This window comes from Sus scrofa, chromosome 15, assembly GCF_000003025.6.
Source record: "Sus scrofa isolate TJ Tabasco breed Duroc chromosome 15, Sscrofa11.1, whole genome shotgun sequence".
Classification (NCBI taxonomy): Eukaryota; Metazoa; Chordata; class Mammalia; order Artiodactyla; family Suidae; genus Sus; species Sus scrofa.
This window is the reverse complement of record NC_010457.5, coordinates 129,065,572-129,137,660: the sequence shown is the minus strand read 5'-3', so window position 1 is coordinate 129,137,660 and position 72,089 is coordinate 129,065,572. Positions and strand designations below refer to the sequence as shown.

At 43.5% G+C, this 72,089-nt stretch overlaps 1 protein-coding gene across 3 annotated transcripts; it reads left to right on the top strand.

Moving 5' to 3' along the window:
* On the top strand, window positions 41,323–66,098 carry SLC19A3 (solute carrier family 19 member 3). Of its 3 annotated transcripts, none has more exons than XM_005672264.3 (7): window positions 41,323–41,445; window positions 45,797–45,958; window positions 55,286–55,437; window positions 58,495–59,308; window positions 62,002–62,194; window positions 64,094–64,235; window positions 65,020–66,098. In XM_005672264.3, the coding sequence occupies exons 3-7, from the start codon at window positions 55,288–55,290 to the stop codon at window positions 65,176–65,178; spliced, it is 1,458 nt and encodes a 485-aa protein (XP_005672321.1). In that variant the 5' UTR covers window positions 41,323–41,445; window positions 45,797–45,958; window positions 55,286–55,287; the 3' UTR covers window positions 65,179–66,098. The 3 variants fall into 3 exon arrangements, with proteins under 3 accessions (XP_005672321.1, XP_020930954.1, XP_003133743.1); XM_021075295.1 differs by having other exon boundaries at window positions 41,339–41,441; window positions 65,020–66,080; XM_003133695.4 differs by lacking the exon at window positions 45,797–45,958 and having other exon boundaries at window positions 41,341–41,445.

Genomic DNA, 72,089 nt, shown 5'->3' with positions numbered 1-72,089 from the left:
AAACTCTGTATGAAACCATAATAATGGATTAATGTCATTATATATTTGTCCAAAGAACGAACCCTAGTATAAACTACAAACTTCCAGTGGTTATGTGATTATGATATGTCAATGTAGGTTTGTCTCTTGGAACAAATTACCATTCTGGTGAGAGATATTGATGGGGGGAAACCTGGGGCGGGGGCAGGGAGGGAAGCAGGGGGTATGTGGGAAATTGCTGCACCTTCTCTCAATTTTTCTATGAATCTAAAACTTTATAAAAAGCGGGGTTGGGGAACTTGGGTATGATGAAAGAATAGGAGAAGAACAGTAGGGTGACCATAAGAACACTCTAGCCGAACAGAGCCCTGGTGCTGTCAGAAGCCCCGGGAGGACAGCAGACCAGGTTGAACACTTCTGAGCTGATTGAGTTAGAACCAAGGGAACAAAGCAATCACTGGCTCACTCCATGTACACGTGCATGGTGGCCTGCAATGAGGGAAAGAGGGCTGGGTGCCCTGCTGAGAGTGTCAGATGTGTGGTTTACAGGGCTTCACCAGGTTGCTGAGAAGTATGGATCTCGTTCATCCAGGGCAACCTTCCCCTTTCATCACACAGGCCAAGAAGCAAATAAATTTGACCTTTGATAGCTTTCAAACTCTCTCTCTCCTTTCTTTTGTTTGTGCCTGGGGTTTACTGGATTGTTTCGTGCTGTGAGTTTCCCTATGGCTCTGGGGCTCTCAAGGAGCAGAGTCCCAAGAGGAGAGCCTCAAAAATGACCCAGAGGACCTCACACAGACCTTCACCAAATAGAGGAGAAATGTTTTAGAGGAAACTTAACGGAAACGTATAGGGAGCACAGCGTGGGCAAGGAGGAAGGGGAAATACAGATAACCCAGCAAAACCCTTTGCTTTCTGCTGAAAAGCCGAAGGAGGCAAGGGGCCCCAAATTAGTCAGCTGGGTAAAGCAGAGCCTCACCTATGGATTGTCAGATCCGTGCTGGCACAACTGCATGCACCCCGTTTGGAACCATGCCAACACCTCCCTCAAGCATTTGACCTCATTTTCCAGGACTGTTTCTGATGTGGCGGAAATTAACGATCCCCCAAAACCCAGTGATCTTCTTCCTCAGCTGAAGCATGTTCCCTGCACCAGCACGTGTGGACAGTGTGGGACTTTGCCACCGCCCAGGGCTCAATGGGTGCATGATCCACAGGAAAAGGAAGCTCCAGAAAGGAGAAAACTCTAAGGAAAACACCTATTCTACGAGGCTGGGGAGACTAGCAGAAGTCATGGTGACCACGCTAACTGTAACAATACTAAAATAAAAATACAGACTGTGATAAAAAGCTGCTCCGGAGTTCCGGTCGTGGCGCAGTGGTTAACGAATCCGACTAGGAGCCATGAGGTTGCGGGTTCGGTCCCTGCCCTTGCTCAGTGGGTTAACGATCCGGCGTTGCCATGAGCTGTGGTGTAGGTTGCAGACTCGGCTCGGATCCCGCGTTGCTGTGGCTCTGGCGTAGGCTGGCAGCTACAGCTCCGATTAGACCCCTAGCCTGGGAACCTCCATATGCCACGGGAACGGCCCAAAGAAATAGCAAAAAGACAAAAAAAAAAAAAAAAAAAAAGAAAGCTGCTCTGCAAATAAAATGTATTTTCAGCAAGCAAATGTGTTGTTTGCTAGCTGGTTGGATTTCTAAAGCATTCTAGAGGAAGCATCTTCTTTGACCAAATAACACTTCGTAAAGATAAAACATTTGTGTTTGGTGTTGTTGACTTTATGTGTGGCAAATATTTTCACGTCTTTTCAGGTTTTCCCCTGAGTCATCCAGTTTGACTAATGTCAAAGAAAAGACGGTGGGGTCTGCTGAATAGTGGCCCCGACAGTGTTCAGGTTCTAACTCCCGGAACTTCTGAGTGTTACCTTGCAGGGCAAAGGGGACTTTTCAGGTGTGATTAAGGATTTTGAGATAAGAAGATGATCCTGGATGTGGGGCAGGCCCTGAATGTAATCACAAGTGTCCTTATCTAAGGGCAGTAGAGGGAGCTTTGAGTACAGAGACGGAAGAAAGTGATGTGGCAATGGAAGCGGGAGGTTGGAGTGATTCGAGGAAGGGGTTACCGGTCAAGCAATGCATGAAGCCTCTAGGAACTAGAAAAGCAGGGAAGTGGATTCCCCACTCAGAGCCTCCAGGAGGCGCCAGCCCGTGATTTGCACCCCATGAGGTTGATTTCAGACTTCTGGCTTCCAGAACTCTAAGAGAATCTATGTGTGCTGTCTGAAGCCACCAAATCTGTGGTTATTTGATACGGTGGCAAAACTTGTGCAAAGGTAGGTGCTTAACATAATTAACCTCCACAGAGTGAGACGAGGCATATTTCCTTTTTTTAAAAACATATTTTTATTTTTATTTGTCTTTTTGCCATTTCTTGGGCCGCTCCTGCGGCATATGGAGGTTCCCAGGCTAGGGGTCAAATTGGAGCTGTAGCCACTGGCCTACACCAGAGCCACAGCAACACAGGATCCCAGCTGCGTCTGCAACCTACACCACAGCTCACGGCAACACCAGATCCTTAACCCACTGAGCAAGGCCAGGGATCGAACCTGCAACCTCATGGTTCTCAGTTGTTGTTAACCATTGAGCCACAACAGGAACTCCTGCTTTTTTTTTTTAATTGAAAGATAAAGTCTTATAATATTATATTTGCTTCAGGTGTACAGCATGATGGTTCAATATTTTTATAGATTACACTTCGTATAACATTATTATAAAATATTGCCTATATTCCCTGTGCTGTACATTACATTCTTGCATCTTATTTATTCTCTTAATCCCCTTCATGTGTATTGTCTCTCCCCCCACCCCTCTCCCCACTGGTAACCACTAGTTTGTTCTCTGTATCTGTGAGTCTTTTTTTCTGTTTTGTTTTATTAGGTTGCTTATTTTTTAGATTCCACATATAAGTGAAAACACAATATTTGTCTTTCCCTGTCCAACTTATTTCACTAAGTATAAAACTCCTTAGGTCCACCTACGTAACTGCCAATGGCAAAAGTCCATTCTTTTTATGGCTGTGTGAGTATATATATCACTTCTTCTTTATCCATTCATCTATTGATGAACACTTAGGCAGCTTTCACCTAAAGATAAAGAAACAGAAATAAACTTTTATCATGCAGAAACTGACGGAGTAGGAACAGGGCCCAGAGGCGGCCTCATATTTCTGCATGGGCTCCTGAAACCCTCTCAGAATCTCACTGCACATACTCTAGGCCACAGTTCTCACATCACTTTTCTGAGCACCCTAAGAAAACTTCCAAGGCCTGAAGAGTTTCCAAATAAATAGATGATCCTAGAGTATAAGATTATTGACAAACTATAAACCATATAGGAAAATTTCCAAGCCATTCCCTTTAGATACTGTTTTCAAAAGTGAGCAAATTAAAAATATCAACAGTATGCAGCAAGAGTGACTCTTCCCACTCACTTCAGTAGAAAAGATGTGTCACAAATTGCACTGCTCTGCACCTTACAATTCCAGAACTTTCTTTTGAAAGTCGGGTATCAGACCATATGATAGCACTTACACTATCATGGAATCTAACATATGACACAAATGAACCTATTTATGAAACAGAAACAGACTCCCAGGCAAGAAGAACAGACTCGTGGTTGCCAGAGGGGAGGAGAATGGGGGAGGGATGGAGAAGAAGGTTGGGTTTAGCAGATATAAGCTATTATACATGGGGTGGGATAGAAAACCAGGTCCTACTGTAGAGCACGGAGAACTATATTCAGTGTTCTATGATAAACTGTGATGGAAACGAATATTTTAAAAAGAGTATGAAAACAAAATAGAGAATGTACATATATGTATGACTGGGTCACTTCGCTGTACAAGAGAAATTGAAGGAACATTGTAAATCAACTATACTTCAATAAAATTTCTTCAAAAAGAAAAAAAATTTTTTAAAGTAGGAATTCCTATTGTGATGCAGCAGAAACCAATCTGACTAGTATCCATGAGGATGCAGTTTCGCTCCCTGGCCTTATTCACTGGGTTGGGGGTCTGGCATTGCTGTGAGCTGTGGTGAGGTCAAAGACATGGCTCAGATCCCATGTTGCTGTGGCTGTGGTGTAGGCCGGCAGCTGTAGTTCCGATTCAACCCCTAGACTGGGAACTTCCGTATTCTGCAGGTGGGGCCCTAAAAAGCAAAAATAAATAAAAATAAAAATAAATAAATATTAAAATTGAAAATAAATAATGGATTATGCTTAGTTTTGTTTTTTTTTTTTTTTTTCTTTTTAGGGCCACACCCACAGCATATGGACGTTCCCAGGCTAGGGGTTTAATCGGAGCTATAGCCACCGGCCCACACCACAGCCACAGCAATGCCAGATCCAAGCTGCATCTGCAACCTACACCACAGCTCATGGCAATGCCAGATCCTTAACCCACTGAGCAAGGCCAGGGATCAGACCCGCAACCTCATGTTTCCTAGTCAGATTCATTTCCACTGCACCATGACGGGAACTCCATAAAATTAAAAATTTTTTTAAGAGTGTATGTATGTATAGCTGAAGCACTCTGTTGTCTCACAGAAACTAATACAATATTGTAAATCAACTATATTTCAATTTAAAAATTAATTATTAATGAACTATTTTAAAAAAGAAAGTTGACTATCAGATGCTCCCCCCTGGGAGTGAGCCAGTCCTGCCCTGATCCATTAAAGGCACAAGAGAGTCTATGTTTAACCAGGCTCTTCCTTCTGCCCCCTCTCTGTTCTCTGCTTTGGGACTCAGGCCTCAAAGCCTGACTGTCCTCACCAGCCTTGGAAGAAGGAAAGCTCCCCTTACGAAGCATGTGGAGGCACAGCCAGCTGAGCTGGTCCGTGGCAGGCAGGAGAGATCACTTCACCTCTTTGTCCCACTATTTATTAAATAGAAATCATTGAGAACTAAGACTGTAAAGAGAGCTGACAGCAGTCGTAACTCATTTACTCTGTTAGCAACGACCCACTGAGACTCCGTAACCCTCCTTCCCACTTCCTCATTTCGCATGAAAGCTCTTTCCAGGTTTCCCCTCTTATACAGAAGACCATAAAAATTAATGTCTTGTACCTGGGAGGAGTGCGAGGGGAGGAAAAAGGTTGCTATTTCTTGACCTGTGAGAAAAATGTGTATCTTCACTGGCCCCACCATCTACATTTCATTCCACCCACTTTTTCTCTTATTATTATAACTTTAAACAACAGCTCCCACGCCACCCCCGGCATAAGCAAATATTGTCCTTTTTCAAAACCAGGGGAGAAACGGAGGCAAGCAGTGTTCTGAAACCACAGAGCTTATTTCAAGCCCATGTGAGCTGGCTGTGCTGTACCCAGGCCATCTTGCTCGGTCTTTCACTGCATCCAGCGCACAAGAGTGTCTTTCTTGAGAATCTTCAACTGTTACTGTGTCAGCCTTCTAGACTTCAACCTGTGGTTCTTCCACTTGCCACTGATGCCCAAATGTTGCAAACTCTTCTGAAAGAGAGTTTTCCCCAAGGAAAGAAAGGAATGTGTGAAAGCCCACGTAAGCTTTCAAGGCGTCAAGAGTCTGTCAACTTCTAAAGGTAGTTTTCTCTCTGTCCATGTGTGTGTGTGTGTGTGTGTGTGTGTGTGTTTAATGGTTCTTAAGAAAATCATTCTCAACTGCCAGCACCAAGGAAGTTATCCGTCAGGGGACCTGCTTTACTTTCACTCAAATGGCAGCACAGAGGGATTTTAGGTGTCAAGACCAGATGCATCTTGTCAGGGCTGCTGACCTGTGTGTTCACACCCGTTGGCCTCAAATAACCTCATGGTGGGGAGAGGGATAAATTAGGGGGTTGGGATTGACAAAATCACACCATCACATATAAAATAGATAGGTAACAAGGACCTCCTCTATAGCACAGGGTAATCAACCCAAGACCGTGTAATAACCTATATGGGAAAAGAATCTGAAAAGGAACAGATAAAGGTATATGCCTGACTCATCTACTCTGCGGTATACCCGAAACGAACACAACTAAGTCAACCATCCTCCAATAAAATTTATTTTAAAATTTTATGGCAGGTGCAGCCATAAAAAGGAAATAAGTAAATAAACAAACAAACAAATAAATAAATAAACGCAATAACCTCATGGAACTTTCAGGACAGCAGCGCACACTCTCAAGGCGAGGTCTACACGGGCAGCCCTGCAGTCAGCGCAGCTCACTTCCCATTCCTCTGAGGGAGCAGGTGAAATGATCAGATGCTCGATGAGGCTGCAGTGCATCTCTGATAAAAGACAGAGCCTGGGTGATTCCCTTCACCGCCCTGGTGACCAAACTATACTGCAGGAAGAATGGGCTCTTTCTCCTCACATTCAGGGCATGTTTTCCAAAACAGCCTTCAGGGCGCTCATGATCCACTTTCCCAACCCCATCAGGAAGTTCTGAGACTCTTTGCTGAAGACCAGTTTTCCTTCCCAGCCTAGAAATACACAAAAATCTTCTCCCCAAGGAGAAGAAAAAGCTGAGCAGATTTATCATGTTCCCCGCTCATGGTGTCTGGACTGTAAGAGCCTTTGCACCTTGCAGCGTGCTGCTCCCACAGCCTGGGATGGCCCCAGCCCAGCCTTTTCAATTTTGGCTTCAAGGTCACCTCCTCCAGGTCACCTTCTCTGACCTCCCCAAGAGGAACAGCCAGGGCACACTTCTATTGTTGCACTTCCCACAAGGAACCACCAGGTGGCAGAACAGGGCTGTGTTTAAGAGCAGCTCGGGGGGGCCAAGCTGCCTAAATTCCACCACCAGCCTGTGCCAACTACCAGTTAAGTGACCTCGGGTAAATCGGCTACTGTCTGTGCCTCATTTTATTTGTCGGTAAGATGGAGGTAAAACAAAATCTGCCTCATAGAATCGTTGTGTGGATTATATGAGCTAAATGAAAAGTGTTCAGAAAGTCCCACATACTCAGTAAGAATATCTGTTAAATATTAATTATCTCTTGAGGTGTTGGTCTCTCCCCGTAGACTGGAATTAACAGTTCATGTTCAAACATGAGTAGAATAGAGTCCACTTCACAGAAGCCTCTTAATTCTATCCTGGGGGTTTCACATTTTCCAAATTATTGGCAAGTTTTCCTGCCCACCTCCCAACCCCTCCTTTCCTCTCCACCCTCCAGGATTTGCAAACACTTGTCTTTTATTTCCTCATCAGAGGGGACTTTTTGAGAAGAGTTCTAATCATGCCACTCCCCTGCTTCAATGTCCTATCTGGTTCACCCTTGCCCAGAGGGTAAAGTCTGACCTCCTCCACCCAGTTCACAAAGGTCCACTGGGGGTTCTGGATTAATTCTGGGGAGGTTTTAGGAAGAGGTCAAGTGAAGAGGAGAAGCCTGAGAAGGGAAGAGGTCAGCCCTGCCTGCCATAGACGCTGCAGGACTCCAGCCCCATCCGCCATCTGCATGCAACAGGAGGAGACAGAAGAATTGCCAGGCTGAGCCCTTGTCAGCCCACAAAAGCTCAGTGTTGTTGTTTTAAGCCACTAAGTCTCAGTGTGTTTTGTGATGCAACCGCAAATAATAGACACATTCATCCTTAATTACTAGTGGGTTTTTCTGAAGAAGACTCCCACCCTTACTGAAGGCTGACTATCCTGATTTTCCCTTTTTAATTTTATGGCCACACCTGAAGCAGATGGAAATATCAGGCCAGGGAGTGAATCCGAGCCACAGTTGCAACCTACACTGCAGCTGCGACCATGCCAGTTCCTGTAAACCCACTGTACCACGCTGGGGATTGAACTGTGTTTCTGTGGTGACCTGAGCCACTTCAGCCGGATTCTTAACCCACTTGGGCCACAGGGGGACCCCTGACTATTCTGAGTTTTGACTGAACAGGGCTGCCCCAGCTGTCGTATGTACAGTGCCCAGGGGAAAGCAGACATTTAAGCAGAGCCGATGTGTGTAGATCTGATATTAGCCTGACATTCTCCAGGGCAAGGACACGTGTGCTTCATCCTTCTCTGAGCTCAGGGCCTAAAAACAATCAGTGCCCATTGGATGTGTAATAAATTGAGCTGAACTTAACATAACTCCCTGAAGTTTGCCTCTAGGCTCAGAATTTCTAGTTTCTATGGAGATAAAGGAAAAATTGGTAACCTAATGATAATGCTTTCCATTCCAAAAAAGTCTTAAATTTCCCTCAGAAATTGATTGGCCAGGGGAGTTCCCGTCATGGCTCAGTGGTTAACAAATCCAACTAGGAACAATGAGGTTGCAGGTTCGATCCCTGGCCTTGCTCAGTGGGTTAAGGATCTGGTGTTGCCGTGAGCTGTGGTGTAGGTCACAGATGTGGCTCAGATCTGGCGTTGCTGTGGCTCTGGCGTAGGCCAGAGGCTACAGCTCCAATTAGACCCCTAGCCTGGGAACCTCCATATGCTGTGGCAGCAGCCTTAGAAAAGGCAAATAAATAAATAAATAAATAAAAAAGAGAGAGAGAGGGAGAGAAAGAAAGAAAAAAAGAATTTGATTGGCTAATGAACAAAATATGGCATCTATTTGACTAAGCACACTGACAATTTTTCTGAAATAAAAATGCCCCAGAAATACCTGTGTGCTTAAAATCTAAATTTGAGACTTTTAGTCACAGGTGAAATCTAAACCTAGGATTGTGGCCAAGTAACAAGCTATGATCCTTATCGTAGAAAGGAATGGAAACACATGACATTGCCACTTCGCCACTTCCCCGTGTCCAGAGGCTGGATGGTAACCACAAAGTCCATGTTTAGGTCCAACTGGGCACCCCTCAAGCATCACCTGCACTGCTGAGAACTCTGGGACTTTGATCCCAGCCATTGCCTACATCAAAGAAGCAATAAAGTCAAAATCGCATTAGCATTGCCGTCATTCATTCATTCATTGACTCATTCACTGAAGCCTTGTCGATCCCATTGGCCACGTTCTTTCTATAAGCCAGGCCTGGGAGCGCTCTGAGTTTCTGGACATTACCAGGCACCATCACACTTTCAGCCAATGGCAAATCGATCTCGAGAGGGAGAGTGAACACCCACTGTATTTGGTTTCTGTTGCTGCTGTAGCAAATGACCACAAGTGTCGTGGCTTCAAGTACAAATGTTTTATTGTTCAGACCTAGAGCTCCAAATTCTAAATGGGTCTCATTGAAGAAGGTCAAGGTGACAGCAGGGCTTGCTCTCTCAAGGCACCAGGAGGAGCTGTTCCCTTGCCTTTTGGGACTTCTGGAGGCTGTCTGCATTTCTTGTCTTAAAGCCCATTTTCAGCGATCACCTAGATTTGACCTCTGCTCCCAGCATCACGCCCCTCTTCTCTCCTTATAAGAATCGGTGTGGTTACATTGGGTCAAGTCAGATATTCCAAGATTCTCTCCTTCTCAAAATCCTCAATTTACACACATCAGCAAAGTCCCTTGTTATCATATAAGGCAACATATTCACAGGTTCTGGGGAGTAGGTTCTTGATGGGGGGGGGGTGCATTATTCTGCCAGCTACACTCACCCAACACACAACATATACCAAGCACAAAAGAGACCCCATAATCATTTGTAGACTGGTCCGTGTTCTATAGAAAATTCTGGCAGGATGAGAAATGTCTTCATCTTGTATTGAATATGCAGATTCCTGGCAGCACCGTTGTAGGAATTCAGATGTCTTAAGCCTTGAGCAAAACCCATGAATCTGCATTTTAACTAGATTCTAAAGTGATTCTAAGGCAAAGGACCAATGGACAATGCCTGAGAAATATTAACCTAGCTATTAACAAATGCTGTGAAATATTCTATATAACTGAACCTAGAAGATTAACTAGATTTAAAATCTCTAAGGAGCTGCTTCTTCTGGGAATTTATATTACTGCTTTTTAAACAACAGCCACCTAATTGACCTATTCTGAATGATATATTAATTTATCTTTTAGGGTATAGACTAATTTATTTATGGCTGTGAAAGCATTTGTTTAAAGCATAAAGAGCTCTACAAATACAAGGAATTAGTTAGCTGCCTTGCCGGCAATTATTAAATAGATTACAGGGCATCATCTCAAAAGGAAGGTAACAGAGTTGAAAGTAAACCTTCTGTAGTGGCTCTGAATTTAAGCCTAAGAAAATGTTTAACAAGCGATTTGGGTTATATAAACAATAAGTTTTCCAGCACTGTGTCTCTTCCCAGCATTTTCCTAGTTAAGGGCAGCATATTATCCTATTACTTGAAATATATAAACCAGGCAGTGGTGCCCTTTCTCCAGCTAATAGGAGAAATAACATATTAAGAAGCAGATTATAGAACAAAAAATTATATTATCATTTCATGAGCTTTTGCTTAATTCTCTTCACTCAAATTCTGATAATAATAGAAGAGGAAATTATTGAGATAACTTAGAGGAGCTTTATGATACAGTTTTGGGGACTTTTTTTGTCTTTTTAGGGCTGCACCCACAGGCAATGGAGATTCCCAGGCTAGGGGTCAAATTGGAGCTGTAGCTACTGGCCTGCCCCACAGCCACAGCAAAGCAGGATCCGAGCCGCGTTAGCCACCTACACCACAGCTCACCACACTAGAGGGTTGCTGAGATTCTCATCTCTCCCACTTTCCCAGAACTACCCCCCAATTCCCAAAGAATTACGACTTTCTTCTCCTGCACCATCTATTTTCTTTCCTTATCTAATCTTTCCCTATCCTCCAAATATAAACTGATTTTGTCTTTCTGAACCTCTTTCATTCTCTGCTCTTGGAACCGGCTGGCCAACTCAGAAACTATGGGGTCGAGGACAGGATGTCACATAGACCCCTGGCTTGCTTTTATCTACAAAATATATGCGACATCTTATCTAAGGTACCACGCACACATACATGTACCCTGAAGATCCCACTTCAGTGATTTTACCTTGAAACATGTAGGATGCCAGGGGCTAAGTGCAAAAAAAGAAAACATAGGTGCTTCTACAATATCTGTTAATTTTTTTTGTTGTTTTTATGGGGGTTTTTTTTAGGGCCACATCTTCAGTATATGGAAGTTCCCAGGCCAGGGGTTAAATTAGAGCTGTAACTGCTGGCTGACCTATGCCACGGCCACAGCAACACAGGATCCAATCTGCATCTGTGATCTACGCCACAGGTCATGGCAACACTGGATACTTAACCCACTGAGGGAGACCAGGGATTGACCCAGCATCCTCACAAATACTAGTTGGGTCCGTAACCCATTGAGCCACATCAGGAACTCCTGTTAATATTTGATTTTAAATGCACACAGAAACACACATCCACATGTCTTCGACAAAATATCTCATGCTTTTCTGAAGACAAAGAACAGTGGCTATCAACCGTGTTAATCATTTAAGAAGCTGTTTTCTCCACCATGAAAGCAGAGCCTGGAAAAATGGCTGTAAAGGTGCTTTACGGTCGGTTATGAAACTTCGCCCTTTCTTGGTCTGATGCACTTTCCTCTCCTGTGCTGTGGGCTGAAGTGTCACCACAGGGAGGTTGGATGAGTATCTAGTGTGCTATTAGCCCTTATTTTGCATAGCTGTTATTCAAGCAAATTAACATCCTTTGCACTGTCTGTGTGTCCCATCCTGTGAATTTCCACTGTGGCTCAGCAGGTTAAGAGCCTGACACAGTGTCCATGAGGACACAGGTTTGATCCCTGGCCTTGCTCAGTGGGTTAAGGATCCAGCGTGGCCACTCAGATCTGGTGATGCTGTGGCTATGGCATAGCCCAGCAGCTGCAGCTCAGAGTCTACTCCTAGCCCAAGAAATTTCATACGATGCAGTGCAGCCATAAAAAGAAAAAAGAAATCCCATCCTGGATGCCAGCCTTTGCCCCTCATCAATTGGCATCATCAAGATACGGTCCAGCAGCCTGTGCACACCTGCACGCGAGGAGGCATCTGCACGCCATGCTGCAGAAAACTGACTCTGTCTACGGGATTTTCCAAGTGTCTTCACCCGTAAATTTAGGTTCTGGAAATAGGATTAGTGTTCACCGAATTCAAAACATGTCAAGAAATGTTGTGATTAGAGTCTCAGCCAAAAAGTGGCCAAAAAAAAAAAAAAAGAAAATTGTCTTTGGAATGGAGAATTAGCCATGTGATTGGGAAGCTTCACTAGTAATCAGCTATTTTAAAAAAACTAATAAAGCTATATTTTTCATTATCAAAAGAAGCCACTAGAAAAGTTATTTTTGACTAGTGTGAAATTTAAAAAGAAAAATATATATTTTTCCAATGCTCTTTTATTTTCTAGTCATGGCCACTTTGTTCCATAAGATTTTCTGTTTCAAGTGCGACAGAAGAATAAAAGAAGGAATAACTAGGATAGAAAAGATAGAGTGAAGTCAGGAGTGGGTCTCAGACCAAAAATAAAGGATGCTGGGAGGTCTTAATAAGGGATTACGAAATTTGGGTTTCATGTCTCCAAAAGCAGTGTACTTAAACAGTAAATCAGTAAAAACTGGTGAGAAAATATTGTGGAACTGTAATTGAGATTTTTTTTAATTAATTAATTAATTAATTTTAGCTCCTTGCCTGCAGCATATGGAAATTCCCAGGCGAGGAGTCCAATCAGAGCAGCAGCTGCTGGTCTACACCACAGCCACAACAACACAGGATTTGAGCCGCATCCATGACCTACACCACAGCTCACAGCAACACTGAATCCCCGACCCACTGAGTGAGACCAGGGATCGAACCCACATCCTCATGGATATGAGTCAGATTCGTTTCCACTGTGCCACAATGGGGACTCCCGTAATTTGGACTTTTGAAACAGGTCACAGGGTGGGAAGAGAAAGAGACAGGTGGATCAACTTTCCATTGGATCTCAGAACGAGAGGCTGTGGTATGTCTTGGGGAAATTCAGCCAAACCATTTTTCTCGAAGTTTATACTAGTTAGCAAGTATGGCCTTGCAGGAAGGTAAAGTGATAAGAGAAAAGAACAATTCCACAATAAGCAAAAAAGGTATCTACATTGAAGGAGAATAATGGACATAGATCATTGAAAACGCAGCTTATCTGAATGTCCACCACGTATGACCGAAGATTTATCTCTGGACACGAAAGGAAAGCTGGTCATCAATCGTTAATGGTGCAGACGGAGTTCATCTCTTCCAATATCACCTAACCTACTTCTTTTCAGCATTACGCACAATGTACTGTTTTGGAGAATTACTGGGTCCATTTTTTCACCATGCAGCAAATAAAATAGATGGATATTTGAAGGAAATGCACACAGAGGAAGGTTTTTCATAAAGTATGCACTTTTCCTGCAGGAAGAAACCTCTCAGGGTGGATCAGTAAAAACCAGAGAAGTTACACTCTGGGAAGCAACAGCAAAGAAAAGTAAATGAGCAACAGTTTTCTTGGCTCAGTGCAGTTGGCTTTTGTTGATTGTTTATTTTCTTCCTTGCTTGTTTATGTTCCACTTTATTTCACAAAGGACTTGAGATGGCTTTCAAAAAACACACAGAAAGATAAATAATTGAAAAAGGAAAGGCAAAGGGAAAATAGAAGTATATAAATCAAAGCTAAAAGGAGAGGGTAATACAGAGAAATATACATTAATCAGTTCTCCTCACCGCTAGCGTCAGCTCTAGGCTTTCTTCCCATCAGGCAGGCAGAGAGAGTTATGAGACCCATTTAACAGTGTGTCTTTAGTATTTAAGTACACACTTTTAGAAAGTTTTTCAAAGCTTGTTCAGGAAATGACTTTTGCAAGGAGGAGCACTAGACTGAAATCCCTTCTCCCAAAACCACACTAATTGGTTCCTTCACGGGCCCCCCAAATAATCATAAAGTTGCTGTGTCTTCCTCATTTTAAAATAATTTCTAAAATAATTTTTACAGTGTCTATATGTATCCATATAGTAATATGGAGAAGGGTCTTATATGTTATAGACAGAAAAGAAAGAAAGAAAGAAAGAAAGAAAGAAAGAAAGAAAGAAAGAAAGAAAGAAAGAAAGAAAGAAAGAAAGAAAAGAAAGAGAGAGGGAGGGAGGGAGGGAGGGAGGGAGAAAGACAGAAAAGAAAGAAAGAAAGAAAGATAGAAAGAAAGAAAGAAAGAAAAGAAAGAGAGGGAGGGAGGGAGGGAGGGAGGGAGAAAGACAGAAAAGAAAGAAAGAAAGAAAGAAAGAAAGAAAGAAAGAAAGAAAGAAAGAAAGAAAGAAAGAAAGAAAGATAGAAAGAAAGAAAGAAAGATAGAAAGAAAGAAAGAAAGAAAGAAAAGAAAGAGAGAGAGGGAGGGAGGGAGGGAGGGAGAAAGACAGAAAAGAAAGAAAGAAAGAAAGAAAAGAGAGAGAGAGAGGGAGGGAGGGAGGAAGGAAGGAAGGAAGGAAGGAAGGAAGGAAGGAAGGAAAAGAAAGAAGGAATGCAGGAGAGAAGGAAGGAAGTGAGGGAGGAAGGAAAGAAGTGAGGGAGGGAGGGAAGGTAGGAAGAAAGAAGAAGGGAGGGGAAAATTCAGTGTCAGGCAGAAAGAGACAGCATTAATAATTACTATCTCATAACTGACTTTGTTTCATATAGAACCCAACTCATTCATCCTCTCCCAGATTATTTTGAAACAAATCTCATCCATTATGTATCATGTCATTTCAGAAGTCATTCTAAATGTATTTCATCAAATAGTTCTAAAACATAGAAGTCTTTGTAAACTAAATTATCACCAAAAATAAGGAAAAAATATGTATATATGTGAAGCTGGTTGTTTTGAATCAGGATCCAAACAAGGTCACATATTGCAATTGCTTAATATATTGCTCAACTCTTTTAAAAATTATAGCCACTCCCCATTCTTTTTTTTTTTCCCCTTGTAATTATTTGTTGAAGATACCAAGATGCTTATACTGTGGAATTCCCCACAGACTGGATTTTTATTATTATGCCTTCATGGTGTGATTTAGCTTATTCTATCATGCTCTGTGTCTCCTATAAATTGATAATTAGGTTTTCAGCTTGATCAACGTTAAGTTCCATATTTTTATAAGAATGTCCTAAGAGGTTTGTGCATGTCACCCGGTAGCACATACTATTGGTTTTCTGTCATTTGTGTTTTTTACCAGCCATTGATATCGACTAATATTGATATCAGCCATTGACAACCATTGTTCAAATCCATCATTTCATTACACGAGGAAAAATGATGATAGTCTAACTTTGTCATTTTTTTTTTCCATTAGTAGCCGGAATATTTTTCTATTAAGAAAAAAATCCCCTTGTCAACAATTTGATTACCCTGAGATTCAGCTCCTAGAGTAAAGGCAAAGTAAATGCTTATTCACAATGTTCAGAATAATCAGTTGTTTCCCTAGCACCTTCCAAAATGTGGCCAAGGTTGTTTTTGTTTTAACTATGGTTGTGAACTCATAAATTTAAACCTAATTAGTATTTCAACTCATTGCTATCACTTTCTCATTGATACTCAAATTGGCTTCTATTTGGCCAGGGGGAACCTCTCTAAGTAGTTTCTTAAATCCTCTTAATAGCCCTGATTTTTTTTAGGGTTAGGTCGTTGCCCCGGGAGTATTCATGGCTGGTGGGCGGATCACTGCTTTTTCTAGACCTTTTCAGTGTAGGAATTTGAAACTCCACCATGAATGCATACCGATACTTCTCATTTAAAATAAGGACTGCAGAGGTTTTACCAACTGGACTTATCTCACATAATATACACTCTCTTCTATACCCAAAGTTCCATTTTCCAATTTCCATCAACATAAAAACTCGTTTGTTTTATCCCATAGCACAACATTCAGCCCAACAATACCAAACTACCAACAAAAGGAGCATCCTCAAACACCAGTGTTTTTTGGGTTTTTGGGGTTTTTTGGTTTTTTGGTGTTGCAGTTCTTTGGTCCTTACAGACCATTTCGCTAGAGACACAGAAGTCAAATTACTGTGCTTTCAAGTCACTTGTTCCTGTGCGGTTATGCCGCCTACTCAATTCACACTTAAGTTCATCTGTTTCATTTTACTTTCAATTCTTAGGGATTTTTCTAATGTCAATTGTGTTGAATAATTATGTAAAATATTCGCATGGTTCCAAAGTCAAATGCACAAAACAAGATATGTTCAGAAAAGCGAAACTTCTGTTCCCTCTTTTCTTCAAGTTGGGAATCAGTTTTTTAACACTTTAACTTACTTTGACTTTCTGAAAATTTTAAGCAAATACATACATTTTAAAACACCCCTTTTATCAGATATCCTACCCAATTCCATAAAACACTTAATTTGAGTGGAGTTGAGTTCCTTGGTGGCCCATCCGTTAAGGACTTGGTGTTTTCACTGCTGTGGCTCGAGTTTGATCTCTGACTCTGGCCTGGGAACCTCCGCATACCACAGGTGCAGCCAAAAAAATATATAAAGCACTTAATTCTATACTTATAAATTTGTGTTGGAAAACAGAAAAAAAAAAAAAAGTGAAAACTGCCCTGATCATTTTATGACACAAGTGTAATATTGATTCCAAACTAAGGGTCACACCATAGAAGAAATGTGTAGGAATTTCACTTATAAAATTCACTAGTTCAGTAGACAGAAAGAGAAAATCTAAAATACTACCTCAATGTATGCCAAAAAAAAAACCTATCATAAAGTTTGAAAACTGTTCACAACATTATAATTAACCATACTTCAATAACACTTTTTTTAAAGGGAAAAATAGCAAAAAAAAAAAAAGACAAGAAAACTGTTTATGGTTTATGAAAAGAATAATCTTTCCCACCTAGAAATATTCAGATAACTTATAACAAATACGATATTTATTAAAGAGGCTTTAGCTATATTCTGCTTATTATTAGAAACAAAATAAGGATACCTAGAAATATTAATAGAACCAACTGATAAATCATTAGATCTAAGAAGAGAGCTCAGAAAGGTGGCCAGATGTAGAATCAAATGGAAGAAATCGAGAGCAGTTCTTTGCAGGCCATCCTTAAACGTGGGATACTTAACCCTTGGTTTAATTTCCTAGCACTGCTAGAACCAAGTATCACAAACTAGGTGAGTGAAAAAAATAGACATCATTGTCTCACAGCTCTGGAAGTCCAAAGCCTGAAGTTTGAATGTTGGCAGGGCCATGGCTACCTCTGAAACCTGTAGAGGAAAAAAAAATTTTTTAACAGCGGCATCTGCCGCATATGGAAGTCTCTGGGCCAGGGGTTGAACTGGAGTTGCTGCTGCATGCCTGTGCCACAGCCATAGCGACACTGGCTCTGAGCCGTACCTGCGACCTAACCTGCAGCTTTCAGCAATGCCAGATCCTTAAGCCACTGAGGCCAGGGACTGAACCCGCATCCTCATAGATACAATGTCAGCCACAGTGGAAACTCCATGTGGAGGAAACTTCCTGCCTCTTCCTGGCTTCTGGTGGTGTGCTGGCAAAAATTTAAAGGTTCAGGAAAAAAACAAAAAAAAAACCTGTGAAAAGTAAATGCCGCCCCCCCCCCACGCCTCCTGTCTTTTAGCCACTCAATCCCCCTCCTTGTCATTATCTTGGGTATCTTTCTAGAAATATTCTGTGCATATACAGGCCCTTGGGATAACACACCTTACCATTCTGTTCCCCCCCTTGACTTTCTCATCGAAATTACCTGAAAGTAATACATAGACAGCAGCTTCATTTTTGTTCATGGCTATGTTTTAGTCTTTTTCCTCTATGTGCTACATAACTTAACTTCCTCTGCTGGAGCTTCGGATTTGCTCTAATTTTTTCCAACCACAAATAATACCACACATGTCATTTTGTTACACACGTCATTTTGCCCCGTAGGAGTATATCACAGGATGCATAAATTATATTTGAAAGCTTCCTAATTTTATTCTTAGAAGTTAATTTCAATTCTAGTTTAGGGCTCCCTTAATACTGTGTGTTCTGTTCAAGCTATTCCACCTTTGTGGGTTTACAGTAAGGATGAGTGTAATGGGAGTTCCCCGGTGGCTCAGCAGGTGAAGAATCCAGAGCTGTCACTGCTGTGGCTCAGTTCACTGCTACGTTGTGGGAATAGAATGAGTACACCGTGAAGAGGATCAGAGCGATGTATGAGAGAATGCAATGTGTCTTTTATGGGACCACTCTTTTAAGTTGTTATCCATTTAACTCTACACCCTACAGAGTGAAACCACCAACCTCAGAGGAAAGGCTCGGCTCCTCGCTGAATGGTGGCCCATATTTAATGCAAATTTTATTTTATTTTTCATTTTTATTGTAGTTGATTTACAGTGTTCTGTCAGTTTCTGCTGTATAGCAAAATGAGCAGTTATACAATATACATATACACATTCTTTTTTTCGCATTATCCATCACGCTCCAGCGCAAGTGATTCGATAGAGCTCCCTGTGCTATACAGCAGGATCTCACTCCTCATCCACTCCAAATGCTATAGTTTGTATCTCCTAACTGCAAACTCCCAGTCCATCCCACTCCCTCCACCTCCCCCTTGGCAACCACAAGTCTGTTCTCCAAGTACATGAGTTTTTTCTCTTCTGTAGAAAGGTTCATTTGTGCTATACATTAGCTTCTACGTATAAGTGGTATCATATGGTATTTTTCTTTCTCCTTCTGACTTATTTCACTTAGTATGAGCATCTCTAGTTCCATCCATGTTGCTGCAAGTGGCATTATTTGTTGTGTTTTTTGTTTTTGTTTTTGTTTGCTTTTTTAGGGCTGCACCAGTGGCATATCGAAGTTCCCAGGCTAGGGGTCGAATTGGAGCTATAGCTTCTGGCCTATGCCGCAGCTACAGCAACACCAGATCCGAGCCACATCTGTGTGACCTGTACCACAGCTCATGGCAATGCCAGATCCTTAACCCATTAAGATAGGCCAGGGATCGAACCTGTATCCTCATAGAACCTAGTCAGGTCATTAACTGCTGAGTCACAATGGGAACTCCCTATTGTGTTCTTTTTGTGGCTGAGAAGTATTCCACTGTGTATATGCACCACATCTGCTTAGTCCATTCAGCCGTCATTGGACATTTATGTGGCTTCCATGTTTTAGCCATTGTGAATAGTGCTTCAATGAACATATGGGGGCACATATCTTTTTCAGTGAAGGTTTTGTCTGATTTTAAATGGACTACCTTGTTCAGTTTCCCACATCTCTTAGAAAGAAGAACAGAGGTCACCATTCATTGTTCCATCACTCTATCCATCAGCTCAGGCCACCTCAGCAAAATATTGTAGACTGAGTGGCTTACACAACAGATTTATTTTCTCACAGATCTGAGGGCTGAAAGTCTGAGGTCGGGGTGTCAATATGCCAAGGCCTGATGAGAGTTTTCTTCCTGTTTGTGGACAGCCACCATCTCTCTGTGTCTTCACGTGGCTGAGACACAGCTCTGGTTCCCCTTCCTCTCCTTGTAAGAACAGTAATCCCACCATGAGGCCCACACCTTCAGGACCCCATCCAAACAAAATTAACTCCCAAAGGCCCCATCTCCAAATACCATCCCACTGGGGGTTAGGCCTTCTGCACGTGAGTTTGCAGGCTACAGTTCAGGCCACAGCAGGCACCCTTGTTATCTTGCCTATTTGCAAGGCAGACATTGCCCTCATTTCTTGGATGTTGTATGTGCCCACATGTACTCTTGCTGTTCCCACTCTGCCGTTGTTTCAAGTCCTTTGTACCTGTCCTAGGATTCCTGGCATGGCTTTGGCTTTTCCTATGAACACGTAAGTTCTGCAGGTTGCAGCACGAACATCCCTTCTCAAAAAACCTTCACTGGCCTACAGCACGGCTGAATGTCAGAACTCCACCAGTAGCAGCTCTGTGCTTTAAGGACGTTACTTAACCTCTCTGTGCCATGTCCCTATCTATGCAGGGGGCATAATAATAGTGCTTCTAGCAAAACACGTACATTCTTTGAGGAACGCCTGGCTTTTCAGGGCAGTGTGAATGCTGGCTATTGCTGCCGTGGTAAATGACAGGCATCTTCATTTCAGGGTGTATTTCTAACTATTTATATTGCTATACTCTGTACTTAGGTCGGACGCATGGCGTGCTTGTTCCCATACATGTCTCGAACTTTCCCATCCTCGATTTGTTTGCTCTTCTTCCAGAACATCCGCCTCTAATCATCTACACTTATCAAAACCTTACTAATTCTTCAAAACACATCTCAAAATGCCATCTCTTTCTTGAAGCTACTCAACCCCTTACATCCAACCAGAAAGAGTTCCTACTGTCATGACACGTGACGTCATGGTCTTTTGGCACATTCATTATTGTTCTGTCTCACGTACATGGTTATTTGGGCATGGCTGGACTGTAAATCACTCCAGGGCGTAATTAGTTGTGTATCCTTGAAAGCCCCAGCCCGTAAGACCATCCTGAATGCCGGTTTAATAAAAATAACTCTAAGGATTAAATAAGGAAAACAGTTCAGACTTTATTTTTGTATTTTATTAAGAGATTTTGAGAACTCCATCTAGAAAAAAACTCTATGGCCATAAGAAGGACAACATATGTATGGTAAAGACAGGAAGACAATAGATAGACAAAAAATAACAATTTTTTTTTAAAAAAATGAAAACCATTACCTCATTTTGCTGAGCTCAGGAATCCAGATGTTCTCCATCTTCTTTCTTGGGTCACATGACCACCTTAAAAAAGGAAGGCAGCTATGGTCACCATTACACCCATATCACTGAACGTGGAAAAAGTTACTTAAACTCAGAGCATGAGAACCAAAGAGGAAAGCGTGAGAAAGCCCAGGTGACAGGGCAGCAGCACAGAGCAGGTGGATGGAGGGAGCAGAGCCTTAGCAGTGGGAGCGAGCGGATGCTGCCACAGCACCTGCTGACCAGACGCCTAGGAGCAGCACTGCTTCTTGCAACAGCTTTTCTGCTGGCAGCAGCTCTTCTGCTGGCAACAGCCCTTCCCACAGCCACACGAGTTGCAGCTGCAGGTGCGGCGGTAGCAGCAGACCACGGGGGTGCTGCAGCAGCCCCCACAGCAGCCACAGCAGCAGGGGCAGCAGCCGGAGCAGCAGCCCACCCGGTAGCATCTGCAGCTGGTACAGCTGTTGCAGCTGCCACAGCCACCACCGCAGCCACCGCAGCCACCGCAGCCACTGCTGCAGCCGCCACAACCACCGCTGCAGCCTCCGCAGCCACCACAACTTCCACAGCCACAGCAGCCCATGGTGTCGTTAGAGAGGACTCAGGAGAGGTGAGGAGGAGACTCAGGAGGTGAGGGGGTCTGATGTCCCCTTCTGCTGGCAAGGCCCTTATATACCATCTTCAGGAGCTGAACCCAGAATCAACAGCCAATGCCTGTGGTTGTTTACCCCACTTCCTATAAAAGATCTCATGAGGCTTCTTATGCCCTTCCTCGTTGAAGGCTCGCCCAGTTAATATTGCTAATTTTAACCTTTAGCTGTCTCTTAAATCTATATTTGGATGAGAACATGCTTATACAAATCTTTGTGCCCCTACGAACTTAAATCTCAAACTTATATTTTTACCCCTGGGTCTAGCACAGTGCTTGGCCCATTTTAAGTGTTCGATACCCAGCTGTTGAATTAAATAAATGCCTACAATATTTAAGAACAATCTTCTTAACTTCTTTTTCTATAACCATGAGAGTCTGAATCTAGAGCCAGGCTAAAACAAAGTCCGGTGTTTCTGCATAAGCTTCTTCATCATCACAGGTTAGAAAAAGAGATGGTTTTTCTCTCTACTGGGATTTGTTACTGACCCCTAAGTCACAAAAACCTCTTGGAAGAATAAGTGAAAAAATCAGACCCAAAAGAGAAAGAGCCCACATCCCTAAGGGTAGCATATCTTATTGTGTATGTCATTTTAAAACACAACTATGGGAGTTCCCGCTGTGGCACAATGGGAGCCATGGTGTCTCTGCAGTGCCAGGATGCAGGTTCGATCCCCAGCCCAGCACAGTGGCTTCAAGGATCCAACATTGGCGAAACTGCAGCTCAGATATGATCCCTGGCACTGGGAACTCCATATGCGGTAGGGCAACCGAAAAAAGGAAAAACAAAACAAAATGAAACAGGCTGTGCTTTTTTCTGGCTCCCAGAGACTCTCTGTTCACAAGAAGATTTGCTTGATCATTAAAAATTACACCCCGAAAAGAGTATGATGACAGATGCTAAAAATATAAGTGTGTGTAGCCTCCTCCTAAGTCATCTGCCAAGAGTGAAATTCCTGCTTGCTGTTTGTCTGTTAAATAATTGGGAAAATAAAAATAAGAGAGATTTCTTCCAGTGGCCAGCCTTCTCTTATGCTTCTCCACACTAAGCCCTGTGGCCAGCCCAGTGTTTCAGCCCAGCCATGGCCCAGGAGAATGTTTATTTGAAATGTTTGGTCTCCATCTAGCTGATTCTACCTGCCTGGTCGTCTCCTACACCAGGTAGCCTGCAGGTGTCAGTCGTAGTCCATAGAGGTGTGCTCTTGCTTGAATGTCTTGAGCATTGATGCCTGCCCAGCTGGTCCTGGGGCTCTGGCCAGATCAGGGGGGAGGGGACCCCTCCTCATCTCCTTCAGGATTTCATGGCAGCCTCTGGATCAGAGATGCTCGTGCTTTGGTGGGTCCATGCTTCTCCCAGGAGGTTGGTGTCTCTGGGTTGACAATTGGCATCTCTTGGATGTGTTAACCTTTTGAAAGCTGGAGAAGGAAGCTTTTTAAAAAAACTTTTATTAAAAAATTCATTGGAGTAGAGTTGATTTACAATGTTGTGTCAGTTTCAGGTGTAGAGCAAAGTGAACCAGTTATACGTATTCACATATCCATTCTTTTCTCCCATGTAGGTCATTTCACACTATTGAGTACATATCCCTGTGCTATACGGTAGGGTCTCGTTAATCGTCTGTTTTATACAATAGTGTGTACGTGTCATTCCCACCCTCTCAATTCTTCCCTCCCGAAACGGTTTGACGTATGGTAACCAAAAGCTTGGTTTTAAAATCTGTGAGTTTCTTTCCATTTTTTTTCTTTTTAATTTATTTTTCATTTTATGGCCACATCTGTGGCATACTGAAGTTCCCGGGCTAGGGGTTGGATCCAGGCTAGAGCTTCACGCCTTTGCCACAGCCACAGCCACAGCCACATCAGATCCAAGCCCCATCTGTGACCTACACTGAAGCTCACAGCAATGCCAGATCCTTGACCCACTGAGCGAGGCCAGGGATCAAACCAGCATCCTCACAGATACTGTCGGGTTCTTAACCTGACTGGCTGAGCCACAAGAAGAACTCCTGTTTCTGTTTTATAAATATGTTCTTTTGTATTATTTTTATTAGATTCCACATGTAAGTGATGTCTGATATTTTTCATTCTCTGTATGAAGCTTTAAAATGCTCTCCTTTTATCTACTTCTCAGCAACCAGGAGGACTCTCAGTTCTCCATTCTAGGGACCCAGCCTTGTGGAGAAACTCAGCTGCACACAGGGGAGCTCCCGCATCCACAGCGGGCATGGGTGAGATACAGGCAACATTCTGGGTGCCTTTCCCTATGCTTCGGCCATCGCTCTTCTACTTCTGAACTGAAGATCTAACGCACAGCTATTTCGCTGGTAACAGAAAACTCAAGGTTTCCCAAGGAGACTGCTGTGCTAAAAATAGCAAGTTATTGTTGCAAGGATACTCAAGAAGGAAGTAAATAAAAGGTCTTGTGAGAGTCTTCCGTGGAAACTGGGCTAAAAACAGGGGAGGTGGGGATCAGTATTTAAGGGCTTCCCCAAGCAGAAGGAGGCATCACACCTCCCTCACCTCCTGAGTCTCCTCCTCACCTCTCCTGAGTCCTCTCTAACGACACCATGGGCTGCTGTGGCTGTGGAAGTTGTGGTGGCTGCGGTGGCTGCGGTGGTTGCGGTGGCTGCAGCAGTGGCTGCGGTGGCTGCGGTGGCTGCGGTGGTGGCTGTGGCGGCTGCAACAGCTGTACCAGCTGCAGATGCTACCGGGTGGGCTGCTGCTCCGGCTGCTGCCCCTGCTGCTGTGGCTGCTGTGGGGGCTGCTGCAGCACCCCCGTGGTCTGCTGCTACCGCCGCACCTGCAGCTGCAACTCGTGTGGCTGTGGCTGTGGCTGTGGGAAGGGCTGTTGCCAGCAGAAGAGCTGCTGCCAGCAGAAGCACTGCTGCAAGAAGCAGTGCTGCTGCTAGGTGGCCAGACTGCCTTCTGGGAAGGTGCTGCAGGTAACTGCCTCCTCGGTAAGATTGTCCTTCCTTCTGCCCATCCTTCCTGCTTTGACTGTCACAAGGGTAACATGAGTTGGGTGTCCACATCCTCTGCCCCTGAGATCCTGCCTCCAAATGAAAAACACCAACCCAACCCTTCTTCTCCATCCATCGCCAAGAGTGGGAGCCCAGCAACACGGAGGGATGACGTTTTCATGCTCTACTTTCTTGAAACTGTACTGTTGAAGTGTCTCCTTCTGTTTCTTTCCTCCTCTTTCTGTGCCTTCTGCATCCTGTATTTCTGCCACTCTTTTCTGATTCTGTAAACCTAAGACAATTCTTTTCCTAATAAACCACATACAGTTGGTGCGTCAACCTTGCAAATGTCTAATAAATGACACATATAGGAGTTAACCAAATAAATCGTGCGACATACAGCTAATAGCTCTTACGTGAGCATCGAGCACATTTTTTTCCCAAACCAGCATATCTGTACGAGCATGGGTACCACACTGTTGTTCTGTATAAAATGGCACACGGTATGTTCCAAACAAGGACCACCTGCACTGATGTGCTTCACACCACACAAATGTCCAGGCCTTTAGGTAGAGCCGGGTCACGTTTCCACGAGATCCCACGGTAGGGCTGGGTGATGTGACGTAAGGGCTGGCTCCACTCCCCACCCCCACCCCACTCCCTGTTTTGGGCTGGAGTTTCGTCTCTCTGGCAGTCTCTCCCATGCTACCCTGTGCCTATCACCCTCCCACCTTGGATTGTCCTGAGAGAGTCCCAGGGGGCCAGGTCACAGAACCAGGCCCACGTCCCTACTGCCACATTCCTCCACTTCCAGTCCTCTCACCACAAAGCCCCTTTGCTGCCTCTTGGGGTCCTTGCTCTGCAGGACTGGGGCCCCCCTGCTGGCCCACTATGCTCATACCTTCCCCCAGCCCGGCTCCCCTTTTCCCTCCTCCAGCCCAGAGGTGGAGCTGGGTCCCCTTCATTCCTCACAACCTTTCAGGTCCCATATTGTAACCAAGCAAGTCTCTAGTAAAAGTTCAAGGATTTAAAAAAAGTGACTTAAAATCATGACCTGAGTTCTCGTTGGGGCTGAGCAGTAATGAACCCGACTAGTATCCATGAAGACATGTGTTCAGTCCCCGGTCTTGCTCAGTGGGCTACAGATCTGGCATTGCCCTGAGCTCTGGTGGAGGTTGCAGATGCGGCTCAGATCTGGTATTGCTGTGGCTGTGGTGTAGGCTGGCAGCTGTAGCTCTGATTTGACCCCTAGCCTGGGAACCTCCATATGCCGTGAGTATGGCCCTAAAACAAAAATCATGACCAACACAGCCATGCTCTTCACCCTTGGGTGCCCTGTGTCCCCTCACTCTGGGGCCCCAGCCAGCCCCCCTCCTCCCACAGAAATGCCCTCAGGCATCTTTGCTCTCCACAGAGTCCAGGCACAAACCACAGTTAGACTCCAATGAAAAGAGGATTTGCCAAGTAAAGAGAATGGGTCAAGCTTATTCATTCAGCATCTCTATGGCAAAGGCCCACCCACCACCACTTGCATTTTGGCAGAGACTCAAAGGCAAACAGAGGAGTGGGAAAGCCTACTTGTGGGATAAGGGAAGGATCCAGGTAGGTCCTAATGGGAGGCTGTTGTCTTGGGGAAGCTGGAGGTGGCCTTTGACAAGTGGGGCATCCTTTGTGATGGCTTAGGGGTGCGTATTTGGCTTTCTCTGGCTCACCCTAAGGTGAAAGAAGGGACCGAAATTAGGGAAGTTGTAAGTTATTAATCAAGTCCTGGGCATTTGGGGCCAATTGTGACAAGAGCTATCATTTGACCTCTTGCACCCTTGGCTAGAGGTAAAGGTCTGACTCCTGGAAGTCTGTTGTGAATAGTAGGCTGACTGCCTGGGCTGGGTGTATAGAGAGCTGTGCCCTGAGCCTGCGTGCAGCACAGCAAGACCAACACAGGGGTAATACTGAACTGTTCTCTAGCTCTAAAGTTTTATATACACACACACACACTATATATATATTATATGTAAATATTTATGTATCATGTATATGTGAATATTTATATAAAATATATAATATATTTCTTATTATATATTTCTGTATTATGATTTCTGTATATTATATATAAATATATATATACACATATGTATTTGCACATGCATTTTATATATGTATATAATTTATTTTCCTACATTTTTAAATTATAAAGTGGGAAATTGTATGCATACGCAAGCTAACATATTTGTTTTACCACTTGTAATATTTAAGAAATGCTGGAGTTCCCGTCGTGGCGCAGTGGTTAACGAATCCAACTAGGAACCATGAGGTTGCGGGTTCGATCCCTGCCATTGCTCAGTGGGTTAAGGATCCGGCATTGCCGTGAGCTGTGGTGTAGGTCGCAGACGAGGCTCGGATCCTGCGTTGCTGTGGCTCTGGTGTAGGCTGGCAGCTACAGCTCCGATTAGACCCCTAGCCCGGGAACCTCCATATGCCGCAGGAGCGGCCCAAGAAATGGCAAAAAGACAAAAAAAAAAAAAAAAAAAAAAGAAATGCTCATTCTTTGTAGAAAAAAATCTATATTTAAGATGTATTTACTTACTCTGCAGTTATAAAAATGACTCTTGCAGGCAAGTTTCTAACTGCAAAGGATGTTCTGAAAATAATAAAATATGCTAATATAAAGCTTCAGTTGGGACCAAAAAAAAAAGCCTGAGGATAGGAATTTTTATCTGTTTTATTCAGTAAAGTATTCTTGGTGCTTAGAACAGTGCCTAGCACTTTGTAGGCACCCAGTGAATATTGGTAAAAGGAGGGGGTATGCTGTACCTTTAAACAAGTATGTTGCTGGTGCCTATGTTTGATTTTGCCATTATCCTCAGGAGTGAAAACTCTACCACTCAGATCTACGGCCTCTCCTTTGGTGCAGGCTGGCTTCCAGTTTTTTGCTTACTTGGGGGTATCTTACCATGCCAGGCACAATGTTTGATAGAGTTAGTGATTGCCATGTATGTGCAGAAGCAAATGCATCTATTCATATTATCATCCTTTGATGCACACGTTAATGGGGTGGCTGGCAAGTCATAACAAGTAATGACCCCCTCCCACCAGCAGGCAATACCACCCTTCATCGTCTAGGACACATGAACCCAGACCAGGGCCAGGCAGGAAGTGCCCATTTTCCCTTGAGCCTTGTGCGGTGCTCCCAGGACCTCTCCCTGGAAGCTTCCCCAGCATTGTGATTTAGGGTGCGCTTTTACCTGGCTTCCTGCACCAGCCTCCTGCGGTTCTCTTCCATGCAACACTTCTGAACTGTCTCCTCCCTTTGAGATCTGCCAGGAGGAGACATGGAGGGCGGGACCTCTGTGGTTCCCCACCCCCCATCAACCAGAAGAAGTAAATCACCCTCTGCACCCCCAGGGCAGCTGCCTGACCCCTAGGGCACTCTGTGGCCACTTTCTTCATGGCTTCCTTTCAGGAGAGGACAGATTTAGGTAGAAAATCCTAAGATATTTGTCCTTCTCTTTCTGACTTAATTCACTTAGTATGAGAGTCTCTAGTTCCATCCGTGTTGCTGCAAATGGCATTATTTTTTTTCTTTTTATGGCTGAGTAGTATTCCACTGTGTATATATACCACATCTTCTTAATCCATTCATCTGCCAATGGACATTTAGGTGGATTCCATGTCTTGGCTATTGTGAATAGTGCTGCAATGAACATAAAGATGCATGTATCTTTTTCAATGAAAGTTTTGTCTGGATATATGCCCAGAAGTGGGCTTGCCAGGTCATATGGTAGTTCTATATCTTGTAGTTTTATATCTGGAATCTAATATACCTAGGCACAAATGAATCTATCTACAGAAAAGAAACTGATGGACTTGTAGAACAGACTTGTGGCTGCCAAGGGGGAAGGGGAGGGGGAGGAAGTGGGATAGACTGGGAGTGTGGGGTTAGCAGATACAAACTATTGCATTTGGAGTGGATAAGCAATGAGATCCTGCTGTATAGCGCAGGGAACTATATCTTGTGTTTTCACATGGTGGTAAAAATTTGGTGCCCTCAACCCTCCTTGTGATGGAATGTGAGGAAGGACAATGTGAAAAAAAGAATATATATATCTCATATACATATCTCACTTTGCTATACAGCAGAAATTGACAAAACATTGTAAATAACTATAATAGAAAAATTAAAATCTTTTTAAAAAGTTAAAAAAGAAAGAAAATCCTAAGGGCACTGAATTTGAAAGGTGGTTTAACAAATTGTGCACTGTAGGTAGTTTCACCTTCCAGGGACTCTGAGAGATGTGGTTGAAAGGAACCCATTGTAAACTTTTTATTTTTATCTTCCCATAATGGTCTCTGAGAATAGAATATAAGCAAAGTGGGTAGTGTTTTGGTAACTCACAACTCTTCCTAGTAGATTGTTTTCACTTGTGACCACACTAGTGTTTTCTGACCATAATCTTCCAAAAAGACAGTTAATTTGTACTGGCAATGAAATTTTAAAATCTCATTAAATTGTAATTGGATTTTTAGATTATTAATAAGACCAAACTAAAATAACTAGGACCTAAACAATCACACGTTCCTTTAGGTGTTGAATTTCACCTGGTTATAGACACTGAGATCAAATTCTGTTGGAAAAATTGACCTAGGAGTAGCCAGAAAATGATGTAGTAGGCAACTGTTGAGAGAATGTTCTAAGAATCCTTTTTCCGACTTATATGAGAGGACAGTTGAGGGCACCAAATTTTACCATCGTGTGAAAACCTATCAGAGACAGATTATCCATTAATTACTCTGACCCCATCTCAAACACACATCAGGAGGTCTTACTCACTTTGATGGTTTAGGTCTTTGGGTGAGACACATTTAAAGAAGGAAAAAAAAGGAGATGTTGATGAGTCTTTGGATGCTAATTATATGTGGTTTATTAGGAAAAGAATTGTCTTAGGTTTACAGAATCAGAAAAGAGTGGCAGAAATACAGGATGCAGAAGGCACAGAAAGAGGAGGAAAGAAACAGAAGGAGACACTTCAACAGTACAGTTTCAAGAAAGTAGAGCATGAAAACGTCATCCCTCCGTGTTGCTGGGCTCCCACTCTTGGCGATGGATGGAGAAGAAGGGTTGGGTTGGTGTTTTTCATTTGGAGGCAGGATCTCAGGGGCAGAGGATGTGGACACCCAACTCATGTTACCCTTGTGACAGTCAAAGCAGGAAGGATGGGCAGAAGGAAGGACAATCTTACCGAGGAGGCAGTTACCTGCAGCACCTTCCCAGAAGGCAGTCTGGCCACCTAGCAGCAGCACTGCTTCTTGCAGCAGTGCTTCTGCTGGCAGCAGCTCTTCTGCTGGCAACAGCCCTTCCCGCAGCCACACGAGTTGCAGCTGCAGGTGCGGCGGTAGCAGCAGACCACGGGGGTGCTGCAGCAGCCCCCACAGCAGCCACAGCAGCAGGGGCAGCAGCCGGAGCAGCAGCCCACCCGGTAGCATCTGCAGCTGGTACAGCTGTTGCAGCCGCCACAGCCACCACCGCAGCCACCGCAGCCACCGCAGCCACTGCTGCAGCCACCGCAACCACCGCAGCCACCGCAGCCACCACAACTTCCACAGCCACAGCAGCCCATGGTGTCGTTAGAGAGGACTCAGGAGAGGTGAGGAGGAGACTCAGGAGGTGAGGATGGTGTGATGCTGCCCTCTGCTGGGCATGCCCTTATATACCACCTCTGGGGACAGGAGAGGGAAGACGCATGACTGCTTCCCTGTTGCTATTTAGATCCCTTGTCATGGGAGAATCTCATAGTGTATTTAATTGGCTCCCCCTTTTGGAATGTCAGCTGGATGTATTAGATGACTTGTTTATTTTTCTAAGTCAAATGCCCTAAAAATCCCAATAAGGGCTCCTGGAAGCCATGGAAAATTCAGTGCTGTCAACAGTCACAAGCACACAAGGAAGGCCCACATAACACAACGTGCTATGCTTAAAATGACATCTGAGGAACAAATAAACATGATCAGGAGGCTATTTTTATGTACAGCCCAGAAGTTCTCTTAGCAAAAACTAGATAAATGAAAGGGGTCTCAGCCTCAAAAGTCACTGCCAAGTGCAGAAGCAGCCCTGACCCCCTCACCAGAGCTGTTCACCGGGAAACTGAAACTCTTCCTCCCCACCACATGGCTGTAAATCAAACCACCGTGTTCCGTTGTTTCATAGATTCACGTCGTGCGGTGGCTTAGAAAGCACAAGCAAAGCTTTTAACGGCTCATCCTTTTCTGGTACAATTTATATTGCATTTAAACCAAGGAAGCATTTCCTAAATTGAAAGGAAAATAAATTGGAGTGTTTCAAGAGTTTTTACCAATTGTTATCTAAGAAGAGAATCTTACATGCAGGATCATGACCCACAATGGCAGATAGATGAAGAGGGATAAAACAAAAGCAAAAAAGATTAAAAATTAACACAGATACTCCATCACCTCATACCAGTTAGAATGGCCATCATCAAAAATTCTATGAACAATAAATGTGGGAGAGGGTGTGGAGAAAAGGGAACCCTCCTACACTGTTGGTGGGAATGTAAATTGATGCAGCCACTATGGAAAACAGTATGGAGTTTCCTCAGAAAAATAAATATAGAACCATCATATGATCCAGCAATCCCACTCCTCAGCATATATCTGGACAAAACTTTCATTCAAAAAAATAAATGTACTCCAGTGTTCATTGCAGCACTGTTCACAATAGCCAAGACATGGAAACAACCTAAATGTCCATCAACAGATGAATGGATAAAAATGTGGTATATATACACAATGGTATAATATATATTCAGCCATAAAAAAATGAAATGATGCCATTGGCAGTAACACATGGACCTGGAAATTACCATTCTAAGTGAAGTAAGTCAGACAGAGAAAGACAAATATCATATGAGATTAGTAATATGTGTAATCTAATAAAAATGATACAAAAGAAATTATTCAAAAAACAGAAACGGACTCAAAAGATTTTGAAACCAAACTTTTGATGGCCAAAGGGGAAACATTGGGGGGAAGGATAAATTGGCGTGTTGAGTTTGATATATACACTATTATATGTGGAATGGATGAGTACCAAGGACCCACTTTTAGCACAGGGAAATCTACTCAATACTTTGTAGTGACCTATATCAGAAAAGAATCTGAAAAGGAATGGATATATGTATATATTTAACTGATTCACTTTGCTCTACTCCTGAAACTAACACAACGTTGTAAGTCAACTACACACCAACAAAAATTTTTAAAATAATAGGATAAAATAAATAGGGATTAATATAGTTTTGTGCTAATGTAGTTTTACAAAACACAACAAGAACAAAGTTTGGTGTATGACATTCCAGGAAGGACAAATCTATAGAGACAGAAATAAAACCAGTGTTTGGCAAAGCTTAAAAGTGTAGGAAGGGGACTGACCTTGGACATGAGGAAACTTTTTAAGACAATGGACAATTCTATCTCCTGATTGTGGTAGCTGTTACATAATAGTCACTTGCCAAGAATCACCATACTCTATCTTATAATACATACTATATCAAGGGGATGAATTTTATTGCATGTGAACTACACCTCAATAAATCTAATTTTAAATTTTTTTTAAAAAGACAGATACTCCAGGAAAATAAAAGATTGTACATGAAGGCAGCACAAGCACAGTGGACTATCATGACTCCATGGTGAGTCACATTTATATGGCAGTCACTGTTACCATCAGTTATGGATTTTATTAAAACGATATAAATACATTGGCAGTGGCATAAAAGAGTTAAATCTCCATCTATCTTAACAAAAGCTAACATTGGCTACCAAGAAATAATCATTATAGGAATTGATAAGAAGCATGGGGGAAGTTCCCCACAACATGAGTTGGCAAGATGGCAGTGCTGCCTCTGCAGAGTGGCCTAGAGTGGGATGAGAGGACAATTGAGAGTTATTTAAACAGTGTGTGTACATATATTTTCTTAATTAATATTCAAGGCATCTTTGCAATCGACTGGCATGACCCCTTTGCCCATTTCACGTGGCCCTACCCCCGCCCCCAGCCTTAGTTCCTGCTCTAAATCACAGATCAAATAATGGCACCACATGTTCCATTACAAAATCTCCCGGCACAAGAACTTTGCACATGTCAGGGGCTCCGAGCATTTTTATTAATGACCTGGGGAGTGGTTTTCTTACAGGCAAGTCTCAGGCAATTCCATTGTTTTGAAACAGTAAATGGGACATGCTTCAGAACAATAAAACACTGTATAGCTGGGTTTCTCAATTTTGGTGCTGCAGATGCTTTGAGTCAGACATTTCCTTGTTGGGGGGGTGGCGTGGGTGTCCCATGCAATGCAGAGTGTTGAGCAGTATCCTCAGCCTCTGCCCACTAGTTATGACCATTTTCCCCCAGTTATGACAACCCACAATGTCTCCAGATATTGTCAAATATCTCCCAGGGTTGGGAGCAAAATTGCCCCCCATTGGGATGGCGTACCCTATAGAAATGTGAGGCAGGATATCTTCCATCATGGTACCTGAGAAAAGGATGCAAGTTTGGAAACAGTCCCTTGAAGTCTACAAAAGGATTTGGGGTGAAATTCTTCTTTCCTTTTAAACTTTGGGAAGAATCCCCAGGGCATAGGATTCTGAAGGGGCTAAGACCTGGGATGGCTCGAGAGGACAGGAAGGGCTCTCCTGCTCTGACTTATCCCTGCTATCAGACTTACAAGGAGTAAGTGCTCAGAAAATGTTTGCTGGAATAAATTGATTTGCACTCTCCTGTAGCTTCTCTTGTGTCAATTATTATAGGAAGGCAGACAGTCAATAGTAAATTCTGCTATTGAAATTCTACTGATGCCAACACAAAGTAGAAAGAGTAAAACAGGAGTTCCCATTGTGGCACAGTGGAAAATGAATCCGACTAGTATCCATGAGGATGTGGGTTTGATCCCTGACCTCACGCAGTGGGTTAAGGATCTGGCATTGCAGTGAGCTGTGGGGTAGGTCACAGATGCGGCTCAGATCCGGCGTAAAACGCATGCGTACTGTCTTGCTGGTCAACATAAAGCAATATTATCTTTTACTCATGCAGGAAGGGCAAAAGGAAATGCAAAGAAACGTAAGCAATGCTTGGTGAGGGGAAGAGCTGTAGTTGGAAGCAGGCTTGCCTTCTGACTTCTGGCTGCCACAGGTCATTGCTGAAAAGGCGGGAGACCTGGGGGAGGATACCGGGGAGATGATCCTTTTATAATATGGGGTACCCAGAAGGAGCTCAAAGAAGCTTCCAAGAAGACCCAGGTTATGGGGAATAGAAAGGTGTTGTTCTGAGAGTTCCCGTTGCGGCTCAGCAGGTTTACAACTGACTAGTATCTATGAGGATGTAGGTTTGATCCCTAGCTCCACTCAGTGGGTTAAGAATCTGGCATTGCCATGGCTATGGCGTAGGCCAGCAGCTGCAGCTCCAATTTGACCCCTAGCCTGGGACTTTCCATATGCTGCAGGTACAGCCCTAAAGAGCAATTGAAAGAAAGAAAGAGAGGGAGAGGAAGGAAGGAAGGAAGGAAGGAAGGAAGGAAGGAAGGAAGGAAGGAAGGAAAGAAGGCAGGCAGGCAGGCAGGTGATGTTCTGAGAAATGGGAAAGGGCATAAAAACAGAATTGGGAGAATGCAATGGACAAATTTTGCCATCTTGTAGCTTTGGCCCAGTGCTTATCCTGTGCCTCCCTCCCCCTCAATTCCTTTTGCTTAGAAGCTCATTGAGAAGAGCCCATCTTTTCCAACGACTGATACAGCCTTCTCCTCAGTTTCTCTTTGGAAGCTTTCATGGGGATTCTTCTTTGGCCCAAGTAGTTTGACCTGACCACAGTGCTCTCAGTTTGGGCCACTATAACAAAACAGCATGGTCTGGGTGGCTTATAAACAATAGAAATGTACTTCTCACACATCTGGAGGCTGGAAGTCTGAGATGAGAAGGCCAGCCTGGTTGGGTTCTGGTGAGAAGGCTCTTCTGGGTTGTAGGTGTCTGCCACTTACACGGCAGAAAGACAGTGAGCGAGCTCTCTGCAATCCCTTTTATAAGTGTACTAATCCCACTCAGGAGGGCCCCACCCTCAGGACCTAATCACTTCCCAAAGACCTCCTTTTACTACACATTGGGGTTAGGCTTTCAGGATCTGGATGTTGAGGGGACACAAACATTCAGTCGACTGCAGCATCCTTGCCATTCCTCAACCTGATTCTTTGTCAATTCACTTCTGTGCTCCCAATACAGGGATGAAAATACATATACGATGCGATCCCAAACTAAGAAGCTCACCCTCTGGTCAAGAGCAGAGACAAAGGGTTATGATCTGTTAATGTGAGGACATCAAGAGATGAAGTTTGAAAAACAGAATGAGCATCACTCTGTGGACAATGATGGTGGACAGAAGATGTATCAGTTGAGCTTTGAATTAAGACCCAAAATCTTCCAAGAGACCCCTAGTGCAGAAAATAGAGGTGGTGGGATTTCTCTCTATAAATATGATTTTTTTTTTTATTATTCTCTTTTCAGCCAGACCGCAGTGTATGGAAGTTCCCAGGCTAGGGGTTGAATCAGAGTTTCAGCTGCAGCCTACATCACAGACGCAGCAAGGCCGAATCTGAGCCACATCTCTAACCTATGCCACAGCTTACGTCAATGCCCCTTAATCCACTGAGTGAGGCCAGGGATCGAACCTGCATCCTCACCAACACCATGTCAGATTCTCAACCCACAGATCCACAATGGGAATTCCTATATTTTTTAAATCAGCTTTACTAAATATGATTTTTAAATAATCAATCATTTGATTGATCTTTTCAAGTATAAAAATCTGCCCAAGGAATTTGGCTTGGCTGTGAAAGCAAAGGTCACCACTCCCCCAGGCTTTGCAATCTACAGGGGCATTGGCAGAGGGTAACTGCGTGGTAAGAAGTTGTGCTTCCTCAGGAGTGATGCGTAACTAAGCACATGTGAGCCACTGGGGCTTTTCTGCAGAGGCTCACAGCCTCAACTCATCTTCATTCTAAATAAAAATATGTTAAATATAATAGGAAATCACTGCTGGTGATATTGGGTCTCAACATTACAATTGAAAGGAAAAAGCTAACCTGCAAGTCTCAGGAGCAGGTTCTGAGGAAACAGAGCAGATCTTAGAACCGAAGACACATAGCTGTCCCTTCCTCGTGTGCAGAGTGAGGCAGAGCTAAGTTGGAACCCTACCCAGACCCCAGAAGTGAACTTGGCAAAGCCCTTGACCCCTTCGAGCCAGAATTGCTCATGAGGCCACCTCATAGGACAAGCGAAAATGAAAACAATGAAGAACCTGGAGTGGAGTTACATACATGAAGCCAGCCCCTTTCTGCTAAGAAAGCTAGGGATAGATGCTCAAGTGGTGTACGAAGTAAGTTTCTTATTTACTAGGACCTTCAGTGAGTAGTAGTTAAAATAACTGTATGATTATTTCAGGCCTGGCAACACAAATTAAGCAAGACATAAATTAGTCCAACTATATGACATTCTGGAAAAGGTAAGACTGGAGGCAGGGTTTAGTGGGGAAGGAAGGACAAATAGGCAGAACACAGAGGGTTTTTAGAGCTGTTTTGCCCTGTATGAGACTGTAACTCCGGCTACCTACCACTATATCGATCCAAATGCATGGAAGGCACCAGACCAAAAGAGAGCCCTGATGTAAATAACCAGCCTTGGTGTGATAATGAGGCATAAGTCGAGGTTCACCAACTGTAACAACTGCAGCACTTGGGTGTGAGACGTTGACGGCAGGGAGGCTGGGGGTGGGGGTTGCAGGGAGCACATGGGAAATCTCTGTATTTTCAGCACAACTTTGCTGCAAACCTAAATCTAAAACTGCTCTAAAAAGTAGAGCCTGCCTAAAAAAAAAAAAAAAAATAGACATGATTTAACCTAAACCAAGGAAACTATGTCACAGAGTCAGTGGCTCTCTTTGGGGCATGAAGCCAGCTGGGGACTGAAGCGCTGGGCTCCATGGCCCCCTGACCCCCTGGGTATCAGAGAAAAGAGGAAGTTGTAAGCTGGCATTAGATATTGATTTTGAAATACATCCACACAAGACCTCCCACCCCAGAACCATCCCTTCCCAAGCAGGTTTCCCATATTGTGACTTGTGAGTCAAGGACAAAAGTGATTCTGAAAATAAATAAAATAAGTGATTCTTATAAAACTCTTTGTTTAGTCTCACCAGCTTATGACATGTGAGCAGAGGCAAATTTGGGTGCTTTGCTCCCCCCCACCACCCATGGGAATCCCACCTTGTCTGGGGTTCATCAGAGAATATCTCCAAGCAGAAGAGGGTGCCTCTGAAACCCAGAGAAAGATCTTCACTGGGTGCTGAGCGATCCTGATGCTTAGAAAACAGATACACTTTCATCAAATGAGACTCACAGGCAGGTCATACTTGTGCTTAAAAACTGCTAGATTCAGGAGTTCCCGCTGTGGTGCAAAGGGATTGGTGGTGGCCCTGGAGCCCTGAGATGCCAGTTCAGTCCCCAGCTTGGCAGAGTGGATTAAGGATCCCTCCATGCGGCGTGGGTCAGCAACGGCAGCTGCGTTCTATGCCACTGGGTGGCCAAAAAAGAAAAAGGAAAAGGAAAAAAAGACTGCTAGGTTACAGGGAGAGCTACTCTATGTTCTGTAAAATCCCTTAAGGGAGAAAAGAATGTACGTGTGTAACTGATTCAGGTTGCTGTACACCTGGAATTGATACAACACTGTAAATCAACTACACTGCAAAAAAAATTTTAAAAAGATTAATAGATTACGACAAGGTTAAACATTTTAGAAACGTTGCTTCATTAAAAGCACAACTTAAGGAAGAAGTAAATGCTAAAATAAGCAATTTTATGAGGTCAGCGGTGTTTCATAAGGAAATACATTCAAGGTCTTGTGAAATTCTCCCGGGGAAGCTGGTAGACACCACAACAAGGAAGTAGTCACTTGCTCTGGGTCAGGCCCTGAAGGGGGTATATAAGGACCCCTGAAGCTAAGAGCAGGACACCTCTCTCACCTCCTGAGTCTCCTCCTCACCTCTCCTGAGTCCTCTCTAACGACACCATGGGCTGCTGTGGCTGTGGAAGTTGTGGTGGCTGCGGAGGCTGCAGTGGTTGCGGTGGCTGCAGCAGTGGCTGCGGTGGCTGCGGTGGCTGCGGTGGTGGCTGTGGCGGCTGCAACAGCTGTACCAGCTGCAGATGCTACCGGGTGGGCTGCTGCTCCGGCTGCTGCCCCTGCTGCTGTGGCTGCTGTGGGGGCTGCTGCAGCACCCCCGTGGTCTGCTGCTACCGCCGCACCTGCAGCTGCAACTCGTGTGGCTGTGGCTGTGGGAAGGGCTGTTGCCAGCAGAAGAGCTGCTGCCAGCAGAAGCACTGCTGCAAGAAGCAGTGCTGCTGCTAGGTGGACAGTGGGCTCTGCCTCTGGGGTCAGAGATGCTGAGAGCTCAGCTCCCAGCATTTGGTAAGACTTTCCTCCATTCCTCCTGCCTGCTTCCTCCTGCCCCAGGTACTTGAAGGTCCCTTGGAACTTCTCGTTCTGCCTCTTTTACTCTCAAGTTTCCAGGTTTGTTCGTTCCCTTCAATCTGGTGCCATGATGCCACCAATTTCTTCTCCCTGTATCTTCAGAACTTAGCATCAGGAGGTATCTGTTCTCTGCCATTTTGTAATCTTGTCTCTACTTGGAAAACAAGATGAAAGACCAGCATACATTATCAACATTAGTGCGTGGGAATACAGCTACTCGTGTTCAAAATCTGTTTATATTATAAGCATAATCAAGTAAAATCATGACAGCTAATATTTTTAGTTTTCTTGAAAACTGTTACTTGATGGACAAAAGTTTTTGTTCTTCTCTTGTGCATTTGCTAACTTTTCCCCCATTTCTATTTTTTATTAGAAAAAAAGCAACACTTTCTTAATTAAAAATAATCTTTCTGCATTCTGGTGTGTCTCTCTGTTCTATAAGATGCACACCTCCCATGGGTAAGGCCCACAGCACAAAAGACAAAGGATCATATTCAAAGATTAGGAGAGGTTTCAACTAATGGATGATCGGTCCTATACTGTCTTATATCAGGTTTTATAATAAAGATAGAAATTTGGGGGAAAATCCCAAACTTTGGTTGTCAATATCATCGAGGGAAGTTCCTATGCTCTCCTACAGATGCTGTCGTGACGTCTGTGTCTGCAACTGAATTCTAGTTTTAGGTGTTGCCAGCCCCTGTGTGGCCAGTCAGAGCTTCACTTCTTCCCTCCATGTGCTTTTTTACTCACTTATTCATTCAGCAAATATGTGCGGTATTCAGCCAGATATTCAGCCAAGCACTAGAGATCTGAGGATAAACCAGTGTTTGCCCTCGAGGAGTCGACATCCAAGAGGGAATGAAACGTCAGGTACAATTCTCTTTCTGTTTTCTTTGTCTCTTTCTGTTTTCTTTGTCTTGTCACATTTTCTCCATGGTTGATCCCATATCAGCAATTCAAATAGATTTTTGTGGATATTATTGCAGCCCCTTCGTTGAGTATCTATGTTAAGAGACTCTCATTCCTAGATAAGCCGACCAAAGAAGTAGTTGACACTTTCCATGGGGCTTGTCATCCAGCCTCCCAGCAGCATTGCAGCATCTGCCACAGCTGACCCCTCCCCAACCCCTGCCAGCCTGCACCCTTTTCCCTTTCTCCTTCCTCTTCAGCCTGCTCTGAGGGTCCTTTCCCAACTTTGGTACCCAAGACTCAAGCCTTCATCCTCTTTGCCATCCTTCTACCTCCCCATCTGATCTCTATTCTTTTTTCTTTCCCTGGTACTCAACACTTTCTAACATACCATAAAATTCATGCATTTATCAGGCTTACCCTATGTGGTTCTCTCTGCCTCACCCCACACCCAAGGAGAATGTACAAAGCCAAGAGTCTCCCTCTTTGGTTCACTGACATCTACAGTATCTCCAGCACTTAGAAGAGCCACTAGAACATAGCAGGTAATCCATAAATAGCTTCCTCATAAACAGATGATTTTTAAAATTTTGTTTAATCATGGAAAATGCCAAATATACACAAACGTGAAGAACAGTATAAGAATTTCCTAAGAGCCATCACCCAGGTCAACAACGGTTAACACACGGCTCTTTCCTTGTCACCCACGAGCTCACCCACACCCCTCCCACCCCCGGATCACCTGGAACAGACTCCTCCTGTCATCTCCTCAGCAAATTTGTTTACATGTCGATGAAGGAATGAATTCCTCATCATGTCTCTCTGACTTAGACCGTGGCTTGGAGACATCAGAGAAACACAGCCACAAACGTCTCAAGATCAAAAGTGAGTTGGCCCTTCAGGGAGAAGGGTAGAGGGTCTCATGACATCTTCACCGTCTCTGGGAGGGCCCTACAACTTACTCATTGCCACTCTTGACGTGCATCTTGGTCATTTATAGGCAGACTTCCTAAAAACCACATGAGGGTGATAACAGAAAATCTAAACCGGAGTTCTCATTGCGGCGCAGCAGAAACGAATCCGACTAGGAACCAGGAGGGATTGGGTTTGATCCCTGGCCTCACTCAGTGGGTTAAGGATCTGGCATTGCCGTGAGCTGGGGGTTACGTCACAGACAAGGCTCGGATCCCGAGTTGCGGTAACTGTGCTATAGGCTGGCAGCTGTAGCTCTGATTGGACCCCTAGCCTGGAAACCTCCATATGCCACAGGTGCGGCCCTAAAAAGCAAAAAAAAAGAAGAAGAAAATTAAAAAAAAAAAAAAGAAAAGAAAATCTAAATCAAGAGGACAGTGACCCGAGACACTTGGGGAGAATTTTAACAATTTTGTTTTCACTGCTAGCCCTCAGAGACCAAGCAGAGTTCATCTTTGGGGAGGGTTTTCTATTTCCACCAACAGATAAACCAAAAAAAAAAAAAAAAAAAAGTGTTTTTAAAATCCATTTTACCCAATGAGAACTTCATAACTTCATAATGCTTCTTCAAAAACAAACAAACAAAAACAAACAACAACAACCACCAAAAAAAACACCTCAGCTAAGGAGTTCACACTGTGGCACAGTGGTTTAAGAACCTAGTGGGTTAAGGTTATGGCTGCTATGGCTGCACGTATGGTGTAGGTTGCAGCCATGGCTTGGATTCAGTCCCTGGCCTGGGAACTTCCATATGCTGCAGGTGCAGCCAGAAAAGAAAAGAAAAGAAAAACTCTGCTTAATAAAAATTATTTAATAAATGAGCTACTTGTATCAGCAAATTCTCAAAGCACCAGAAAACCACCCCACCCTACAACCTTTAAAAACAAAAACAGGAGTTCCCTTGTGACCCAGTGGGTTAAGGATCCAACACTGTCACTGCAGCAGCTCCAGTCACTGCTGTGGGCACAGGTTCGATCCCTGGCCCAGAAATTTCCATATGCCATGGGTGCGGACAAAAACAAAAACATTGGCTTAGAGCCAGGATACCTTGACAGAAATCTAGGCTTTTCTATTTTGCCAGTCTTATTTCCCTCAGCCTCATTTTACTTATAGAATGAGGATCATGGCTGAACCTCGTAAGTTTGGGGAATGATTTATATAAAACGACAGACTTATAAACAGACGATCGACACTGCATTCAGTTCACCTTGCTTTATTACGTTGACATCGGGTATCAATCCATTACTTTCCCTCGGTCCTTTCAGTAGAGTTGTTTGCTCACAAATCGCAGACACCCACCCCTAATTTAAAGGTTCTGGGGAGTTCCCTTCGTGGCTCAGTGGTTAACGAATCCGACTAGGAACCACGAGGTTGCGGGGTTCGATCCCTGGCCTTGCTCAGTGGGTTAAGGATCCGGCGTTGCCATGAGCTGTGGTGTAGGTTGCAGACGCGGCTTGGATCCCGCGTTGCTGTGGCTCTGGCGTAGGCCGGTGGCTACAGCTCCGATTGGACCCCTAGCCTGGGAACCTCCATGTGCTGCAGGACGGCCCTAGAAAAGGCAAAAAGACGACCAAAAAAAGAAAAGAAAAGAAAAAGGTTCTGGAAGCCAGCAAACAGCATAGGACGTTGGGGCGGGGCCTCAGGGCTCTTTGTAGGACTGGCCCCGCCCCCGCCCCGCCCCGCTACTTTTAGAGCCGGGTTTCAGCTCACCTGACCGCTGAGGGTGCAGGTCCCAGAGGCTTGATATCCCGAGTTGCGGCGATTTGGCGAGCAGAAACCCATCCTGTAGGTAAGAATGCCTCCTGAAGGTAAATTAATTGAAAAAACGCCATCATCCCATGGCCGCTGCCCCCCGCTCCACTCGCCCCAGTTTCGGGCGGGTACCTGCGCGCAGCGGGCGGGTTGGGACTAGTCTGGATTACATCCCGGGCCTTCGGCGGGCAGCCAGCCAGCAGCTTCCTGCTGCTGCTGCTTCACTCTGATCTTCAGACCTGCCAGCCACAGTGCTGATACTCGCCCGAGTAGGTTTGGCTACAATTCTTACTTTGAGCCATCTGGAAAAGCAGATTAAAGAAAACCACGATTCTGGTAAAGCGCCAGCCTTTGCCATGGTTACACCCCCGGTCACATCTTTTAACTGAAAAGAAACCTTAGCTCGCCATTCCAAACCCCCATCCAAGAATGCCAGAAATTTCCTAGTGAGAGAAAGAAGGGGGACTTGGAAGTTAAGAGATCCAGAACTCTAATCAGCCTATTTTAATTGCAATTAAAAGGTAACACAACATTGTCTTAGAACATTTCTGAAAAGGATACCTAATTCATTAAATAACGTGAATAAGAATTACTGGTCAAGTCAGTGTCGCCGCTGTAAATATAGGAAAAGTTTCAGCTTGTGGAGGGCTTAAAGTTTGACAAGGGTGAAGGAAATAATGTTTTCTAAAAATGCTCCCAAAAAAGTATTTTGTTTCTGCGAACATCAGAATACTTTGGTGTCTCCTAAGGCAAGAGGTGAGTTTCCCTTAAGTACATATTTTAAATAGACCAAAATATAACTTTTTTGCATTTTTTTACAAATTGAAGATTTGTGGCAGATCTTCGTCTTTGAGCAAGTCTCTTGGCACCATTTTCCCAACAGCATTTGCTCACTTCTGTGTCTCTCTGTTTCATTTTTGTAACTTTCACAGTATTTCCAAATTTCTCATTATTTTATGATTTTAACTGTTATGGTGATCTGTGATTTTTGATGTTTTTACCACCACTTGCTGAAGCCTCAGATGATGATTGGCATTTTTTAGCAATAATGTATTTTCAAATCAAGATCTATCCATGGTTTTGTAGACATAATGCTATTGCACATTTAATAGACTGCGCTATAGCTTAAACATAACTTTTATATTCACTGGGAAACCAAAAGTTCCTGTGACTTGCTTTTGCTGTTTGTTTGTTTTTTTTTTAAGGGCCGTACTTTCGGCTTATGGAGGTTCCCAGGCTGCAGGGGGTGGTGGGAGGGGATTGGAGCTACAGCTGCTGGACTGCACCACAGCCACAACAACGCCAGATCTGAGCCATGTCTACACCACAGCTCACGGCAACGCCGGATCGTTAACCCACTGAGTAAGGCCAGGGATCGAACCCACATCCTCATGGATCCTAGTCCAGTTCATTACCCCTGAGCCTCAAAGGGAATTCCCATCTGTGACTTGCTTTATTGTAATATTCGCTTTCTTTGGAGTGATCTGGGACTGAACCCACAGTTGCTGGTAAGATTGCCTTCAAATGCTTTTCTTCAAACCATTTTAGTGATAGCTGAAATGGACAAAAATACTAGTTTCTTTCAGTATTATTAGTTGTGGACCAACAGTGGTTTCTCAAGGTTAGATAACATAAATGCCATTCAAGCCAGGATATTTAAAGATGGATTGATTAGGCTTGCTGCCCCGTAGCAGTTTAGGTGAAATTATCTACTGTGTACCTACCTGAAATCACTGTCTCTGAACTATGAGGGCCCAGCTATGTTCATTCTGGTTGGATCTGCCATGTGCCCTTGCATGAGGGAGATGGGAAGGAAGCTGTATTAAGTGCCTTATGTGTGTCAGGAACCAGGTGGAGCAGTTCCTGAGCCAACCTTGTGGGATGCACAGGATTATCCACATTTTAAAAGGAGGCTTGGAGGTTAAGTATGGGCCACAAGCAAGGGCAGGGCCAGGAGGAACATGAACTTCAGACAAAGCTATGCTCTTTCTGGAGAAACCCAGACCTGGGGAAAAAAGAATTAAAACCCAAATCTGGGGAAAAAAGAATTAAACAAGCCTAAGGCTGGGTAGGTCTGCAGAGAGATGTCAAAATAAAAAAGCAGATGGGCAAATCATTCCATGGCAATTCTGAATCACAGCTCTTTGCAACTCCTTTAGACTCGGAAGAATAAATTGGAGGCTATTTAGATAGGCCGGAAGCCGCGTGCACAGTTAATAAGTATTAAAAGAAAATTTTCAGAAAGGGTTCATCATGACTCTCATACAGATGTAAAAATAAACACGTTAAAGATTTTATTAACTCATTAATGAGGAAACATAAAATGGTTAGGACCAGATCAAAGAAGAATCCAAAGAATTGGTACTTTTTTTTTTTTTTATCTTTTTGCCATTTCTTGGGCCGCACCCGCGGCATACAGAGGTTCCCAAGCTAGGGGTCTAATCAGAGCTGTAGCCACCGGCCTACGCCACAGCCACAGCCGCATCTGCAACCTACACCACAGCTCACGGCAACACCAGATCCTTAACCCACTGAGCAAGGCCAGGGATCGAACCCGCAACTTCATGGTTCCTAGTCAGATTCGTTAACCACTGAGCCACAACAGGAACTCCAAAGAATCTGTACATTTATGGATCAGGAATGTTGAAGTGGAGGTAGAACTGGTTTTCCATAGAGGAGAGAGAAGAAACCTATACCTTCATTGGATAAAACTCATTTTCATGCCTACAGACAAGCATTACTGCAACTTGCCTATGGGTTACTACACTTCTAAGGTTGTAAAATATCTCAAACAATGCCCAGTTTTTCCTGGACTCGCAAATTTTCCCTCTACCCCCACTCCCACCTCATGCCTTTGACTAGTTACCCACTGCATTTCAACGGCTGGATGTGACTTTCCACTGAAGTTGTCTGCCAGTGCAGTGGTTTCATAGGCGTATTCCTCCAGCTGCACCTGAGACCAGATTGATCTAACCATAGACATACAGAGAATAAACAGTCTGGGACAGGGTGATTCGAATATTCATCAGCAAAGGTCTTGTGCAAGTTAAAAAAAAGAATGTTGTTGGGAGTTCTATTGTGGTTCAGGGATAATGAACCCAACTAGTATCCATGAGGACACAGGTTCGATTCCTGGCCTCACTTAGTAGGTTAAGGATCTGGTGTTGCCATGAGCTGTGGTGTAGGTTGAAGGAGTGGCTCAGATCTGTCGTTGCTGTAGCTATGTTGCAGCCGGTAGCTGCAGCTCCTATTCAGCCCCTAGCCTGGGAACTTCCATGTGCTGCAGGCACAGCCCTAAAAAGACCAAAAAAAAAAAAAAGAAAGTTGTCATTTATGGTAAAATGGAATCCGGAGCATGTATTTTAAAGATCACCTGTACCTGCTCTTGCCATGATTTTGACCAAAAGCAGAACTACCAGGGCCTGCACCTAATTCACCTTTTGAAGTTGTGTAGAGTGCTTCATTTCAGTGACGCTTCTATTACTGTTCCTGGACTCTTGGCCTTCGTAATCAATGGAAATTGGTAAGAGACCAGAGAGGAAAATTCAGGCAAGGTTTTATTAGGACTCCTGCTGCAGTAGAAGAGAGAAGTGAAAACAAACCACAGATTCCCTTGCTTGCTGGCTGGCCGGGGCGGGGGGCGGGGGGGGAGACAGAGAAAGACACGGGACCCAAGCTGGTTCCTTTAATGGGGCAGGGTAAGGGCAGGTCCGGCGGGCCACAGGGGTGGCCTAGGTGGTCTGCCCACCCCTTTGGTGGTGGTGTATGCAGGGGGCATGCTTAGTACCCTGCTTTTGCCCTCTGCTCTTCATAAGTGGCAGTGGAGTTTGGTTTTTTTTGTATCTCCTTGCCCATAATTTGCCCCAGCTGGGCCAGTGCACTCAGTTATTTTTAGTCCCTTAGAGTTTCTTTGCATCTGGTTGCTCCAGAAGTTTGTCCAGATGCAAGCACTGCAGCCACTGCAGCAAAGGGTCCCAGGTCCATGCCTGTTCCAATTCCATGGTTTTCGTTTTGCTTTTGGTTTTGCTTTTGTCTTTTGTTGAGGGGGGAGAGGATGGATTGGGGATACATAAAGGATTATGAGTGGGTGATAGGTGGTAAGGCTACTCCATAGTTTTCTAAGCTTCTAAGTCACAGAATACAGAATTCTGGAGAAACTAAATTAGATGATTTTATAACACTTAGAGGGAAGTGTTTTTGATATGTCTACCTCCCTAATCATCTGTGTTTTAGAAAGAACTGAATCTCACTCAGTCTTATAAAACACTGCCATTGTTTTATGCAATGGCATTCCGAAGCGGGTGGCTGCGGAAGAGGGTGGGTTCTGGTGTATGAAGCCATCAGAAGGAGGTGAGGTTTGGTGCATATAAAGCCGTTATTCTTGACAGCTCACTTCTGAAGGAGGAGGTCTGGAGACTCCAAAGAGCAAAAGGGGCATTGTGACAGGGACTCGCAGCGTCTGGCAGCAGGAAGGAACAGACGTGGGATCCGAAGGCAGGAAACTGGACTTGGTTCAAGGAAGAAATAAGTTCGGGACCCAGAGGGAACAGGTAACTGATTCTGTTTGTATGATTTTGAAGGATGTTAACAGGTGGCCAGACTTAGAAAGTTTATCGGCCTGTCCCAGATTTGATGTATGGGCACTGTTTCCATTCTGATATTCTAGGACAGACCCAATTTAAAGATGCTATTCTAGTTTCAGTTTAGATTGAGGTCTTGCCCCCAGTACACTGTAGAATTTGGGGAAGACCTTAGTGGTTGCACCAATAGGAAAGGACCAGGGCTTCAAGGAGTCCTACATGGTAAAATGCTTTGATGGGGAAGGGGCAATGCAGTTCTTTTCATTAAGGAATAATGTACATGCATGATAAAATCTAGACTTTAAGTTTGAGTGTTCCTATTATATACATCCCTATAACTGTATCTTATCAAGATACTGGATATTTCATCACCACCCCCCCCCCAGAAAGTTCCCTCCTGCCCTTTTACAGACCACTCCCAACCACTCCCTGCTCAGAGGTGACCACTGTTCTGATTTCAGTTAGGAGTGGGCTCTTTATGTCTGCGTTCTTTCCAGGCAGCATAGTATTTGAGATTTGTTCCACATAGCAATCATTTGTTCTCTTTTTTTCAAATCGTCTTTCTTGATGCGGATGTATAATAAAGTATACAGAAAACGTACATGCATTTTGATAAATATAAGTGTGGAATCGCAGCTGCAGTCAAGGTGTTAAGCATCTTTATCACTCTGGACGGTGCCCGGCTGCTCCGCTGCAGCCGGTCCCTCCTCTGACCACGGATCCAGTTTTTAGCACTACAGATGAATGTTGCTTGTCTTAGGACTTTATATATTTCCTAACTGAATCGTACAGTTTAGAGTCTGAATTCTTTGGGATAGCGTTATGTTTTTCGCATTCACCCAAGGTTTTGCAAAAATTCCTTTGCTGATCAAATTAGTATTCATTGCTTAAACATACAGTATTTTTGATTCGTTTAACGGACATTTAATGGAACTTTAATGGACATTTCCATTGCTTCTCTTTTTTATTTTAAGTGTGATGAAGACATGAACTTTCTTGTGTAGATGGTCAAAAGGCTTTCCAAATGTGTACCGTTTCACATTCTCACAAGCAATGTATCCGAACCCAGTGGCTCTAAATCTTGTGCACACTGGACGTGCCGATGCTTTTGTACTTAGACCTTGTAGTGATTGTGAAGTGTTCTCTATGGTTTTCCTTGTCAGTTCTTAACGGTGTCTCTTGAGCAGATTTAGTTTTTTGATGCAATCCAATTTCTCTCTTTTTCTTTTAAGTCTAGTCCTTTTGGTCATCGCAATAAAATCTGTGCCAACCCTTACTTCCCAAAGATCGGTTTTCTTCTAGATGGTACTCTCTGGTACTAGGGTTTATGATGTCAAATTAGTTTTTCTGTATGGAGTGAGGTAGAGATGAGTAAAATGCATTTTGAATAAGATGAAGTCACAGCTACAATGCAATAGCTCCCCAAAAATGGGTGAGACCACCTTCTAACCCTGATTTGCAGCCAAGGAATAGTAATTAAGTGATTCCCTGGAGTCGCTTCCTCAGGCCTTCTTCCACCATCAGCTCTGCCTCAAGGCAGACTTAAGCAGACCGCTGCTCTTCGCTTTATTTTGATGTTTTACTCGAAATTATATTCTTTTTTATTTTAGTCGTAAGTAGTTTAAAAGGCATAATTAGGTATTAAAACTCTATCAGCAAAAAGCAAGGTATTTCTGTTTTCAGTAATTAAATTTGTGGTTTGCTTCTGTCTAGTGAGGAGCTTGACCTTGTTAAAAACCTAAAAGGAGGGAGTGCCCATTGTGGCTCAGCGGTAACGCACTTGACTAGCATCCTTAAGGATGCGAGTTCGATCCCTGACCTTGCTCAGTGGTTTAAGGATCTGGTGTTGCCATGAGCTGTGCCGTAGATCACAGACGTGGTTCAGATCCTGCATTACTGTGGCTGTGGTATAGGCCAGCAGCTGTAGCTTCGATTTGACCCCTAGCCTGGGAACTTCCACATGCCACAGGTTTGGCCCTAAAAAGACAAAAACAAACAAACAAACAAAATAAAAACCTAAAAGGGAGCTTAAGCTTTTTGGAAAATGTAACAAATACTGGCCCTGCCTCTAGTTTTTAAAAGGCTTTGGGCCTTGGGAAGTGAAACCATTTGCAGTGTCATCTCTGGTTGCCCACCTGCCCAAGCCCTTTGGCATTTAGAGCCTGTGAGATTCATGATTATTTTAAATTATCAATGTCTTGCTCTGTTATTTGAAATAGCTATGTTGTTTTGATTTGGTCTGGTTTTTGCAAAACACCTCAAATTGCACTCATGGCACAAAAGTATTTAGTAAGTGTCATGCCGATACAGAAAAGCACAACCTATAGCTCATCCTTTAAAAGTGAAAAATCAGTACAGATTCTTATTTTTACTTGAAAAAAAAAATAAGAACAAAAAAACTAAGTAGGCACTGGGAAGTTAACTACTGTGGTTTTTCTTTCTAGAGGTGTAGCATCAACGTTTTCTGGTAAGTAATCACAAAAGTTTCAGGAGAAAACAGGCCCACTCTGCAGTGCACTTGGATATTTAATGGTTTTTTTCCAAAAAAATTTTTTTAAAAACCCTGTTGGCAACCCAGTAAAATTTTTTGATAGAATCTGAAAAACAGGAGTTCCCATCATGGCTCAGTGGCTAACAAATCTGACTAGGAACCATGAGGTTGCAGGTTCGATCCCTGGCCTTGCTCAGTGGGTTAAGGATCCGGTGTTGCCGTGAGCTGTGGTGTATGTTGCAGATGCAGCTTGGATCCCATGTTGCTGTGGCTCTGGCTCTGGCCAGCAGCTATAGCTCCGATTGGACCCCTAGCCTGGGAACCTCCATATGCCGCAGGTGTGGCCCTAGAAAAGGCAAAAAGACAAAAAAAAAAGAAAAAAAAAGAAAAGAATCTGAAGAACACTATTCTAAAATAAATTTGAATTAGAACTTTGAGGGAGTTCCCATCATGGCTCAGTGGTTAATGAATCCGACTAGGAACCATGAGGTGGTAGGTTCAATCCCAGGCCTTGCTCAGTGGGTTAAGGATCCAGTGTTGCCATGAGCTGTGGTGTAGGTCGAAGACACAGCTTGGATCTGGCATTGCTGTGGCTCTGGCATGGGCTGGTGGCTACAGCTCTGATTAGACCCCAGTCTGGGAACCTCCATATGCCAAGGGTGCGGCCTTAAAACGACAAAAAAAAAAAAAAAAAAAAAAAAAAAGAACTTTGAGGATATAGCCAGGCGCTTTCGACACAGTATTAGAGGAAAGATTACTGAACTTGTAACTAGAAAAACTGAGTCTAAATCCAGGTTTTGTTGTTGGTTAAACATGAAAACCAGCATCCATCTTATTGCCTCTAGCCATCAGTTTCCTTATCCATAAAACAAGGACGATGCTATCCCCTCTATCTACATCACAAAATTATCAAAGAAAAATTAAAGTAATTTGCAGTCATTATGGAAAACAGTATGGAGGTTCCTTAAAAAACTAAAAATAGAACTACCATATGATGCAGCAATTCCGCTCCTTGGTGTATATCCAGAAAAAAATGAATAATTCACAATGACACATGTACTCTGTTGTTCACAGCAGCACTGTTTATAGTAGTCAGGACATGGAAGCAACCCAAGTGCCCAGGAACAGACTGCTGGATCAGGAAGATGCAGTGTTGAATGTCTCTCGTAACTGATGGAATGCTGTACTGAGAGTGAAAGACAGAAAGGCTGTCAGCATCTTGGTTGTTCCCCCTCATGATCACCTGGCTGACTGGGAGCTGCAGCTGCCACTGGCCAGCATCACAAGAGAGGACCATCCAGAACCACATGTCACAAGTCCAGATGGGAGCAAAGTTCCCAAATTTAAAGGATAGCTTCTACTGAATGCATGTCACTTCCACACCACTTCAAATCAAAAAGTCCTAAGTTGGACTACTGAGAAGTCAGAGACTATATGTATTAAATATAATATATATTATATAAAAAGTTTATAAAAGGAAAATATTTATTAAAATATTATGTAAAATATGTTATATACTTATATCAAATTATAATGACATCTATATTAAAGTTATACTAGGATTTAACATTATATAAATGTATAATATTTTATATATATATATATATATTTTTTTTTTTTTTAAATAGCTGTGGTAACTGAAAGAGCCAGAACCACAGTATTTTGTTCAGTGCTGAACACAGGAAGGCCCCTGCTGGATAAGCAGTTTAGGTTGGATGAGAAAGAATAGTGTGTGCCTGGGAAGGTTCAGTGGGTGGAGCAGGGTGTGAGAGTCTTATCAGAGTCATCAGAATCCCCTGAGGATTTTTCCACCCAGCCTGGACTCTCCAGGGCCTGGAAGACCAGCAAGACTTTCAGGGTAATAGGTCTGTGTGCAGTTTTGAGAAAGCTCCCTGGGTGATTTCTCTCCACTTCCCACACCTGTTGGGAACCAGTCAGCCCAGTGCATAGATAAGGGACAGGAAGTCCTTGGGCCTCTGGCATCAGATTCACTCAGTGCATATAAATGCAGGTTCCTGGGCCTCACTGTAGTCCAGGAAGACACACACACACACACACACACACACACACACACACACACACACACACACACGTCTTTTTAGGGCCACACCCACGGCATATGGAAATTCCCAGGCTAGGGGTCCAATCGGAGCTGCAGCTGCCTGTCCACACCACAGCAATGCAGGCTCTGAGCTGGTCTGCAACTCATACCACAGCTCACAGCAATGCCGGATCCCCAACCCACTGAGCGAGGCCAGGCTCAGAATCCGCATCCCTAATGGATACTAGTCAGGTTCTTAACCCACTTTGCCGCAATGGGAACTCCCCAGGAAGCCATATTTTGACCAAGCTCCTGGTGACTGACATGCAAGTCAGGTTCAGAGTAACTGGCCAGGGGTGTAAAGGACCTTATAATGAGGCAACCTCTGGACCAGGAGACCCTGAGTCCGGAGGAGGTGGAGGAATAGCCGGGTTTTAACAGCTCAGTGTCCCAGAGGCTCCCCTGGGGCAGCGGGTGGGCAGGGACAGTGGCTGTGTCCCTGAAGGCTGGGTTATCAACACCAGATGAGACACAGCCTCTGAAAGGGCCTGGGGAGCTCCTGCTGCTGCTCAACCAGGAAACTCCAGCAACTCAGCTCAGTCCTTCTGGGTTAAAGGACTCCTGCTAATGTTTGCTTAAGATTGCTTCTCTCGTTATCTTCAACAGAAAAACTAGCTCTGGAGCATGGTTGTTTCTGTGGGAAGGGGCTGGGAAAGGAATGAGGCAAGAAAGCCCAGCATCCTAGGGCTCAGGCACGAGCCACCCCCCCACCCCCCGCCCCCAAAGGTGTTTCTCAGTTGTTTTCTGCGAAAACCAGACCCCCTCCCTTACCGTCTCCGCATCACGGTGGGGGCTGCAATGTGGAGAGAGGGCAGGGAGGAGCAGCGACCTGTGTGTGAGCAGCAGCTCTGTGTCCACTTGGCCCCAAGGCCTATCCAGGTGTCAGAGCCCTCCGCACCCACAAAAAGCCGTCACATGAGGTAGCCTTGTTGTCCCATTTCACAGATGAGCAACCAAACGCAAGGCACTTGTCAAGTTGAATATCCCCCTGGCCTTTACCTGATGCCACTAGGAAATGCTCTCAGGAAGCCCAGACAGAGCTTTCTTGCTTCTCAGACGTGAGGCTAGACATTCCTCCCCTTCCTTCCACGAGACCTCCTATGTCAGGGGCTCTCTTCTGGGCACAGGGATAGAGCAGTGAGGCAAACAGAAGGTTTACACCCAACCGGGCACATCCTGTCTTTCTCTGCAACCATCCCAGCTACATCCAGTGGGGCAGCACTGTTATAAGGGTTAAGAGATGAAGGGATAGATCATCCAGGGAACTCTGAGGAGCCGGGGGACCATGGGCACAGTCCTAGGTCTGTGAGATGCGTAGAGAAAATGATGACTTGTGGAGTTAGTGCACAACCTGTGGTCCACAGGTGGAGAGAACATTCTAGATGGAGAGTCAGCACATGCCACCCCAGGAAGACCACCCTTTGAAAGATGGCCAAGCCTCAGTCATTCCCTACCCAAGAGAGCCTTTTCTACAAGAATGTGACAGAGAAAGAAGGTTCTAGAAAATGCAGGCAGCAACTCAGAAAGAAGATAAATCCCATGCATTCTAGGCTAAGGAGGGAGGTAGAGCCCTGTCAAATCCAACACGCTTCTGGCAAAATGTTCACGTGGTCAGCTTTGCTCACGTGTCTGTAATCCCGTTCCTTTCCGCTGTCTCTGAGCGATTTCATCAAGGGTTTTGTTGACATCAGCAGAACTTACCTTACTTAAGAGAAGGACTATGCAGCTGTCTGGGGCCACTTTGTGAATGGGTCGGGTGGGTGGCAGACCGGTGGTGTGACTCAGTAGGGCCCCCTGCCCCCCCAGCCCCTAGCAAAGTTCCCACCCCATCTAGGGGACCTGCTTTTCTAGAGAGAGCATCTTTGATGTCTCCGACCTACTTTCAAACAGTAATTGCCCCTGGAAACTCTGCATGAAGCCATAATCTTCAGTATGAATGTGTTCAGAAAAATGCTCTCTCCCCTGACTGTGGGGAGAGACTGTCACGAGGTTATTAGCAGCAGCCACCAGAATGGGGCCAAGTGGAGCAGGGGACAGGACCATGATGGGAATCAGAAAGACCTGGATTCACATCTTGACCATGTGGTTTGAAGCCAGTTGGACATCTTGGGTCTCCCTATACTCACCTGGGAATTTGGGAAATTAATGTGTGTTTCAGTGATTACAAGGAGTTCATTAGATCAGATGCAGGAAAGTATCATACTCACTTCATTTTAGTTTCTTACCTATAAATTATCTCTGAGAACTTAACCACATCCAACACCACCAAAAATGTGTAAAGTAAAGCTTGATCCAAAGTATGAAGGAATGAGAGGAGTTCCCATGTGGCTCAGCAGGTTAAGGACCCAGCATTGTCTCTGTGAGGATGCAGGTTCGATCCTTGGCCTTATTCAGTGGGTTAAGAATCTGGCATTGCCCCTGGCCTCGTTCAGTGGGTTAAGAATCTGGCATTGCCGCAAGCTTTGGCGTAGGTCACAGATGCAGCTCAGATCAGATGTTGACTCTGGCGCAGGCCATACCTGCAGCTCCAATTCAACCCCTGACCCAAGAACTTCCACATGCTGCAGATGCAGCCACAAAATGAAAAAAAGTATGAAGGAATGAGAGTGAATTTTTCTGTTGCACATTGTAATCCATATGAAACAGCAAGGTGTTTTTAAATGTGACCGCTGTAAAATAAGGGCTTTGCTGTTCTTTCTGGGCAGTGACAAAGGACATTCTTCACTGGACTTTTTGTCTGAAGTTTGAATTTCCAGCAATTTTATTTGGGGGTTAAGAAAAAAGCATGCACCGAGTGTGAACTATGAATTAACTACCTGGCCCCAGTTATGCAACTGTGGGCTTAGAGAAGAGATGGACCCAGCCATAAAGACAAGTGGAATAACCTCCTGAGAAGGGATGCCTTCCACCCCCAACACAGAGTCAGCACCAGGATGGAAACTGAAGGAAATATGGAAAAGATGGCATGTCAGATCTTTATCCAGCCTCACTGGTTTTTTTGCTCTTTATTGTATCTATTTATTTTTTAGGGCCGCATCCACAGCATATTGAGGTTCCCAGGCTAGGGGTTCAATCAGAGCCACAGCTGCCAGCCTATACCACAGCCACAGCAACCTGGGATCCAAGCTTCGTCTTCGACCTACACCACAGCCTATGGCAGCGCCGAATCCTTAACCCCACTGTAGCTTCATTTTTAACTGGAGAATTACAAATCCTCAGAGACACCTAACAAACACAACTTTAACCTCTGTTAGGTGTCAAGCCCAATACTAAGCAAGAGAGGGGCCCAAAGGAGGGACACGTGTAAATAAATACACGCCATTCCATGTATTGCGATGTCCAAGGCAGAGGTTTCTGTGCCAAATATAGTGAGCAGATAGTAAGAGCCTGGATTGACTCAGTCTGTGTTCTTTTGGGTTGGATGTTCCTGAATTTCACTTCATTGCATTTCGCAGAAGCTGCTTTCTTTACAAGTTGAAGGTTGGCGGCCACCTGGCCTTGAACAAGTCTCTCAGCACCATTTTCCAAGAGTCTTTGCTCACGTCGTGCCGCTCTGTCGCATGGTGGAAATTCTCACCATATTTCGAACTTTTTCATGTGTATCATGTTGGTTGTGGTGACCTGTGATTAGCAGTCTTTGCTGTGAGTACTGAAAAATGCGTATGACTCGCTGAAGGTTCCAGCGCTGGTCTGCATTTTGTAGCAATACAGTATTTTTTAACTGAGGTTATGTACATTGCTCTGTTAGACACAATGCTGTTGCACACTTCATAGTCTACAGTGCGGTGTACACATACTTTTTATGGAGTTCCCATCGTGGCTCAGTGGAAACGAATCTGACTGGTAACCATGAGGACACAGGTTCAATCCCTGGCCTCGCTTAGTGGGTTAAGGATCTGGTGCAGCCACAAGCTGTGCTGTAGGTTGTAGACATGGCTCAGATCCCTCCTTGCTGTGGCTGTAGGCTAGTGGTTCCAGCTCCAATTCGACCCCTAACCTAAGAACCTCCATATGCTGTGGGTGGGGTCCTAAAAAGACAAAAAAACAAAAATATTTTTTATATGCAATGGGAAACCAAAAAATTCATGTGACTCACTTTATTGTAATATTTGCTTTGTTGCAGTGGTCTGGGACTGAACCAGCGGTATCTCTGAAGTGTGCCTATAAACCAGTAATTCACTAGCCAGTGTTCTGCTTACTTTCAAACAGGCATTGGTCCATTGTTTACCATTTATTAGGATCTATCATGACCATGCTTACGATGGAGAGCACTAAAAAAGTAGACTTCTACCCCCAGCAACAATGAATAAGAAGTTTGCTGACAGTGGAGGGTCTCCCTTAAGAAATATCTAAGAGCGGAGTTCCCTTCGTGGCTCAGTGGTTAACGAACCTGACTAGGATCCGTGAGGATGTGGGTTTGATCCCTGGCCTCACTCAGTGAGTTAAGAATCCAGTGTTGCTGTGGCTGTGGTGTAGGCTGGCAGCTGTAGCTCTGATTTGACCCTTAGCCTGGGAACTGCCACATGCTGCAGGTGCAGCCCTAAAAAGCAAAAAAAAAAAAAAAAAAAAAGGAAAGAAATATCTAAAAGCAGTTATTCATCACTCACTTTCTGATAAAACATTTAGAAGTCAACCTTTTCCTGACATCCCAGATGCCAAAAAGAATAAACATCGGTTAATTTGGATTTTGTTTCTATTTGATCAGACATGAGTTGTTTCCAAACTTCAGCGAGTGGTTCCTGGATTTATCCGACTGTGATTCTCTGCCTGTTTGGATTTTTCTCCATGATGAGACCTTCAGAACCCTTCCTTATGCCGTATTTATCTGGACCGGATAAAAACCTGACCACTGAACAGGTAAGTTATACGTACATATCTGGATGTGGTTTTAATCTGACAGGACCTGAACAAAGGAAATAGAGTCAGGGCTTCATTCAGCTGGAAAAAAAGATTAACAAATGGCCTCAATAAACCCCCTTTTTGTGGTATTTGGTAATTTATAGAACTGTTCAAACTACTCTTTCCTCCTCATACTTGCAAAACAGGAAACCAAAACACATTACATGTGTAATAAATATTTTCACTTTATTATACAGTTCTAACAGACATGTTCATACGTGGGAACCTGTCAAGTCTTCATTGATTCCATTATACTAATGCTAAAATAAAATCGCTGCCAGGCACAGGATCTAGTCCTAATAAACTTTCTGCCTGCTTGGGTATAAGCAGAATCAGTTAAAGAATTGTAGGATTTCTTTTTTTTTTTTATTTTTTAAATGATTTTTATTTTTTTCCATTTAGCTGGTTTACAGTATTCCTTTAATTTTCTACTGTACAGCAAGGTGACCCAGTGACACATACATATATACATTTTTTCTCACATGATCATGCTCCATCATAAGTGACTAGAAATAGTTCGCAGTGCTGTACAGAAGAATTGTAGAAATTTCTTTAGGACCCTTACTCAGTTTTGAAAAACTGTTTGTCAGCAGGTAAAACGTTAACAGCTTTATCTCCCAACTTTATCTTCTCCAGAAGTTCCAATCCTCTTACTCAAAAGATTCGCAGGTTTTGTTTGTTTGGTTTTTTTTTTCTTTTCTTTTTATGGCCACACCTGTGACATATGGAAGTTCCCAGGCTAGGGGTTGGATAGGAGCTACATCTGTCAGCCTAAACCACAGCCACAGCATCTGTGACCTACCATGCAGCTCATTGCAATGCCGGATCGTTAACCCACTGAGCAAGGATAGGGATCAAACCCACATCCTTACAGACATTATATCGGGCTCTTAACCCCCTATGACACAGTGGGAACTCTCCCACATCTTTTTTTTTTTTTTTTCCTTTTTTTTTTTTTTTTTTTTTTTTTTTTATCGCAAGTGCAGCAAGAAAAGGCACTGACCCAGTGGGAGAATTACCTTGGGCAGGTTTTATAGTCTCCTGCCATAGCTAAGAAATTACTGCAGAGCGTGTGGCTTTACCTGAAGGGCTCACTGATGCTGCTTCATTTGGTGATGAGGCCTAAGAACAGGAAGGCAAGCTTTTTCTGCTGTGGGGTACCGTCCCTTAGGGGCAACTCTGTTTCAAAGCTTTCCAAGTGGAAGCATGGTGCAATTAAGACAAAACAAAAGACAGACAGAGGTCCAGAATCAGCCAGCGAACCTCAGAGGTCTGCTTCCACATCCACTGTGGGCCAGCTAGACCTTCGAGGTACAGCTCAGTCACAGTGGCCTTTCCCACCACTGAACCTGCCTTCGGCAGTGACACCTGGACCAGCCGAGGTTGCTGGAGAAAGCAGAGGGGCACAGAACCAAGGCTTATGCGGCTGATCTGCACTGCCACCCATTGGGCACCAATTCTCAACAACTTCTTCAGTCCTTTCTTTCTATAGATGAACATTGAGGTCCCGTGCATTTCTGACTAGTTCCTTGAAATAACCCACATTACACTGAGGCCAGGGCTGAGTATTGAGACAAATCAGTAGAATTAGAGGGAAAAGGGGTTGGGAGCCCGACACATTTGGTCAGGAAAGGGATGCAATGCCTTGCTCGTGCCCACACCTTAATTCTGCAAGAAGATTTACTCTTTGCTGTCTTCGTGGGTCTGTTCATCCCAGCTTTGGAAGGGCTGAGATTTTTGTCCTAAGGATGAATCACACAAAGATCAATGTTGTTGGATTCTTCTAACATCATAGCTGCTTTATCTAATGTTGTTACTTTTTGAACAAGATAAGCATAGTATTTTTTTAATAGCCTGAGTAACCCAGAAGTGTCTATTGAACAAGTTTTAACCAGTTTACAGGGAGAACTCAGAGAGAGAGCAAGTTCGGCTCCAGAGCACCGCAATAAAGTAAATATTGCAGCAAAATGAGTCAGATGAAGTTTTTGATTTGCCAGTGCATAAAAAAGTTATGTGTACACCATATACTGTGGCCTAGTAAGTGTGCAGGAGCACTATGTCGAAAAAAACAATATCCATACCTTAATTTAAAAGTACTGGAGTTCCCGTCATGGCGCAGTGGTTAACGAATCCGACTAGGAACCATGAGGTTGCGGGTTCGGTCCCTGCCCTTGCTCAGTGGGTTAAGGATCCGGCGTTGCCGTGAGCTGTGGTGTAGATTGCAGACGCGGCTCGGATCCTGCGTTGCTGTGGCTCTGGCGTAGGCTGGTGGCCACAGCTCCGATTAGACCCCTAGCCTGGGAACCTCCATATGCCGCGGGAGCGGCCAAAGAAATAGCAAAAAGACAAAAAAAAAAAAAGTACTTTACTAAAAAATAAATAAATAAATAAATAAAATACTTTACTGCTAAAAAAAAAAATACCAAATAAAATGTACAATAGTAGCATCAAAGGTCACTGATCACAGATCACCACGGCAAATAAAATAACAAACAAAAAGCTTGAACTTTTGCAACAATTACCAAAATGTAAGACAGACATGAAGTGAGCAAATGCTGTTGGAAAAAACAGTGCCAATGGACTTTCTCAACACAGGTTGCTACAAACCTTTAATTTATTAGAAAAAAAATCGTGATATCTGCAAAGTGCAATGAAGCAAAACTCAGTAAAATGAGGTATGCCCAGACTGTAGGGGACATACCATTATAAATTTAATATAGTTCAAATTGCACTTCAAGCCAATAGATTCTTCTGCTGAGCCGCATGTACGTTTATGAAGTGAGGTTTTTTCCTGGGGGCAGGAGGAACTCGCCTTTCCTAGGGGTGTCCTTGAAAATCAGTTTTCTGTTGGGCTGTTTCATGCTATGAGGACTAGCCTATCGGAGCGGATGCAGAGTTTGAGATTGGACGAGCCACGTATAATTTAACTTAGGGACCCATAAGTTAAGGTATCCGAGAAAGGTCACCCTTCTCACTTCCTGGTGCTTCTGGTCACGCGATCTTTTGACTCTGCAGATCACAAATGAGATCTTCCCCGTGTGGACATACTCTTACCTGGCGCTGCTCTTCCCAGTGTTTGTGCTGACCGATTACGTCCGCTACAAGCCAGTCGTCCTCTTCCAAGGGATTAGCTACATCATTACCTGGCTGCTGCTCTTGTTTGGCCAAGGAGTGAAGGTCATGCAGGTGCTGGAATTCTGCTATGGGATGGTCACTGCCACGGAGGTGGCCTACTATGCCTACATATACAGCGTGGTCAGCCCAGAGCACTACCAGAAAGTGAGCGGCTACTGCAGGAGTGTCACACTGGTGGCCTACACACTAGCCTCGGTGCTGGCCCAGCTCTTGGTGTCCCTGGCCAGCCTGTCGTACTTCTACCTCAATGTCATCTCCTTGGTCTCCGTCTCCACGGCCTTCCTTTTCTCCCTTTTCCTACCAATGCCTAAGAAGAGCCTGTTCTTTCACGCGAAACCCAGCACAGAAGCACCTCCAAAGCCATCAGAAAAGGATGCTGCCTTAGGGGGACCTCACAAGGATCACAACCCAGTCTGCCAAGAGCAAGTCCCTGTTTCAGAGACCCCATACGTTGTCCAGTCGAGGGACCCCAAACCAGGAAACGTAGCTTTGAGAGTTTTTGTGCAGTGGTTACGAGATCTGAAGGAGTGTTACGCCTCAAAGCATCTTTTTTACTGGTCCCTATGGTGGGCTTTATCCACCGCAGGTTATAATCAGATTTTGAATTACGTTCAAGTCCTGTGGGATAACAAGGCACCGTCCCAGAGTTCTGCAGTATATAATGGAGCAGTGGAAGCTGTTGCAACCTTTGGAGGTAAGTAAGCATTGACTTATCTTTTTTTTTTTTTTTTTTTTTTTTAATTTGAATGGCCACACCCACGGCACATGGAAGTCCCCAGACCAGGGACTGAATCCAAGCCTCAGCTGCAACCTACACCGCAGCTGCAGCAACACTGGATCTTTTAACCCAATGTGCCAGGCCAGGGATAGAATCCACACCACTACAGCAACCCAAGTTGCTGCAGTCAGACTCTTAACCCACTGTGCCACAGCAGTCACTGTGCCACTGTGACTTACCTTCCTTTGAGGGTACCCCCTTTCAGTCTATTTCTCCAGTTGCTAAATTCCCCATGGCGCTAACTTAGCTCTGTTCAGATAGCATATTAAGCTTTTTCAGGAACAGAAGGGAAAAAAAGGGGAATGTGACATTTCTGTTTAATGTGTTGTCATTACAGGTAACTCAAGAGATCAAGATTCAGCACCAATGATTACATTCTAACCAGATTCCTAAAATCCATTTCATCATCAGGAAAAGGGTTCATAATGCCTCCTGTTCTTTCAGATTTTTTTATCTCGAAAGGAAAATAGGCATCTTGTATATAAACAATGAGTTTTGATTATTTTATTTTTTAATAATGATTTTTATTTTTTCCACTGTAGACGGTTTACAGTGTTGTCAGTTTTCTCCTCTACCGCAAGGTGACCCATACATAACATGTATACATGTTTTTTCTCACATTATCATGCTCCATCATAAGTGACTAGGTACAGTTTCCTGTGCTATACAGCAGGATCTCATTGCTTACCCGAGTTTTTTTGTTTGTTTGTTTGTTTTTGTCTTTTTGCTATTTCTTGGGCCGCTCCTGCGGCATATGGAGGTTCCCAGGCTAGGGGTCGAATCGGAGCTGTAGTCTCCGGCCTACGCCAGAGCCACAGCAATGCGGGATCCGAGCCTCGTCTGCAATCTACACAGCTCACGGCAACGCCGGATCGTTAACCCACTGAGCAAGGGCAGGGACCGAACCCGCAACCTCATGGTTCCTAGACGGATTCGTTAACCACTGCGCCACGACGGGAACTCCCCCGAGTTTTTATTATTTTAGAAAAGGAATTGAGCTGTTAAGATTTCCAATACCACTGGAAGAGTTTTTTTACTAAGGGATTTGATTTGGCTCGTGCCCATCTTTTAAGCAATTTGAGGCCAAACAACATTTCAAAAGTAGTTTTCTTATGAGTTTGAATGAGACGTTGAACATATCTAGCAGCCAGGATTCTAATATCAGAGGAAAACGTGCCTTTGAAGTTCCCTCTGCCCTAAATATTTATATCCTGGTTAATGGAAGCTTAAATTCAACTAAGACTTTGAAGCTATTTTCTAGGAAGCAGGAGACTTCCACACCCTCTGTTACAGAAATTTTCAGAAACTTCTTGTGGCATCCGTTTTGTTATTGTCTCTTTTCCAGGAGACTTCACTCTAACTCCTGGAAACCAAGACTGGGCTGGAATGAATTCACTGAAATTCTTTCTGGTGCATTCCAAATTCTAGAGAGAAAAGTAACTATTTCTTCTGTTTTCATCATTCTTGCCTGCATCACGTTTGGAAAAGTCAATCAAATCTCAGTTATTTGAAGCATAAATACCTCTCACTTTGTTCAAGTATAATTACTAACCCTAATCACTGCTAATTATTCAACCTCTTAAACTCTCTAAGAGGTTCACCCAAAACCTCAAGTAAATGAAGCCAGATATTGAAGACATGAAATGGAGATTAGAAGTAAGATTAAGATTAAAAAAGATTAGCATGGCAGATCCCTGCTGGCTAGACATGCCATCTACTGCAGTGTGTATATGCCAGTCCCAAATCCCTGGGGAACTCTACCCAATATTCTCTAATAATCTCTGAGATAAGAATCTGAAAAAGAATGGATGTGTGTACATATAACCTCACTTTGTTGTACAGCAGAAATTATCACGACATTGTAAATCAACTACACGTAAGTAAAACTTTTAAAAATGAAAGAAAAAAAAGAAATGCAAGTTTAAGCTACAACGAGGGGGTTCCCTTGTGGTACAGCAGGTTAAGAATCCAGCATCGTCACAGCAGTGGCTCAGGTTTCTGCCGCGGCGCAGGTTTGATCCCTGGTCCAGGAACTTCCACATGCCAGGGGGATGCCCCCACCCCCCAAAAAACCCCACGATGAGATATCACAAACACATCTCTCAGAATGACTAAAATAAAAGTAATCACAACACCAATACTGAAGACTAAAACGTACTACCCAATGCAGCACATCTGTTGCTTATAACTGAGAAAAACAATGAAGTCAAATGTGAACAAGCCAGGTGTATTCCCAGAGAAGTTGTTCACCTTTATCCATCCCTGCCTTGAGCACGTTGTGTTAAGTGACTGAGTTTATGTACCATTTCTCCTTGAGGTCTTGATTAGGAACCCTCTGCATAATGCATTAGCATTGACCATATGCCAGCAGTTGTTGGCATGTAGTTAGCTCATGCTGATTAAAAGTGAGACAACTAAATGACTGAAAGAATAGAAATTAAAGCAAGTAACCCAAGGAAACATGGTTGAGAAAAAGATAAATCCCCTCTTAGGTGGATCACACTAGTTTCATGAATTGTGAACTGAGACCCGCGTTCTTAGGAGAGCGTGCTGAGGTTTCCCATGGCCAAAGAGAATATGCTGGATCTGCCTTAATGTTTCTTCTCCAGGGGCCGTGGCTGCCTTGGCAGTGGGGTATGTGAAAGTCAACTGGGATCTTCTGGGAGAGTTGGCTCTGGCCATCTTCTCCGTGGTCAGTGCAGGCTCTCTGTTTCTCATGCATTACACAACCAGCATCTGGGCATGCTATGCCGGCTATTTGATATTCAAGACCGTCTATATGCTGCTGATCACCATAGCAGTGTAAGTATGACTAAGCATTTCTTTCCACTCCTGAAACGAAACCATGTTCTCCTTCTGTATCCCTGTAGTTCCTTTGAGAATGTGGGAAGGATTTTCATCAATTGCAGTGTTAAATGTTGACTTCGTATTAGGTTAGACACGGTGAAGCCATCTTTCCGTTTACCTGTTTGCCCTCTGAATATTGCTAAGATTAGTCGTCAGGGAAAAGCAAAGCTATGATACACTGTCAGGTTGTGATTTTTATTTCAAACAATTTGCCGCAACGTGGTGTGGTGTAATTTGATTTTGAATGATTGCTGAAATTTCACCTCTAATTTCATGTGGTTGCTTGAGTAATTCCAGGCATATAGTTTTGTATGAAACAGAGTATTCTCAGCAAGTTATAAAAAGTTGCATACCGAAAAAAGTAGATGCAGAGATTATAAGCAACTATAAACCCCAGAGATAGTTTTTTTTAATGATTAAAAACATTTGGTTCTATATATAAGTGCAGAGAAAACTGACTTTAGGAAATGTGCTTTGGTATTAACCAAAAGAGTTAAGAATCATTTGAATTTGTTTCTTTCTTTTTTTTTTTTTTTGCTTTTTAGGGTTGCATTTACAGCATAAGGAAGTTCCCAGGCTAGGGGTCAAATAGTAGCTGCCAGCCTATGCCACAGCAATGCCAGATCCAAGCCACGTCTGCAGCCTACACCATAGCTCATGGCAATGCCGGATCCTTAATCCACGGAGCGAGCTCAGGGATTGAACCCACACCCTCATGGATCCTCGTTGGGTTTTGTTAACCGCTGAGCCACGAAGGGAACTCCCAAGAATCATTTGAATTTCTCATCAGATGAAAGAAGTAGAGCCAAAAGCTTTATCAAGTTTTGCGTTTTAATTTGTGAAAAATACTTGATAAGTAATTGACCACACATGGAAATACATGGTCCCTGAGAAGAGATTATGAAACTGAGGAAAGAGATGAACCTTGTGGCAAGTTCAATTTTTTCACTGAAGGCTATCAATTTAATCTATCAAACTCATGTGTCTTGGGTTATTTTTCACATGAGAATTTTCTTAAAGTAGGGTGACATTTTTTCATTTTAAGAATGTTCAGGAGTTCCCCCATTGTGGTGCAGTGGTTAACGAATCCGACTAGGAACCATGAGGTTGTGGGTTCGATCCTTGGCCTTGCTCAGTGGGTTAGGGATCCGGCGTTGCCGAGAGCTGTGGTGCAGGTTGCAGGTGCGGCTTGGATCCCAAGTTGCTGTGGCTCTGGCTAAGCCGGTGGCTGTAGCTCTGATTAGACCCCTAGCCTGGGAACCTCCATATGCCGTGGAGCAGCCCCCGCATTCCAAGGACAAATTGTAAACGACATGCTTTGCTCATCTTTCCTAAATGTTTTGCAGTAAGATTTCAAAATCTATATAATTATAAGAAATAAATTAATTATAGAATCACTTAGTGGTACAACCAGTCATGGCCTGGATCTTCAAAAAATAATTCACTTACCAGACTTTGTCGATGCAATCGACAATGAAAAGAATAACTCTCCAAAAAAAATTCCTTAGGTTGGGCATAGCCAGCATTTTGGTAAAAATTCATTGTAAAATAGTAACTAAAATCAGATAGCATCCCCTATTCTCAAGTTGTGAGAGTTAGCACCTTTAAGTTTAATTTCTGGAAGCATTCAATTGGCTAGGAGGAGTTTTGCCGTATTTCCTTTAAGTGTATTCTAAGCTGGCCTTCAAGGATAAATTTTTTGTTTGCTCTGCCTGCTTGTCTCCACTGGAAGAGAGGAGATTTAGACAAAAAGTGCTGTTACCAAGACACTGCTTTCTCTTCAGTGTCTGTCTTTTAAAGCTCAGAATCCCGTGGATGTTCTTTCTTAAGAACTTAGTCTCTGTTTCCGGGCAGATTTCAGATCGCAGTTAATCTGAGTGTGGAACGCTATGCCCTGGTCTTTGGAATCAACACCTTCATTGCCCTGGTGATTCAGACCATCATAACTGTGATCGTAGTAGATCGGAGGGGGCTGGAGCTGCCAGTCAGCACTCAGGTAAGCCACAGCACTTCCATTATCCTCTGCAGGTAGCCGGGGGAAGGTGGAATGCCTAGGTCATCTCAAAGGGGGTTTCTTCACCCTTACTGTTGCCAGTACTTAATTTCTTGAATTCCTTGGCTAGGCCAATTTTAAAATAAGCCGTTCCTTCCATTATCAACTGTAAAGCCAAGTAGGCATTGAGCAATAACCACTGTGGGTTAGCATTTACCTTTGGTCCCTATCAGGTAACACCCTGGCCATTCTGTGCCCTTATGTCTCCTCTCTCTCCTATCCTTTGGTACCAAAGTTTACCAAGATGTAACTGGGAATGGGTATGTGGCTGCACAGTTTAGATCCCTCTTCCCTCCAACACTGGGAGACTTCAAATTGGACCAGTTTCACATTGGATCTGAGTAACAGGGGATGAGGCAGGTAAAAAGTAACCTCAGCGTCTTAAGTTCATCCCTGGAGACATTAAAAGCATGGCACAACCTCCGAACATAGACACATCAATCAGTGGGATTTAGTGTTGATTCACTATAGGTGATATTTGCTAGAATTTGAATCTAAGCAACCCTGACTCCAGAGCCCACACTCTTAGTTACTACATTGCTTATACTTTCATACTTAAGCGGCTCTTCTAAGAGGGGAGAAGAAAGTATTGTGCCAGTCGAAAAGATCCATATTAAGACCCTGGGTCTCAGTTACCCCATAATCCAAGGAAGTCAACGGCCTCGCAATTATCAGTGACAGAGATGGTCATATTTCATGTATGTCTAATTCTTTGTTTTTCCTTTAGTTTTTAGTGTATGGCAGTTATTTTGCAGTCATTGCTGGCATTTTCCTAATTCGAAGCATGTACATTCTCTACTCAACCAACTGTGGTAAGAAAGTGCAAAGCCCTGCTACAAGTCAGAATCCATATGGGCCACACCCAGAGGAGCCAAAGAATGTCTGATGAACCTCCGTCAACCTCTACAGCCTCCGAGCAAGGACTGTGCTGGTCATAGAATCACCGAGTGCCATAAATTGACCCACTTAACAAATCTGAATTCCAATGAACCTTTTCAAAACCAAGAAAGCTCAGCTTCAGACCAGATGTCTATGTGCCCAGCTGAACTGAATGCACTTGTCCAGGTCTATCATCTCAGTTAAACAACCCACGTTGGGGAACCCTAGTGAATAGCAATGCCTGGAAAATTCTGGTTTTGATTGCTGGCAAGGATGTGCAAAGGGCATGAAAACAAACATGAGAGAACTCTAGCCATCCTAGAGTTGGTGTTCCCCATTTGTGACCAGAAATGTGAACAGAGGTGACCCTGTCACTTGGCTTAGATGGTTTGTTTTATTTCACCGAAGCAGGCAACACAATGGGCATTTTTTTTTATGTCACCTGAGCCATTGTCCTTCTTCCGTAAAGTATTTTTCTTTAAAACTTATAGGGCTGGGTCCTATTTCTAAGGACTCCTTTTCTCTCCTGATAACATAGTATTATTCCCAAGCTACTGTTTTGATAATATCACCATTTAATTTTTTCATGATTACTTTTCACTTTGTGCTCTGCTGAGCTTTGCTGTTGAAACTCTACCTCAGGACTAGTTCCAGACCTTCCCCTTGGGCCAAAGAATGACGTTCATGTCAATTCTGAGCAGCCCCAGGAGAGTCGTTGAGCTTTCTCCTATCGTGACTCTAGACAGGTGTTTTAGTGTCATGTAGGGATGATGTCTGTCTAAAACAGGAGAACGTAAGTATAAGTTTTCAGGGATTTCTGGAAGTATTTGTAAATAAGAAAACACTGATTGTGGAACAAAACATGTAATTTTTAAATGGCAGCGATTGTTGTAAATAAAATAATGTGTGCAAAAAACATTAAAGAGCCTTTCTAATTTTTCAATGAATTGTGCTGAAAATTGTCTGAGTTTATCTGTCCTTTGAAACACCAACAAAAGTCTTCCTGAGCAGTCTGCCGTGGGGAGTAAAGTGTGCTCACTCAAGATTTGTATTTCAGACTTTTCTCCAAATCTCAAAAATTCAGCCACTGGACTAAAAATAAAATTCAGTCCAAAAGCCAACACACTTAGTGGGGAAAATTAATAGTTAATTACATCAAAATTGTAGTTGTACTGAAGATATTAGCCAACACAGACAAGAAAAAAATAAAAAATTGGAAAGGAGGAGGCAAAACTATCATAATTCCAAAGGCTACAAGTGTGCACCCAAGAGACTCAACTAAAACCTGAGATGGTGGTGTAGAAAATAAATACATTAAAAACCAATGACCTTCATGATACAGCAACCATTTAGAAAATATATGGGGGTAATAGACTGCACTTATAGTAGAATAAAAGTGAAATACCTAAGATTATATGTAATCTATTTAATCATCTAATAAATGTGTAAGATATATGTGTATTCTGAAAAAGTTTTGAAGATTATTAATTAACACCTAAACATATGGGAAAGCCTACCTTGTTCTTAGGAAGAAAAAATGTATAAAGCCATCAGGCTTCCTAAATAAATTTATATGTTAAAGCCTATCCCAGAGAAAAAGATACATTTTTTTTTTAACCAAAAAAGGTCATTCTAAATTATTTGGAAGGAGTTCCCATTGTGAAGCAGTGGAAACAAATCTGACTAGGAACCATGAAGTTGCGGGTTCAGTCCCTGGCCTCGCTCAGTAGGTTAAGGATCTGGCATTGCCCTGAGCTGTGGCGTAGGTCTTAGATGCAGCTTGGATCCTGCATTGCTGTGGCTGTGGTATAGGCCAGCAACTGTAGCTCCCATCCCACCCCTAGCCTGGGAACTTCTACATGCTGCGGGTGCAGCCCCCCCACCAAAAAATGAATAAATAAATAGGAAAATTAACAAAGAACCAAGAAAATGGCTTTTTTAAATTTTTTATTTTTTTATGGCTGCACTTGAGGCATATGGAAATTCCCAGACCAGGGATTGAATCCAAGACACAGCTGCAACTTTCGCTGTAGCTGTGGCAACGCCAGATCCTTTAACCCACTGCCCTGCGCTGGGGGTCAAACCTGAGCCTCCACAGTGACCCGAGCTGCTGCAACTGGGTTCTTAACCCACTGTGCCACAGCAGGAACTCCAGAAAATGATTTTCTAAGTGGAAAAATGATATTGTTATTTGCAGAGAATAAATTTCTACTCTAAACTTTTAACGACAGGAGCATAATCTTCATGAAGAGATAGTCCAGTGAAACAGAAGGAAGTTCTGAATTAGTCACTAATTCATATGGGATTTTAGACTGTGATAAAGCTTCACACAAGAAGGAAGTTTCATACTAGAGGGAAAGGGTGGATTGTTTAATAAGATTGGAACAATTTTTTTCAAAGGAAGAACTAAGTTGCACCCAAGACTGCTAGAATAACATCTGTATGTAATGCGTATGTACCGATATGCCTGTGTAAAAAAATGAAACTGCAAAAGGACCAAAAGAAAATGTGTAAGAATAATTTTGTAACTTTAAATTTTTCTAAAGTAACTGAAAACCTAGAAGTCATTAAAAAGTGTATCGACAGAGTAAAACTAATGCATGGATGGAAGGAATAATATAAGCAAAGCCAAAAGATGTGATAATCTGGAAGAAATAGTGCAACTCACCTAAGCTACTTTTCCTAATTTATATAGAACCAATACGAATGAATAATAATAATAAAAAAAAGTCAATACCCTGATGGAAAAATATGCCGTGGATGTGAACAGCAACTTCAGAGAAAGGGAAACACAAGTGGATCAGACCTGTAAAAGATGCTTAAATTAACTCATCAGAGAAATGCGTATTAAAATCACAAGAGAGCACCATTTTTCACTTGTCAGACTCGAAAATGATCTCAGAATGAGACGATAGAATTTGTTCTCTAAGAATGGGCAATCATGAAGATTGTTGGCAGGAGTGTACCTTAGGTTTCATTGCTACAAAGGAAAATTCAGCAGCCTCAAAATAACAAGTGTGTATATCTTTCCACCTATAGATTTCTCTGATGGAAATATATACTGCTGATATACGTACATGCCTGGGAACTGACTTATACAAAAAAGTTTTTCATTACCATAAAGTTTCTAAGCACAAAGGATTGGAAATTATTTCAGTTTCATTAAATGAAGACAGGGGAAAATGTATGATGGTACACCAGTATATTAATTTATGATAATATTCACCAGATTTAAAAAAAAAGAGGAAAAGCTTAACACAGTGCTAAAGGGCTCTAAGATATATTATTATTATTTAGCAAATCATAAAAGACAAGTGCCAAAATAATAATGCATGCAATAGCTCATCATTTGTGTAAAAGTAATGGAAAAAATGTCTACTACATTGGCTTATATACACTTGCAGCTTTTCCAGAAGAATCAAAAAAAAAAAAAAAAAAAAAAAAACCCTAATAGCAATGATTCCCTGCTGTGGGGTAATGGGAAATGGGTCATCTTTTCATGGTTTTTGATGTTTGCACCATATAAATTATCCCCAAATTAAAGTGCTAATTTTCGAAAAAGCATTTAATCTTTGGGGATAAAGTAGCATTGAAGAATAAGGAGGTAAAGATTTCTTATTTTTATATGTAACTATTCTGATATTTTTATATCTTTGTATCCCATTAAAGAGAAGATTATTACTTTTTTGAATTAAAACACAGGTTTGTTTGTAAGGTGCAGGGTTTTCTATCTTTTCTTTTTTTTGTCTTTTTAGGGCCACACCCATGTCACATGAAGGTTCCCAGACTAGGGGTCCAACTGGAGCTATAGCCACCGGTCTACACCACAGCCATAGCAACGCCAGATCTGATCTGCGTCTGTGACCTACATCACAGCTCATGGCAACGCCAGATCCTTAACCCTCTGAGCCAGGCCAGGAATCGAACCTGTGTCCTCATGGATGGTAGTCGGATTCATTCCCACTGAGCCATGATGGGAACTCCTAAGATGCAGGGTTTTGAGACTGGTAGTAACATCTAATGGAGAAATACCTTCAGCGTTTTGTTCATAGTGTGACTCAGAAACAACAGAAACAGAACTCATGGACAAGGAACAGAAATAAGGGGGTAGAAACAGCCAAAGAATAAGCATTTCTGAGAAGAAAAGGGGGTAATGGGCCTGGCTGCTTTAGACTTGCCCTTCGCCTATATTTAGGCCTGGACTTTGATGAAATATTTAGATCTGGCTTGAGGAAGTTGTCACGAAAGAGGCATGTGATGCCCTTTGGACGGGCGAGTGGGGTCACAGGGCCTTTAGGGAAGAGGCACACCAGGTATCGGGAGCTGAAATATCTGAGAGACTCATTCATCCCATGCGACAAGGAAATGGCAGGTGGCTCCAAGGCCAGGGCCAGAGGCCCCTGATCGAGCATCGCTCTCACGGCACGCCTGTCATTCCACTTACACAGGAAGATGGAAATCTCGTCTTGCATAGCAGAATCAAAACAGAATCCCTGAGGGTCGTTCTTCTGTGTTTTATTAGGACATTTTGGCAGTGACTCTGTGGTGAAAGGAAACAAGAGTCGTAGAACCAGAACAGGTAAGAGTAAGAGAAACAGTGTGAGTGTGGGCACAGGAGGACCAAGTTGGAAGGCTGCATAAGCACCCATCAGAGAGAACATTCAGAATTGTGATTCCTTTGGCTGGGTTTGCAGCTTTGGAATGGCCATTTCTTGTTGGTCTGGATTTTTTTTTTTTTCCAAATAGAAAAACTAGAGAAAACTAGAGACTCTCATACTAAGTGAAGTAAGTTTGAAAGAGAAAGACAAGCACTATATGATATCACGTATATCCGGAATCTAATATACAGCACAAATGAACCTATCTACAGAAAAGAAACAAACTCATGGACTTGGGGAACAGACTTGTGGTTGCCAAGGGGGAGGGAGTGGGATAGATTGGGAATTTGGGGTTAGTAGAATATATATATATACTTTATAAAACTGGGTCACTTTGCAGTACAGCAGAAATTGACAGAACATTGCAAATCAACTGTAATTTTAAACAACTTAAAAAAAAAAGGTTTGAGACCATCAGGATGAAAGAGAGGAGCACAGAGTTCAAACGCCAGAGATATCGTCGGAAAGAGTTAGTCCAGGAGATGCAAGTGACAGCACGTGGGAGGAGCAGACAGGACAGATGGAGGAAAGCCTCACTGACTGCAGAGAGCAGTTCCCAGCATCTCCTGCCCTTGAAGCAAGTAGGCCAGCCCCCTAGGAACAGCACTGCTTCTGGCAACAGCTCTTCGGCTGGCAACAGCCCTTCCTGCAGCCACGGCCACACAAGTTGCTGCTGAAGGTGTGGCCGTGGCAGCAGACCACGGGGACAACTGCAGCAGTCCCCACAGCAGCCGAAGCAGCAGGGGCAACAGCTGGAGCAGCAGGGGCAACAGCTGGAGATGCAGCTGGAGCACCCAGAAGCATCTGCAGCTGGTGCAGCTGTTGCAGCCATCACAGTCACTGCTACAACCACCACCGCCACTGCTGCAGCCACCACAACTTCCACAGCCACAGTAGCCCAGGGTGTTAGTAGAAAGAACTCGGGAGAGGTGAGGAGGAGACTCAGGAGATGAGGACGGTCTGATGCCACCTCCTGCTGGGGAAACCGTTATATACCATCTTGAAGAGGGGAGTGATGGCGTGACCCAGGACACATGAGAAATGGCCTCTTCCATGTTGCTGCAAAAGGCATTATGTCATTATTTTTTACGGCTGAGTAGTATTCCATTGTGTATATATACTACATCTTCCAAATCCAATCATCTGTTGATGGACATTTGGGTTGTTTCCATGTCCTGGCTATTGTGAATAGTGCTACAATGAACATGCGGGTGCATGTGTCTCTTTTAAGTAGAGTTTTGTCCGGATAGATGCCCAAGAGTGGGATTGCAGGGTCATATGGAAGGTCTATGTATAGATTTCTAAGGTATCTCCAAACTGTTCTCCATAGTGGCTGTACCAGTTTACATTCCCACCAACAGTGATGGAACTAGAGAATCTCATCCTGAGTGAAATGAGCCAAAAAGACAAAGACAAATACCATATGATATCACTTATAACTGGAATCTAATATCCAGCACGAATGAACATCTCCTCAGAAAAGAAAATCATGGACTTGGAGAAGAGACTTGTGGCTGCCTGATGGGAGGGGGAGGGAGAGGGAGGGATCGGGAGCTTGGGCTTATCAGACACAACTTAGAATAGATTTACAAGGAGATCCTGCTGAATAGCATTGAGAACTATGTCTAGATACTCATGTTGCAACAGAACAAAGGGTAGGGAAAAAAATGTAATTGTAATGTATACATGTAAGGATAACTTGATCCCCTTGCTGTACAGTGGGAAAATTAAAAAAAAAAAAAAAAAAAAAAAGAAATGGCCTCTTCCTTATTACTATTTACTCCAGGAAAAAAAAAAAAATCTAGAGTCGTCCTCATTTGTATCCTTACCGGAAACATTTAGTTTAATAAATTTTAGGAGAAAATTTTATAAAAATGAAAAGATCCCACTTACATGTGAAGAACCAAGACTCATAAGCAACATACTCAGAAGGCGGGACCTGCAAGAAAGGAGAATATGGGGGCTTTCTGATCAGTAGAATACAGGGTGGAGAAAAGAAGGAAAGACAGAGGTAGCAGCAATGAGTGGCCATGAATCTTACCTTGTTCCAGAGACACTCTGTTCCACTTGAGAGAATGCTGCTGATCCCCCAGGTCCCACACCGAGGGGCAGGGCGGGACCTAGAACATCTCCTGGCACTGCGGATGCAGCGAGGAGATAGGGTTGTGCTGGCTGGTGAAGTTGTCGGGGGTCACTGTGCAAGAGTAAAATGATCCAGGAATTAAGACCTTGGGAGCAGACAGTAAGGATTAGGATCAAA

Bases quoted from the DNA above. Each gene is read 5' to 3' on its own strand.
- SLC19A3 (XM_005672264.3), top strand. From the start codon at position 55,288: ATGAGTTGTTTCCAAACTTCAGCGAGTGGTTCCTGGATTTATCCGACT. The intron at 55,438-58,494 runs GTAAGTTATACG...TTGACTCTGCAG, and splicing joins AAAACCTGACCACTGAACAG to ATCACAAATGAGATCTTCCC. The intron at 59,309-62,001 runs GTAAGTAAGCAT...TTTCTTCTCCAG, and splicing joins AGCTGTTGCAACCTTTGGAG to GGGCCGTGGCTGCCTTGGCA.